The sequence below is a fragment of the Erpetoichthys calabaricus genome, chromosome 8 (assembly GCF_900747795.2).
Source record: "Erpetoichthys calabaricus chromosome 8, fErpCal1.3, whole genome shotgun sequence".
NCBI lineage: Eukaryota > Metazoa > Chordata > Cladistia > Polypteriformes > Polypteridae > Erpetoichthys > Erpetoichthys calabaricus.
The window spans coordinates 123,390,807-123,462,895 of NC_041401.2; the positions used below are offsets into that span (position 1 = coordinate 123,390,807).

General features: G+C 37.3%; 2 protein-coding genes across 4 annotated transcripts in view; one reads left to right on the forward strand and one right to left on the reverse strand.

Moving 5' to 3' along the window:
- The first annotated feature begins 5,436 nt into the window (after window positions 1–5,436).
- On the forward strand, window positions 5,437–54,063 carry LOC114656035 (RING finger protein 207-like). 3 transcript variants are annotated; one of them, XM_051930882.1, is made up of 19 exons: window positions 5,437–5,457; window positions 7,268–7,458; window positions 28,825–28,957; window positions 29,282–29,426; window positions 29,619–29,700; window positions 30,149–30,224; window positions 30,351–30,476; window positions 30,882–30,928; window positions 32,773–32,845; window positions 45,363–45,431; window positions 45,964–46,032; window positions 46,332–46,456; window positions 47,169–47,346; window positions 47,766–47,951; window positions 48,075–48,126; window positions 49,329–49,446; window positions 51,529–51,621; window positions 52,016–52,094; window positions 53,548–54,063. In XM_051930882.1, exons 2-19 carry the CDS (start codon window positions 7,268–7,270, stop codon window positions 53,656–53,658), a joined length of 1,953 nt encoding a protein of 650 aa, XP_051786842.1. In that variant the 5' UTR covers window positions 5,437–5,457; the 3' UTR covers window positions 53,659–54,063. The 3 variants fall into 3 exon arrangements, with proteins under 3 accessions (XP_051786842.1, XP_051786841.1, XP_051786843.1); XM_051930881.1 differs by lacking the exon at window positions 5,437–5,457 and adding an exon at window positions 6,239–6,337; XM_051930883.1 differs by lacking the exons at window positions 5,437–5,457; window positions 7,268–7,458 and adding an exon at window positions 8,245–9,024.
- A 2,988-nt stretch (window positions 54,064–57,051) lies between these two features.
- Window positions 57,052–72,089, reverse strand: part of icmt (isoprenylcysteine carboxyl methyltransferase) — a 23,586-nt gene continuing 8,548 nt past the window's right edge. The window contains exons 3-5 of the mRNA XM_028807417.2: window positions 62,230–62,399; window positions 60,672–60,889; window positions 57,052–57,327 (exon numbers count right to left, since the gene is read on the reverse strand). Coding sequence (XP_028663250.1) covers window positions 57,145–57,327; window positions 60,672–60,889; window positions 62,230–62,399 — 571 coding nt within the window. The 3' untranslated portion in view covers window positions 57,052–57,144. The remainder of the gene's footprint in view (window positions 57,328–60,671; window positions 60,890–62,229; window positions 62,400–72,089) is intronic.

The following is a 72,089-nucleotide window of genomic DNA, read 5'->3' on the forward strand; positions in this document are numbered from 1 at the left end:
CTTGAAGATGCATAGTACGCGACACGTGTTTCGCCGTAATTGTGGGCTCATCAGGCGTACACACTCACTGCACTCCCTTACGGGAATCGAACCTCGGATGTCAGCACTAGAGGCGAAGCCCCTAACGTTGTGCCACGGCGTGTGGTTCGTTCATTTGACAGCATGTAGATCGGGGTAATTACATTGCAGGCATTCGTAGTCTGATTCACAATCTGATTGTATGGGTGGTTACCTACCAGGTAACGCTTGTGGTTGGTGAGCAAGTCGGCTAACTTCTGCCACGGTGCCCTCTTTCAGTTGCGAGAAGCAGATCATAGAATGGTTGAAATAGTTTAATATATATAGCAAAATCCCCGCGCTTCTCAGGGGCGAATATGGTATTGCAAACGGCAGCGGGAGCGTTTCTATAACCTTAATTTAAAGTTACGGTTTATACCGTGCTTTGTTTCATATTCTTTTCCTACCTTATCAATTGTGTCATGTGTTTTTTGAACAGGTTTGATTCATCGAAGTGATCACTCCTGCTGCGTTCAGTCACTTCACGTGAGCCGCTCTCTTGTGTGATGTTGCGATGTCCACGGGTTTATTTAATGTTAGCTAAGACCCGGCAGTTAAAAGTTTCTCGCTACAGCAATTTTAACTCTGTTACAAAGTGATGCAAACTCTCGTTTATACCTCGTGTCTTCTCATTAAACTTGTATCTCACGAATATGGCATCGCAAATGGCAGCGGGAGCGTTTCTATAAAGTTAATTTAAGGTTACGGTTTACACCGTGCTTTTTTATACCTCGTGTCTTCTCATTAAACTTGTATCTCGCGAATATGGTATTGCAAACGGCAGCAGGAGCGTTTCTATAAACTTAATTAAAACTTACGGTTTACACCGTGCTTTTTTATACCTCGTGTCTTCTCATTAAACTTGTATCTCGCGAATATGGTATTGCAAACGGCAGCGGGAGTGTTTCTATAAACTTAATTTAAACTTACGGTTTACACCGTGCTTTTTTATACCTCGTGTCTTCTCATTAAACTTGTATCTCGCGAATATGGTATTGCAAACGGCAGCGGGAGCGTTTCTATAAACTTAAGTTAAACTTACGGTTTACACCGTGCTTTTTTATACCTCGTGTCTTCTCATTAAACTTGTATCTCGTGAATATGGTATTGCAAACGGCAGCGGGAGCGTTTCTATAAACTTAATTTAAACTTTACACCGTGCTTTTTTATACCTCGTGTCTTATGAAGATGCTTGTATGCGTCACTCACTCGCTTCTTATTGTTTTGCTGCCTTGTCAATTGTGTAATGAATGTTTTCTTCAGCGCTCTTTGGGGTGTTTTCTTCAGCACTCTTTGGGGCTCCTCCTTCTTTTCTACGTACTGAGTTCACAGTCAGTTCACGTGATTGCGTGGGAGGTGTTATGACGCGACACGCAACTCCGTCTCCTACGGCCATCTTGCTGCCTTCCACTACAGTACATGGACAAAAAAGAGGTTCCAGTTATGACCATTACGCGTATAATTTCGAAATGAAACCTGCCTAACTTTTGTAAGTAAGCTGTAAGGAATGAGCCTTGCCTTTTATTAGTATATATATATATATATATATATATATATATATATATATATATATATATACTGTATATATATATATATATATCTATACTAATAAAATGCAAAGCCCTCACTGACTGACTGACTGACTCACTCCCTCACTCACTCATCACTAATTCTCCAACTTCCCGTGTAGGTAGAAGGCTGAAATTTGGCAGGCTCATTCCTTACAGCTTACTTACAAAAGTTAGGCAGGTTTCATTTTGAAATTCTACGCGTAATGGTCATAACTGGAACCTCTTTTTTGTCCATGTACTGGAATGGAGTGCAGCTCGATGGACGTGAGAGGCAGAGTTGCGTGTCGCGTCATCACGCCTCTTACGTAATCACATGAACTGAAAACAAGGAACAGCCCCAAAGAGCGTTGAAGAAAACATTCATTACACAATTGAGAAAGCACGGTGTAAACCGTAAGTTTAAATTAAGTTTATAGAAACGCTCCCCCTGCCGTTTGCAATACCATATTCGCGAGATACAAGTTTAATGAGAAGACACGAGGTATAAACGAGACTTTGAATCACTTTGTAACGGAGTTAAAATTGCTGTAGCGAGAAACTTTTAAGTGCCGGGTCTTAGCTAACATTAAATAAAGCCGTAGACATCGCAACATCACACAAGAGAGCGGCTCACGTGAACTGACTGAACTTTGAGGCAAGATTGCTTTTCTCCTGTACAACTATACGTTGCATTCTCAAGAGTGTGCTTGCACGGCTTGGTCATATTACAACCGGAGCGCTGAACTGACAGCGTGGTATACAAACAGAACTATAACAATCGTAATAAACGAACAAAAAAACAGCGGACAACCTGTGCATTAAATAAAAAGGCTGCTTCCGTTGGCGAAGCAACGAAAAAGGAAGACCTTATATGGCGTTCGTTTATAAAACAGCGGAGAGGCTGTGTGAAGGCAGCTTCACAAAAAAACAGAGCCTTAACAAATTGTTATTGGTATATTTTCCCTCAATTTAAAAAGGTTTTCTTTTCTTCTTAATAAAAATTTAAAAGCAGTACTTCACCGGTGCGAAGCGCGGGGATTTCAGCGACTGACGCATACAGATATATTCATGAGTGCAGGTACTATGGAAACAGAGCACCGTGTAAACCTAAAGTTTAAATTAAGTTCATAGACCTACAAAAGGTTGCCATTGATTTGAGGCAAGATTGCTTTTCTCCTGTACAACTATACATTGCATTCTTAACAGTAAGCTTGCACAGCTTGGTCATATTCCAACCGGAGTGCTGAACTGACAACGTGGTATACAAACAGAACAATCGTAAAAACAGGATTAAATAAAAAGGCTGCTTCCGTTGGCGAAGCAACGAAAAAGGAAGACATTATATGGCGTTCGTTTATAAAACAGCGGAGAGGCTGTGTGAAGTCAGCTTCACAAAAAAACAGATCCTTAACAAATTGTTAGTGGTATATTTTCCCTCAATTTAAAAAGGTTTTCTTTTCTTCTTAATAAAAATTTAAAAGCAGTACTTGGCCGGTGCAAAGCGCGGGGATTTCAGCGACTGACGCATACAGATATATTCATGAGTGCAGGTACTATGGAAACAGAGCACCGTGTAAACCTAAAGTTTAAATTAAGTTCATAGACCTACAAAAGGTTGCCATTGATTTGAGGCAAGATTGCTTTTCTCCTGTACAACTATGCGTTTCATTCTTAACAGTAAGCTTGCACGGCTTGGTCATATTCCAACCGGAGTGCTGAACTGACAACGTGGTATACAAACAGAACAATCGTAAAAACAGCGGAGAGGCTGTGTGAAGTCAGCTTCACAAAAAAAACAGATCCTTAACAAATTGTTATTGGTATATTTTCACTCAATCTGAAAAGGTTTTCTTCTTAATAAAAATTTAAAAGCAGTACTTCGCCGCTGCGAAGCACGGGGATGTATATATATATATATATATATATATATATAGATAGATAGATAGATAGATAGATAGATAGATAGATAGATAGATAGATAGATAGATAGATAGATAGATAGATAGATAGATAGATAGATAGATGTGTATGTATATATGTGTATATATATGTAGATATGTAAATATGTATATGTATATATATGTGTCTGTGTGTATATATATATATATATATATATATATGTGTGTGTGTGTCTTTGTATGTATGTGTATATATATGTTGATATATGTATATATATGTGGATGTGTATATGTATATATATGTATATATGTAGATATGTGTATATGTAGATATGTAAATATAAGTATATATGTTTATGTATATATATGTTTACATAACCTCTTTAACACACTACTTCTCCGCTGCGAAGCGCGGGTATTTTGCTAGTATATATATATAGTGGAAAGTCTTCTATTAAAGAATAAGACGTTCACAAAACAAAGTGTTGGGGACCGTCCCCGTATATTGTCCTGCGGACAAAGTAGCAAAATAAATGATCAAAAGCAAACCAAAACGGTAACATTTGACAATCTTTATCTGACAAAATGGCGTTTATATACAGTATTGAATTGTGGGAACAGGAAATGGTTGGCAGGAAGTGACGTTGTAACAGGAAGCGGAAACAATGTTGTTTGATGAAAACCGGAAGTGATGTCTTTGAGAAAGCGTCGGAAGTGATGTCAGTTCATGTGACCGGAAGTGATGTCATGGCAGCCATTTTGAAATTCAGAAAGGTTGGAAATTAGTTTTCTTCGGTTTTTCTGTGGAGAGAAGAGATTCCAGTAAGTACCACGTGACAAACCTTCATCTCGTGATGTTTCACTCACCTTTAGGCTTTTAGACTGCCTCCTAATCGCACGTGTGTGACAATATATAAATGTACTGTTTTTTTTTCTTCTTTGTGTGTGTGTCTTCTCTTCTAAGGTCTCTCTTATTATATGATGACCCTGAATTATTGGAAGCTTTTTTGCTTGTTTTTATCATTATGATACATTAATGGCACGCCAGACTGCCTGATTCATTCTAGCAAAGCAATACTTTGCCAGCCCATAGGACCATAAGATCTAAGGTATCCAAGGTATTTGCTTTTTAAGTTGCCTAGGGACCAGACTATCAAGAACTACTAGTATGATATCTTTCGATGTTAGATATAGCCAATACTGTTACATTTCTAGTGCAATTATGACCCGTCAATGCAAAATACGCTCGTAACTGTAATGAATTCTCCTTTTCCAAAGTGAGGTATAATTGCAATGGTCAGAATACCACATATTTCTCAAACTTTTTTAATTTTGTCATATTTTATTTAAACATATCATGAAATAATTAGTTATCATTATTATTTCTATGCAGCATTTTCATCATTATACAGTATTATCTTCATCATTGCCATGATGAAAGCACATTCAAGAAGTGTTTCTCTTGTAATTTTACACTGCCTCTACTTTTTCTGAATGATGAAGTAAGATTTTTTTTTTTTTTGGCAAGAAGAAGTGCTGAAAGCATGTAATTTCCACATACTGCTTTATAAAACTAAACCTACTGTATAGTTTACAGAGCTTGGATTTATCAAACAGCTGCTCCTAAGATGAATACAATCCAGCACTGCCTAAAACAAAAGTGGAGGATCCTATAAATAGGTTTTGGGCACTGGAAGTAGGTAGAGGGCGTTTATTTCTGTACAACAAAGAGCAATGATATCTAGTGCCCTGGCCTGTCAACAGCTATTGCTATAAAATTTGAGAGACTCATGCCTTGGCAGGAGGACACCCCCATCCTATTTCTGCACTGGTCGATGGGAACTGGCAGCTTAGTGACGTCAAAGAAAAAATTCTCTTCCTGCAGTTGCCCTGTGACAGCCTGGAACATTTCTCTCATTCCAGCTTGGGCTCAACGATAAGACAACAGCAAGGTAAGAAGTCTCTCTGCTCATGAGCAGGCATCTTCCTCAGTGCTCATTGTACTGGAGAATACTGTAGCTTCAATTGTAATCTCTACAGCCTACCCTTGCCCCAGCATTTATAGGTAGGGATTCAGGGGGCAGAATTTAATGACTTAACATGAAGACCCTTACAGGACAAATTAAATTGTGGGATAATATAAGCAGTCAGACAACTAAATTTGAGAATTAATAATGCCTGATGTATCAGTGTACCTTCTTATTTCACTATTTAACTATTTTGGTGAGACTCGTATCAAAAATAGTGATCCTTCATAGCTGGTTTCTAATGAAATGTGCAATGGTAGAAATCCCTCATTATTTTTTGCTTCGTAAAACTTTGTGTTTGACCTAAGCATGACTACTCATTGTTTGGCTTAGACCCTTTTAAAACTGTCCTTCTCATTTAAGCATTCTGTTTCTTTGTTCAGCTACTGTTATAGAAAAGATAGGATGATAAATTTGTGACTGTCTTTTTCGATCGTTCTTCTCTGCATAAATATTAACATTTTTATTTTATTTTCACTAAAATTAGAAACAAATCTTGTAAAAAGCATTATTTTTTTAATAAGATTATTCTTTTTTTTGTCTTTCTACTTGATTCTTTCCTATTACAAACTGTATACTTGTAATAGCTCATGATGGCCTATTCCGACAAAAATAAGAGAAAGGCAAGATCAAATTGGAAACATGCTACATATTTTTATTAATTCATCTGCCCATTATTTAAACAGATTTAATCTATTACAGGTCTGTGATGGATTGGCATTCTGCACAGGACTGGTTCCTGCTTTCTACCCAATGTTGTCAAGATAGGCAGAACACACACAGACATCAGGTTAATTTAGAGATGGTAATTAACTTAACATGCATATGTTTGGGATGTGGGAAAAAATAAAATATCCAGTGAAAATCCACACAGATATATTAGAACATCAAAGCACAAAAGCAAAGAATCCAAATGCAATCCCTGTCAGAACCACTAGCCAATGTACTGGTATGCTACCCATGCTATTTAATGAATAAAAATTGAAGTCTTCATAGAACTGTATTTATTATATAATTTGAACCACACTCTGTAATGTATTTATTATATGTATAGCATGTTTTCTAAAAATACATATTTAATGAAAAGAAGTATTTTATTACCTGGCCTTGACCCAGCCACTGTCACACCAAAACATCCTAGCAGCAAAAGGCAAGTAACAGGATTTTGCCCTAGGCGCCATTAGTGTTCATTACTGCATCTGTAAAAACAAACCTAACATTGAAACAAACAATGCAGAAAAAACTTTCTATGAGCGGAGGTAGGCTGAATACAAAGGGAAAAAAAAGAATAACATAGAAGACACACTGTATCCAAAGGCTGTGACACAAATACAGTACCATGTTACCTGTTTCACTTGCTATATATACTGTTAGTTATGCTTGATATTGGAAAATTCTGTATTACTGGAAAATGATGTATTCACAACATTAATTGTCAATGATTTTAATTGTTTTAATAATGATGACATTATCATATGTTGTCATATAAATTGAAAGTATGAAAACAACATTTATGATTTTCATTTATTTATTTTACTCCATGAAAGAAAGAAAGATAGCAGATTTGTGTCACTGCTCATTTTTTGAGAGCCTTCACTACAAGCTTCCAGGTTGAGTAGAGTAATGGCTTCTCTAATTTCACAGTTTAAAGTAACCATTTTTGGTTGATCTATCTGTTATTGTTTCTCTTACAACATGGAAACATGACTAATTGTGTCTTCTGTTTTTGTCCTAGATGTCTGGAGGGATATTCTCTCCCATGGACAGTTTCTTCAACATTGACAGTGCCAACTGCCACCCTTTGGTCTGCCATCTATGTCATGAGCAGTATGAACATCCGTGTCTGCTGGACTGCTACCATACCTTCTGTGCCAGTTGTCTGCGTGGACGAGCTGTAGACAGTCGACTCAGTTGTCCCCTCTGTGGGTAAGAATAGGATAAAGAATGTTGATACTCCTAGAGGATGTTATTCTTGATTTATCATGTGTTTGATTCATATGGTTGAAGTTGCTTTATCCTGTCTGGTAATTACTTTCCTTTGTCTGCAAATTAAATATCCAGTGTGATCACATTCTTGGAAGAATACTAACTTATCACAGTATCAGAAGCAAAGGTGGAGAAGATAGAAAACCCAACAGATCACATTGCTGTTGTATATATAGTACACTGTTCCATGTTGGGCGGCACGGTGGCGCAGTGGGTAGCGCTGCTGCCTTGCAGTAGGGAGACCTGGGGACCCGGGTTCGCTTCCCAGGTCCTCCCTGCGTGGAGTTTGCATGTTCTCCCCGTGTCTGCGTGGGTTTCCTCCCACAGTCCAAAGACATGCAGGTTAGGTGGATTGGCGATTCTAAATTGGCCCCTTGGTGTTTGTGTGTGTCCTGCGGTGGGTTGGCACCCTGCCCAGGACTGGTTCCTGCCTTGTGCCCTGTGTTGGCTGGGATTGGCTCCAGCAGACCCCCGTGACCCTGTGTTTGGATTCAGCGGGTTGGAAAATGGATGGATGGATGGATGTTCCATGTTTATAGTTTTGGGTCCAGAAACCCTAACTCGAGAAATGGGCTACCTTCTGTACAGAGTATGCATGTTATTAAGTCTGTTTAGTTTTAGGTATTCCGTTGAACTTCTAGGACTGAATACCTGCTCATACCGATTTGTGCTGAAGGATGTGCATGGGAGTGGGTTTTTAACAACAGACAGACACCTTAGAATATAATACTGGAAAATGGATAGGTGGACTGAAAGCGTTTAAGTATGATGTGATTAAACCTTAAGGAAGATCATCATCAGGCCCAAGTGATCTGCTATGGTCAGACTACAGCAAAGAAAGCCTTTTACATCCAAGATCTGAGATGATGCACATCTATTGTAGAAAAGAACTTATAATAACAGTACAAAAACAAATACTTAGGACCTATGTGGGTATTTCAAATGAACCTACAGACTTGTTATTCTCAATCATAACAGGAAAGAACAAAAAGCATACAGAGTTAAAGTATGTCTTGATTGAATGAGAAATGTGAATACCATTAAAGATGTGTAAGTGCAAATAAACCACCAGCATATTCAAAGGATACAGTTTGAGTATGCACTGGCCCTTGGTGCCAAGCTTCTCCTCTAACAGACATAATTACTCTCATCTGAGCCAGAGACAGCTGCACAGCAAATCCAGCTCTTGTTTTAGCACAGGAGGAATTCAGGGTGAGGTGAGGAGTAGCATGACTTGATCAGTACATAGCATTGTATTGTATAGTCCAAAGCGGATGGACAGCAAGATGCCATGCAGTGAAACTTGGAATTTGTTTTTTTACAGTCATTCCACTAACAACATTGTGGTCAGCATGAGATACTGATGGTGCAGTTCTCCAAAAGTAATTAAGCAGATTTCTGCTCAGCAGGCTGGACTTAGTCCGGAATGAAGAAAATAGAGAGCAGAGGATAGTGGTTTGCAATAGAAATGCAAGAACCTCTCTTGAAAGCTATTGTATCTTGCAGGTGGGTGAATATGAGAAAACACTGAGGATGATGGGAATATTCTGATGTTTGAATGTGTTGTGCATGTGAATGAATGCTGCTTGACCTGGAGAGATGATTCACTCCTCAGTTTTATAGTGTGTCTACCTGGCTAAAACCAGAAAAAGTGAATGAGCAGCCCTGCCAAGACATTGTATCTCTTCTAATTATGTGCAAGTATCTGATAGGAATAAGCAAAATGTTATAAATCTGTATAAATCTCATAAGTTGTTACTGTTGTTTAAATCATTGTTGTTAATTACATTTAATTGTATTACAACCTGACCTAAACCTCAGCTGCTTTACTGTCTTTAATTATGTTCCTAGAAAATCTTGGTGACATAGTAGTTGTATAGAAGGTGCTTCACTGCTTCAGAAATCTGGGTTCACGTCATATCACAGTTACTGTCTGTGTGGAATTTAAATGTTGTTCCTCTGTTCGAACATATACAGGCTTCAGTAATAGCATTTATTGAATACAAGATAGTGAAATGTAGATATTGAGTGTCTCATCAAGTAATACTGGTAAGGTGCTATGTTTCTGCTGTCACAAACTTCAAGCTATCTTTTCTGACCCAACCTTTACTACCTCCCCCATTCATCATGTTTCAGTACTGTAATGATATGCAGATTGATGAGGAAGATCTAAGGATTACCAGTCTAGTGACAACTTGAATTTCTTGGTATGAGGAAAGGGATCGATAACGGTGTAGTGAACTGTATAAATAGTGCTTCACTGCCACGTGTCTGACCTTTAAACATTATTAGACAACAAAACAAACCAGCGAGAAAGTAGCAGATAAATATAGCACTGGCTCAGGAGTGCCAATGAAGGGTAAGTTCAGTGTTATGTTGATTGTGGAAATGCTTATTGTTCCACTACTAATTCTAAGAAGTAACTTTTTGTAGTTGATGGTGTCTTGTACCCCTTTGCTTTGTTTATATCAGTAAGTAATTGTCAGCCTACTCTTTTTGGGAGTTACTTAAATAAAAGGTATTCTGTGTGAACAAGATAACTATTTTCTTTTTTCTCTGACATGTAATACATTACTAAAAACACATAGACTAATCTAAAACTGTGTTAACAATGTAGGTGTTCATAAAAATTCAAATTAATTAATCTATTCTTGTTTTATACAACATCCTTTGGCATGTAATTTTTAATTGTAATTTTGAGTTCTACACAATTATTTCCCTCAGCCCTCATTGTATTTTCTGCTTGTCTAGAAAATATTTAATCACATAACTGATAAAACAGAGTTTGTTGAAAGTCATCTAATATGAAATCATTGTTGTCGTTACATCTTAGAGGCCTGTTTAATTTTTGAAATATTATAGACATATTAAGTGAGTGCATTAAATTCAGTTTCAGTGGGACACTTAACAATTCATGTTTTTCAAAAAAGTTTTATAATCTAGAGGGTTTCTTGCTTTATTTCCAAAGGCATGTTTGATTTACAGCCAATTTCAGTTTGGTGGCAATTTGTAGGAAATTTCAGATGTGCATAAATATGCTGAGGAAAAAAAAAGAGACACTTATGTTGTTAAATAGTTCTGCATGATGTTGTGGGTCTATACGTTAAATAAAGTTTGTTAGTTATACAGCCTGTTACTGTTGTAATGCATATTTCACCTAAGCCATGCTTCTGTAGTGAGCAACAAATATAATCAAAAATAAAAACAATACAGTGGTTTATGCTTTAAAAGGCCTTGATTTTTTCTGGTATTTACACATTTACACTTAGTTTACATTTGTGCACAAATTATGCATATGCATCTTTTAGCTTGTAGTAGAAAGGTAACACACTATGTGAAATTCATTTTTCAGACTATTCAAATCCACAATAAAACTACAAAACTACAAAAACAACCAGTGGCACCACACTGGGGGGCTTCACTGGCTTAAATCCCTGATCTCTGGTGTTCAGTCCCTGATCTTCGAAAACCCCCTGCTATTCAATCTGATATCCAAATATGACTCATTTGAAACCCCACAGGGCAACTCCCTTCCACCCTGTTCTTGATCTAACAGTCATGTACTACTAATAAATACAATCAGGGGTGGAAAGGCGGGGGCAAAAGCCCATGATAAAGAGCTAAAACAACCAACACACCTGACAGCATATATTTATAGCAAATTTTCATACACAAAAGTACTTCAGAATGCTTTACAACACGAATAGCTAAAAAAAAGAGTTACCAAAAAGAAATGGAAAAACTAAAGAAAAAAAACCTTATAAAAGGTACTTTAAGACCGTCAAAATAAGAAAGTAAATGTCCAACTTAAAAATAGGAGCTTCTAGACTGAGACAAAAAATGGACCCAACATTGACCCCTGATTGATCACTGATATATATATCATACCATATATCATATATATATATATATATATATATATATATCTTCTACAAAGGATCCAATAGTGCAATAAACACAAATCTCTTCACGTTGTCTCTTTCCTTTTCTCCTCCTCTATACCTCTCAGATGATCTTTGTCTACTTCCATCCAACTCTGACTCACCTGGATGATGTTGAATGGCTTGTTTTATTCCAGACCCAGGAGTACTTCCAGTACTAGGGCACAGCCCATTTGGAAGTACTTCTGAGTCTAACAGAAGTCCCATAAAATAGGGATGAGAAATCCTTGTAGCACTCTGTGATGGCCTTCACTGAACCCGACAAGGCTGCTCCAGTGGACTACAATATCCAGTGTGCCTTGCAGGTATCTGCACAGGTACAATTGCCCAGGGAAGCTGCTGCCTGCTATTGTAGTCCTGCTTGGTTGCCTCTCCCTGCCTTTCCATTATACCACTGCTTCCCAAACTCGGTCTTGAGGACCCACTGTGGCTGCAGGTTTTTGTTCCAACCAGTTCTGTGTTTCGGGAACAATATAGAAATTAGAAAACTTAGTTTGCTAAAAAAAATATATATATATTAAAATGTACCAAGCAGTTATATGGGAATAATGTATTTTTTTCTTTTTAAAAATATTTTCATCTTGATTTTCATTCTACTTTTCTAGGTGTTGTAATTGTTTAATTAACCATTATTTGCTAATTAGTGGGTCAGATGCTAAAGTAGTTGCAACCTTTGACTACACAGTGTTGTTTGCTTGGGTGTCTGTTCTGGTTGTTTTTGATTGTCATTAATAAGATACAACGAAGGGAGAAACTGCACAGAGAAAGGGCAAAATATAATGAAATCAACAAAACAGAGTTAAAATTTAAATCTATAGCAAAAGCAGACATATTTCTAAATGTCTTATAAATGTAAAAATCATGCTGCTGTGTTTTTCTGAATGTAGAATTAAAGAAAAAAAAAGCCAGCTAATGAAATGAAATCATTGTTATCAGGCATTGTCACAGATTAGGAATCTGATTGGAACAAAAACCTCAAGACCGAGTTTGGGAAACACTGCATTATACTGTCCTCCTGGCCAGGTACTGTTCCTGGGTCCAATCCAGCCAGGATGCAAGTGTACCCACTCTTGCATTGACATCTTGTGTCTGTCTTCTGGATGAGCTAGAACAATCTTCACCTTGTTTCTTGTAGTAGCATGGGGCCGGCATCTGTCCAATTAAGGAACCATGCTCCATCCCATTTGGGATGTCCGCCCATGCATGTCATCCATAACAACATATTATCTGGGGTTTTTAAACCCAAGGAATTTATTGTGAATTTGTATTTTTCATTCCGAGTTAGTTTTAACAATTTTTTTTTTATTTTATTCATTTTTTTAAAAGCACACAACATTCCATACAAATAAATCAATTTTTACAAACATAGGATCAAAAACAAATCAACCCCCCCCCCCCCCCCCCCCCCCAGAAAAAGAGAGCAGTAAGCCAGCAGAGTAAAACTTAAAGCTAGTAAAGATAAGCAAGTAGATGAACTAATAATTGAATAATGATAAAGGGGGGGGGGGGGGGGGGGGGGAGGAAAAATGGGGAGAGAATCTACTTCCTCAGTGCTTTAAAAGCTTATTCTAAAATGTTATTGATTAGATCCTGCCAGGTTTTGAAAAAGTTCTGCACAGATCCTCTAAGTGAAAATTGATTTTTTCTAGTTTCAAATAGTATATAACATCAGTTACCCACTGACTTAGAATAGGTGAGTTAGGATTCTTCCAGTTGAGCAAAATAAGTCTATGTGCCAATAGTGTAGTAAAGGCAATTACAGTTTGTTTGTCCTTCTCCACTTTAAGCCCATCTGGGAGTACCCCAAACACAGCTGTTAGTGGATTAGTAGGGATTGGGACACCAAGGCTGTCTGAAAGGCGTTTAAAGATTTTGGTCCAGAATGATGTTAATTTGGTGCAGGTTCTAAACATGTGGCCCAGTGAGGCTGGAACTTGATTGCAATGTTCGTAGGTTGGATCTTGCCCTGGAAACATTTTGGACAATTTTAAGCGAGACAGATGTGCTCGATAAATAATTTTGAGTTGAATATGCTTTGCGCATATAGAGCTCGAGTGGATTCTCTGCATTGCTACTTTCCACTCCTTTTCCCACTGTCCTCTTGGATCTTTGAAAGGGAGGGACTGTAAAATGGTTTTATATATTACAGAAATGCCATTTGAGTCCTCAAGACTGATCAATATTTTTTCCGGCATAGAGGTAGGTGGGAGGTGAGGAAAATTGGGCAGGTTCTGTTTAACAAAGTTTCTGATTTGAAGGTAGTAAAAGAAATGTTTTGCTGGGGAGTTAAATTTGGAATGTAATTGTTTGTAGGATGCAGACGTTGTCTATATAAAGATCTCTAAGTGATTTAATCCCAAATGTTTTCTAGACATTAAAAACTGCATATGTTTGAGAGGGTGGAAAAAAGTGGTTCTCATGCAGAGGTACCACAGATAAAAACTTCTTTATCTTAAAATGCTTTCTACATTGGTTTCATATTCTGAGTGAGTGAAGCACAATTGGGTTGTTAGTATATTAACGATAACTTGTGTTTATTGGGGTGCAAAGCAAAGAATATAAAGATGTACTGCAGGATTTTATTTCTATTGCCGACCAAGCCTGAGTATATTCATCTATTTGTGCCCATGTCCAGGTTTTTATAGCTTGTATATTTGCTGCCCAGTAATAAAATTGAAAGTTACGTAGAGCCATGCCACCTTCTGCCTTAGGTCTTTGTAGGGTCGCTCTTTGGATACATGGATGTTTTGAATTCCAAATAAATGAGGTTATGGTTGAATCTAATTTCATATAAAATTATTTATTGATGTATATTGGAATGTTTTGAAATAAAAAGAAGCTTAGGAAGGATATTCATCTTAACAATGTTAATTCTTCCAGCTAAAGTGAGATGAAGGGTTGACCATCTATGCAATTCTTGCTTAATTTTTTCCATACAGACAGTGAAATTTTGTTGATAGAGAGCTTTATGTCTACTTGTAATATTTAGAGGGAAGGTGTCCAATCTAACATTGTGTGCTTGAGAATTCACTGGAAAGAGCACACTTTTAGTCAAATTAATTCTGAGACCAGAAATCTTTTGAAATTCTGTAATCACTGTTAGGACTGCAGGCACAGTATTTTGTGGGTCTGATATATACAGTACCATATCATCTGCATATAAAGAAATTTTCTGTTCAAGTCCTTCTCTGATAATCCCCTTTATCTCATAAGCATTTCTACAGTGAACTGCCAGTGGCTCAATGGCGGTTGCAAAAAGCAGTGGTGAGAAGGGGCATCCTTGTCTGGTACCATGTTCTAGTTTAAAGTAGTCTGAATTAATGTTGTTAATACAAACTGAAGCTTCTGGATTGGTATACAGTAGTTTGATCCATGCACAAATGTTCGGGCCAAACCCAGATTTCTCCAATGTAGTGAAAAGGCAGTTCCATTCAATCATATCAAATGCTTTTTCTGCATCCAACAATAATAATACCTCTGGGATGTTTGACTTTGTGGGTGAATATATTATATTAAACAGGCATCGAAGATTGGAAGCTAAGTGTCGACCTTTAATTAATCCTGTTTGATCTTGTGATATTACCGAAGGCAGCACTTTCTCCATCCTTCTAGCTAGGACTTTGGAGAGTATCTTAACATCATTATTCAGAAGTGAAATTGGTCTGTATGATGCACATTGTAATAAGTCCTTATTTTGTTTAGGAAAGACGGTGATTAATGCTTGGCGAAATGTTTGAGGTAGAATTTTATTGTCTCTAGCTTCTGTAAATGTTGCTAATAAAAGGGGAGCTAGCTGAGTGGAGAACTTCTTATAAAATTCAGCAGGGTAGCCATCGGGGCCTGCTGCTTTCCCACTCTGAAGTGACTTTATAACATCTAGTAATTCTGATAGTGGCAGAGGTTTATCCAGTTCCTCTGCACTGAGAGTATCTATTTGTGGTATCTGTAATGCATCCAGAAATGCATTAGATTGTGTCTTGTGTTCTTTAAACTCAGTAGAATATAAGGATTTATAGTAGTCTGGTCTCTAAATGTGTGCATTTTATTTTTATGGTCAATGATTTTGTCATTTTTTTAACAATGTTAATTTAACAATGTTAAAAATTAATCACCCTCTCCTGTAATTTAGAATTGCTTTGGGTTCTGCCATTTTCTGGTTTCATTCCCACTGTACTTAAAGTCAAGTCATGATATCATCAACATGACCACATTCAAGAAGGCCCGGCTGCTGGACATTTGATCCAAGATTGCAGCTTTAGCCAACCTTTTAGTGATCTCTTTTCTTTATATTGGAAGTTCTGGTTCACAAATTACTGCTCCGTTTTCTGACTATAAGTTTAAGATTTTGGCTCAGGTGATTTGTTTACACATTTCCTGGTTGATTCTCAGCTTTGTTTTTGACCTTGATTCATCTCCTTGTTTCCTCCAATTTATCTGCTGCATCCTCTGTGCAGTTAATACACTTGTTGCTGTGCTTTGAACAAACTGTATTTGGGTTTTATCTTACTTAGATAATCCTGATAAGTGGGTTTTCTAAAGACAAAATCATGGATGAACTTTACAGCATCTTGAAGTGATAGAAGAAATCTAAATCCTGTTTTTTCATAACTGAAGGAATGCAGATTTAATAATGTTATTAATGTATGGTTTGAATTTTAGCTCTGAATCTATTTCTATGCCTAGATGCTTTATTTTTGGCCTTATTTATAAAGTCAGGTGACCTATTTTATTTCTAAGATCTTTAGTTTTTGCTGCCAGTGATGGAAATGTCTGTGTTTTTACTTGCTGTGTTTAAAGAAATGAATACTTATCTCTTCTGTGGTTCTAGTAAGTCACTGGATCTTAGGATGTAGAACCTCTGGGCCATCTGGTGCTATTGTTTCCATAGCTGTGCTAAATCACTTTATGTTTCAAAATGATCAGGTCTAATTGGAGCATGACCTCTGTGGTACAACATGCAGTACATAATATCATGAATTGCTGACATATAATCAACACAATTTGCAAAGAATGATCTGCCTATTATATAGCAGTGAAACCGATTCAAGTCACTACCAGAATGTTCCTCCCATTGTCTAAGGACTGTTAATAAGAATGCCGTGATCTATGGTATCAAATACTGTGCTCAGATTTAATAGAACAAGCACTGATATATTATTAATGTCAGTATTACGCTGTAAGTCATTAACTACTCTAACCTTAGCAGGTTCTATATTATGATTTAATCTAAACTCTGACTGATACCTATCCAAAGCAGAATTAGTGACATAATCTAATTGCTGGAAAACCTTTTCTAGAATTTTATTTTAAGAATGCAGCCTGGATATAGTTCTAAAATTACCCAAGACATAACAGTCAAAAATTTTTTTCTTAAACTTTTGTGGTTTTTGAAGAATCTGGAAAAATACCAAATTCCAATGAAGAGTTAATAATGATATGTTTAATTAGTAAGTTAGAGACTTCTTTACAAAACCTATGAAGACTGAATCATGGACACACTGGATGATGTTAACTGAGTAATCATTCTGTGAAGACCAGTTAGGCTTATTTTAGTAAGGGAATTTAATTCACTGTGTTCTGTAACCATAAGGCGGTGCCAAAGAGCCTCAAACCACAGACACCGTGGCACAGTAACACAGCATACGTCGTCTGAATAAAACAGATATTTATTCCACAAAAGCACCTTTACACAATCTTCACACCAGTTATTCTTCACAATGCACAAATACTCTATATAAATCAATTTTCCATCATTCTCCTCCAGTTGAATGTTACTTTCCATCCAGCAGAGTCCTTTTATGTCAGACTCAGGAATGCTTCTGGTACCACTCCATGTCTTTGGGGAAGCACTTCAGGGTCATATAAAAGGTAAGGTGGTCCTGCCCCGGAAAGTGCACTATAACGATACCCAGGGACCCTAACAGGGCTGCACTTCCAGACTCCAACTCCCAAGCATCCCTACGGATGTCCCAACTGGTGCCTATATGAGGACCACTGCCACCTATCATTTGGGGGATTGAACTGCTCCTGACTCCTGGCTATCGCTGGTCCATCCATTAATTTACACCGGTCAGGTACAGAGTTATTTATTTGATCCCCTTCTCCTTCTACAGTTCATTATGTTGAGGTTAAACTAGGTTTGTTATTCAGATCTGTGGTATAATACAACTTATTTATTTTATTGAAAAAATGCTTTAAATGTCTCACATTTAGCCAATTACAGCATTGATTTAGGTGGGCTTCAGAGGCTGTTAATAGTTAAAAATAACATTCTTGCATTTCCTGGACTATTCTTTATAATTATGGAGAAGTAGGACCATCTCAAATGGACTACTTTCTTTTGTTTGATAATCTAAAACATCAGTATATCATAGTGGATTGTTAATTTAGTTTTTCTCGAAGCTAAGCCATATGGCACTGTCAGACAGACTGACATTATCCATTTTGCTATGGCTGCTGCTAGACAGTCTTAATATTAGCTACTTCTTGCCTGGGCTTTTCTTTAGAATGCAGCCTGTATTCCTTTTCTTATAAAAATGATCAATCACAAATTAAGTGACATCCAAGAAGTTGTTCTCCGAGATGCCATCCAAACACCCAAACTACCATAATTCAGTGATATACCACCTGTGACGGGCCCGGCCGGGACGCCCCTGCTGCATATGTTCCGGGGGAGCAACCATGGGCAGCTCAGTACCTTCCCCAGGACGCTTGGTGGCAGCCTCCCTGGCCGACGGTGATTCCCCAACCTCCCACAGGGCTCCATGTTAGATGGAGTCCTCCACAGCCTGGTTGGGAGCTGGGGTGGCCGCTAGGGGGTGCTGCCTGGATTCCACAGTCCGGCTGGACAAATCTTCAGCCCCACCCGGAAGTGCAATTGGGACCAAGTGGCCATAATTGGGCCAGCCTCCACCACTCAGTGGCCAGAGTCGGGAGGAGAGGACGAAGCTTCAAGGGAGGAGTGGTGGTGCCAGAAGGGTGTGTTTTGGTTGTGGTCAGTGCTTGTTTGGGACTGTGTATTGCCTGTGGGGTTCACAGGGAAGACGTCCCCCACAGGTAAAGAAAAATAAATCTTTATTTTGATTTTTATACGTGCCTCCGTGTGAGTCTGTGCCGGCATGGGCGCAAGAGGGCGCTATTGTTACACACCTTAATGGACAAAACTTTGCTCCGATAGTCAACCAAAAAGGAAACCAATGACATGATGTGTAATCCTTCCTTTAAAAGCATTTACACAACCCAGATCTTCACTTCTGGCCATAATTACTGCTTTCTATAGCAGGGACCACAGTGTCTATAGGGTCTGGCCGTAACAAAGGTGGGAACAACTTCTTTGACTCTGAAAAGATCCTCTGCCAGACTGAAGTTAGACAAGGGTTCATAACTTTGGCAGGCATAACTTTGTTAGTAATTGAGGACACTGTATGTAAAAATCTCAAATAGGAAGCTGCAGTACCACTCGCAACCAAAGCAACAAAGGAGAAGTGCTCTTGAACAAAAAAAAAAAAAAAAAAGAAAAGTGCACTGAAGATTCTTCCATGGGCCGGAGAAAGCTGACCAGGAAAGGAGCAAAGCATCACTTATTCCAAACCATAAGTACACCTGCTTTTCATGATAACTTTTAAATGTAACTTAGTATTTAGGATAAGACCAGCTTGTGTATTATTAGTATCACTGCAACTAAAAAGTAATTTGAAGTCCCAGCCAGGTTTCCTCCCATGGTTGGGGTTCAAATTCATTTGTGTCTATCTTGTTAATATTTATTCTTTTATTTATGTTGCTGATAGATAGATAGATAGATAGATAGATAGATAGATAGATAGATAGATAGATAGATAGATAGATAGATAGATAGATAGATAGATAGATAGATAGATACTTTGTTAATCCCCAAGGGGAAATTCATATACTCCAGCAGCAGCATACTGATAAAAACAATATTAATTAAAGAGTGATAAAAATGCAGTGCAAGTTAAAAAATGCAAGGTGGAGAGTGCGAGGCAGGTATAACAGTCAGTAACCTTGTATTGTGTTAACGTTTACCCCCCATGGAATTGAAGAGTCGCATATAGTGTGGTGGAGGAACAATCTCCTCAGTCTGTCAGTGGAGCAGGACAGTGACAGCAGTCTGTCGCTGAAGCTGCCCCTCTGTCTGGAGATGATACTATGCAGTGGATGCTCCATGATTGACAGGAGCCTGCTCAGCTCCCGTCGCTCCGCCACAGATGACAAACTGTCCATCTCCGTGTCTACAATAGAGCCTGCCTTCCTCACCAGCTTGTCCAAGCGTGAGGTGTCCCTCTTCTTTATGCTGCCTCCCCAGCACACCACTGCGTAGAAAAGAGCGTTTGCCACAACCGTCTGATAGAACATCTGCAGCATCTTATTGCAGATGTTGAAAGACACCAGCCTTCTAAGGAAGTATAGTCGGCTCTGTCCTCTCTTGCACAGAGCATCAGTATTGGCAGTCCAGTCCAGCCATGAGGGACCTGGGCTTCCTGAAATCCACCACCAGCTGATTATGTATATCATTCTTAAGTTTAGACTTTGTCTACGTTTGTCTATGTTTGGCAGTTACCTTTGGTATGTTCTGTGCGTTTTATGGGTTGTTCCTTAGAGGATGATTCATCTGTCAATTACTGCCAGGAGCTGCCCTCCAACCCATAAATCCGGAAGGTCTTCTACAGTTCTTGGAGGTTCATTTTGAATGTGCTAAGGAGCTGATTTGTATTTTTTTGTTCTTCTGTGATTTAAATGAATTTCTGGATCTTTGACTTTCTGCTCTGTTTTTGAAATTGCACCTGAATTTAGTATTAAATCTGACTGATTGTTAAAAATATTAGAAAAGATACAGGCAACTGTGGCACCAAAAAAGTCAATTAACAATGTGCTCCTTTATAGTTGTAGTAGCATACATTGTTACATTAAAGAATTTAAAGAAATTATCTGATATACCAATATCCAGTCACAGCAACTTTTAGCCCCTTCAAAATAATGAAAACTAACCTGTGACCTTTCCTTACATGTTGACTGGGTGACATGCTGGCTAAGATTAAAACAAACTTCAAAATATCCATAAATTCTATAGCTTTGGGATCACAATGATTTGGGATCTACATGAACGTTTAAGTCACTTACTATTAGAAAATTGACTTAACAAGTTAAGTTAAACACCCATCAAGTAATTCAAGTTAAAAGCCTGCTTATGGTAAATTAACAATAAAAAGCAGTCAATTAAGTCAATTAAGATGAAAAAACTAAATAAGAAAAAGAAAACATAAAGGACCTTATTTACAGAACAAATAAGCAGAGCAAATAATATACATAATTACTGGTAGAGAATACAAATATGATATATATTTTGAAAAAAGTATAAGCAAATCAAAAACTCAAAACAATATAAGTAAAATACTCATGGTTATGTTTTTATTTTTTTCTTAGGGTAAAATGCCAATAGCTTGAATTTACCTGTAAAGGTATGTGTATTGTTTTGAGGTGAGCCTTTCTTTTCTCTTTTTTCATTTTTTTTATTTTTATAAACAGTAGAATCATTTCCTTTAAAAAAAGAATACAAACTTGTTTCTTCTTAATTTTCCTTCATAGTTTTACATCACAGCTCACTTCAAACGTCTAGTGATTATTTAAAAATACTCTTTATTGGGACAATGGTGTAAATACTGAGCTAATGTTCACAGAATGTACATTTGTTCTTGATTCATGGCTTCTTTTCAAATACAATGTTATTCCTATTATTCAGCTAGACAATTATAGCTCTAAGGAAGAGTTCTTAACTTGGAATGTGTTGGCTGAAAATATCACTAGATCAAGGTGAAAATATGTCAACTGGATCCCTAACTTTCCACACCTAAGACTGTTATCTGCAGTTTTGTTATCATCCATTGGTCCCTTGTTGAGACTGATGTACTCATTGAGGCATAATGGACAGTTAATGACCTCAGTTGTGAACAATCCATTTATCACTTTACTGTTATTGAAACAGATCATGATCATTATTTTATAATAAAGATAATAATAATAATAATTCTTTACATTTATATAGCGCATTTTCTCACTATTCAATACACACTCCATACAGGGAGGACCTGGGACGCAAACCCATGATCTCTTTAGTAGTCATGTTTGCTTCTTTCCTATTTATTTTTCAGTCTATACACTGTTAAAAATAACTTTTTTTGGGTTCTTGTTCAGTATAGTTTTTGATTAATCCAATGTACACCCCTTTTTACTTACAACTGATATTATTTTGATTTTTTGATTTGCTCATATATTTTTCAGAAAGATGGGTCATATTTGTATTTCCTACATATATTACTTGCCACTATATTCTGTAAATAAGATCATCCCTTTTAAGGTGTATTCATATCTAATGTACAAAGCACTTATTGCAATAGCCCATGTTGGGCAGTCTGTCTATAAGGGATTTGGCTTGCTTATTAGGACTGTGTTTTGATTTTAACTTACTTGTTTATTTTGATTTGTGTTTCAAAAACTTTGCTGTCTTTTTTGGCATTTTAAACTGATTTTTTTTTCTTCATTTCCTTTTTGAAATAGATTTTTTGTTAATTTCCTCATTTATGACATTTTGGAATTATTTTTGGTATTTTTGCTTGTTCTTTTTAAATCCTTATTTAATTTAATACTTTACGTTAATAATTAATCAATTGTTTTGACATTTGGATCAATGTTTTGGTGATTTCCCATGCCCTTTGTGTCATTGCACTTTTTAGGCCTTTTGGCCTATATTATAACAAACAGCAGGACAATAAAAAGACTCAGAATTGGTGAGGCTAGCTTTATGATGTTGCAATTCTATAAAGTTTTCTGGGGCCTTATACATTTTTTTTCTGGAACTTGTTAATTTTTTTCTAAGGTTTGTAATCTTGTAGATTGCAGTTTCATCTTGATTTTCTACTTTGATTTTGATTTAGTTTTTGCAATTTTATTTTATCCTTATGTTTTAGAAGTACCACAATGCCATATTAGCAAGAGCCATTAATTTGGGTAGTTGTTGACAGAAAATGACAAAATATTCATTGGGCCATGGCCCTGGAATTTTTGCCTTGTGCAGTGCTGGCTGTAATTATTTTGCTGCCCTAGGCAAAAGTGAAGATGTCACACCCAAACCATGGAATCTTGAAAGCAATTGTTATATATATTATTACAGATTGAAAAGTTTGGGAGGGGGTCGAAACCCCTTTGAAGTTTTACAGATGCTGGATTGAAGACTGGGGGGTCCTTAGAATTTCATGTGAGTTGTAAATGGTAGGGATCCCCGTAGAGTTTCAGGCACATTGTACATGAATAATTGAAGAGTGAAGGGGAATGCCCCTTAAAGTTTCAAGCGAGCCATTCATGCATGTCAGATCAAAGAGTGGTTGTGTTTCAGTGGTGGTTGGGCAGCAAGGAAAATCAGGGGCAGGTAGCCAAAAAAATCACCAGAGCCACACCCTTTTGTCGTCAATGGCTAGGTCTGTTATAGTTGACAAAATGCTGCACCCTAATAGCTTTGCCTCCCTGGGTGAATGCCTAGTTCACCTATTTTATGGAGCTGGCCCTGGTCTTTGGTGGCCGTGTGATGTTATTGGCAATATTTAAACCAATGCCACATATCTTTCTTAGTCCAAGTTTGTGGTTACAATTTAAAACTCCGGAGCATTTCTTTGTAGTATTTTGGTTATAATGAATTCTTGGCTAGTTTTTTTGAGACTTTAATTTTTGGATTGTGTATTGGGCTTTGTCACATGACCATTTTACTCCTGGTTTTGAACCGTGCTAGTTTTTTTGATTGAGATTTTATTTCCTTGGCTTTAACTTTCTTTTGTTTTTGTAGCATGTCAATTTCAATTGGTGCAGAATGTTGGCATCTTTACAATCAACACGACTTGAGAAAATATTCTGTTAAGTCATCACCTTTTTTGCCTTGATTCACACAGAAATAAAATGTTGAACTTTCTATCAGTGATAAGATTATTTACATAAATCTTTTTACTGGTTAAAGCTCTAATGTTAAGTAAGACTACAGTATATTAGGGATTTCAGAAGAATGCTGTAACCATTCTGTTTTCTGTTCTGTTTTGAACAACTCACAAGAACAAACAGACAACCTTTCTCTTTCCTTTCCAAAAATCTGCTGAAGACATATGTCTGTCAATCAGGTCTATTTCAGCTTCAGTGCATCCCAACAATTACATACTGGTATTTATTTTGGTTATTTTGCATTTACAGGTTTCATAAGGTCATGGAACAAAAAAAACTCTTCAAAATGGAGACCAAACTAGCTACTTTTTAAGGCTAAAAAGGAGCTATGTAGAAGGAATGTACTGGTACCCCCACAGGGTGCCCTGTTCTCCCTCTGTAATGGAGGCTATAAAACACAGAAAGCATCAATCAATCTTCTTTATTATCTAAGTCTTACCAGAGGTAACTCTTACAGGAGCACAAGCATCTTATTAGCAAGTGTTACAAAGGTGGGGCACCTGCTGCACTATATTTATACACTTCATGGATTAGATCACAATTCCAAGGAATTCATTACATAATCAAAAAACCTTTAACATGATTGGTTGCATCCAGTTGCTAACGGGACATGGCAGAACATGGATACTTTAAATGATCACAATTAACCTGGTCCACTAGGCTAATTGACAGTCTTGTTAACTTAGGAGTAGGTGACTTTTTTGGTGTTTTAAAGGTATACTGCATGGATGGCATGCATGTCCACCTCATTCTGAACCCTTTGCATGACCATATGTTTCCTTCTTAGTTCGGCCATGTGTGTCAACTGAAAACGTAGCCTGACCATAACAATAGAGCAGTGACCATGCTTTACTTTATTTCTCTTAAGCCTTATATTTTTCTTTTTTGCTATAATGTCACTTAAAACGCCTTTTCTTAATAACTCAAACCTTTATCATAGTGAATATCAAAATAACACCTTCAGCCTTTAAGCATAAACTCAGAAGAATAAGAGAGTTAGCACAAACTCAGGAACTAAATGAAGCTGGTGCTAGGTGCACATCGAACCAGGGTTCAAATTTAACTTCTACAAATACCATAAGATAATTTCCTAATAAATATATGAATTATTATTTTGATTAGGATGCCTCAGTAGTTTGTGAAATGCTGTAGCATATTGCAGTTTATTCCATTTAATGGAGTGCTTACACTCATCTACTGACATTTATTTGACACCTTATGCTTCAAGCTTTTCATTCTTTAACTTTGATTTTGTATATTTTATTAGTCTTTTTTACTAAGATATCCATCAGCTTCCGTCTACTTCTTATCTTTGAGTCATCTGTTTGTGATCTTGAGATCCCCACAAAACCATAGTGAAGACAGTTCTTCTTGTTCGTATTCCTAAAAAATCCTTTCTACCAACATACTAACAAAGCTAAGCTTAAGATGCGAAAAGAGCTAAACATATCCAAAAGCAGTCATTGTAATTAAGGGATTAATTTAAGCTCTGCCTATTAAGTTTATAGCCACATTGTATTATATTTTTCTACATCTCTACTATTCTTTGCATTTTGTTCTCAAAAAATAACAAAAAAAATATTTACTGTATGAAGAAAGTTACCAGAAGGCGATAACACAATATTTACCCAGATCCTCAGTAAAATAAACATTGCAGAATTTATGTTTAAATAGCTCATTTATATATCATAATTATAAAATATATTAGTACCTCATTACTTGTACATTACTATAATATAACAATATAAAGCTCAAAGTATTTTAATCAAAATATTATCATGTAACATGGTATGCATATCATTGTCACTTAAAAAATGAAAGCTCTTTCTTTCATGTTTAAATTTAGTATCTGTCTCATTACTTTCATGACAGCTTACTATGTTGTTTAATAATGAGTCTCATTAAGTTGTAAAGATAATTGGTAGACCAATCCTAATAGTTTAATACAATTTAAAATAAATTCAACCATCCTGATTAATACTAATGACTATTATACTTTATCAATTTATTCTAGTAATGCATTTTCAGTGATTAATGATACATGCAGTAACATGAAATATCATGTTTACACAAGAAATGTAAACTAATAACACTTGCAAAAATATACATTGCCAGTGCAAATAAACCTTCAGGCAGATCATTAAACAGATTATTAAAAATTATTGTGGTTTTGTTTTGGACTATAAGGGTTTAGTAGCATAAATTAGCTATCTGAAACAGTAAGGAAATAGCAGGCAATGGTAATAATCAATTCAGTAAGCCAAGGAGAAAGGGGTTTTAAATTGGTGTCAATGTTAAAATGTACATAGGATAAATTTAAGACTCAAGCCTTAAAATTGCTGTATAATACTCACAGCTTTTCATGGTGTTTATATTATAATTCAAAATTTGCATAATCCAAACTTAAATATAGGCATGAAGTGAAAGTTATAAAACATGATTATTGCATAGCCAATTAGCTAATGTAAATGCCACCTCCTCTTTTGCCAAGAGTTTATTTCCCAGAAACGTAAATGTTGCACCTTTGTGCCATCCATGGAGGAACATTTGCCTGCATATTTTTTCCAGCTGGCACAATTTCAGAGAAAAACATTTGTTGCATTGTTGTTAATTATATGAATTTAAAAATCTGGTCCAATGTGTTTCTCTACATAAATTTGTGATTTTAGTACTAAACGGTTGTAGCATTATATTTTTTATTATATCGAAATAAAATAGAAAAATCATATTTCATTGAAAAATGTATATTTGTCTTCCCTAGTTGTACTGTAATTAGAGTACAAAACTATGCAAAAATGCAAAATTGTAATGATGAAAATATACTATAGTGATTTTGAACTAAAATCAATAGGCCTCTAGAACTTTATAGTGTTAGTCATTGTCCAAGGTTTCATTTGGATAGAGTGATTCTTTTTTTGTTAATATGGCCACAGATTTACATTTTAAACAAGAGATATACACACAGAAAACACCCTGAAAGTGGCCAATTCATGTATAGGGGCGCCTAAAATAGGTACATTGATTGAAAAATTCGACTCCTTTAAAATGTGGTACCTGTAAGTACATGAAAGTAAAGTAAAAAGCCAGACCCTTGTCACGTATAGAATTTTAGAAGGGTTTTCGTAAATTTTCAAGTTAAGGCATTATAAATGTCTGCACATGGCTGTTAAAATGTTACGAGTAGTTTTTCTGTATGCACACCCAGATGTTTGCAATAACATTAAAAGCTATCTACAATCAACAGTGCAGCCATACTTTTATACTTTACTTTACTATACATTTATACTTTTCCTTTCACTTTTTGAATAGGAAATACAATAATTAATTGGTTACCTGCACAGATATCCCTGAATTCTCATTTATAATGTTGTTTCTGTAAGAACAGCTACATGAAAAAATATGAATACATTTTTGTTGATCTACCATCTGTGTTCAAAATCTTTGTAGATTTGTAGTAGAGTAGTAATATAGTGAACACTAGATGCTTTCTCTGTCCAAAATATATGTATACAGAGTTTCAACACAGGAAGTCCTTGTCATTAGATACTTCAGCTATTCTGCCTGCATTAATACTTTGTGGGTAGATATTTTCTTGTGTCTGTCCATGCATCATGTTTCCAAAATCAATATATTTTATTATAGGAATGTGGAGATGTAACCTATCCTGACAGGACTGGGCACAGGCAGTCATGAACCCCACATGGAATGCTAGTCCATTGCAGACATTCTGTTCTTATAGCTGACATTCTGTTACTTTATGCAGTGAGGGAAACATTTGTTTAACCATACTTTATCTGAATCCATTTTTTCAAATACTGTATAGCATTAAGAAGAGATGGAGCAGCATTGGATGGTAAGTTAGTTTGCAAAAGCACACACTAATGTACATATCTACATCTGTTAGTTTTTATATTTTTTGACCTACTCATTATTCCTGTTGGAGTGTTCATTTTGGATTTTTAATTCCCTACACTTATTTCTGTCATTACTTTTTAGTTTCATTTTAATTTTGACTTCACATTTTATTTTATTATGACACCATTTTTTCCTTTGAAGGGTGCTGCATTTTTGTGTTCATTTGTTTATCCTTTCTATGGCATGGTTAGGTAATGTCAACTGGAATTATGCTGCATGTGATATCACCTGATCAAAGGTATAAAGGCCAGTGTTGTGCATTCTACTGGTTATGGAAAATTGTGGATTGTAGCTAATCTTTTGCTTTGGTTTGCAACTTAAGACTCTGAATATTCTCAATAGTGATTTAGAGTTTTATTTTAGTTTTTATGTTCCAGTGATTATTTGACTTTTTGGTTACAAACCACATCTGTTTTCCTGACTATATTTAATTTCCCAGTGCTTATTTCAACTCCTAGTCGTTGTTTCTTGTGGCAAAAAAATTGGGTTGCTCTGAGAAAACAAGCAGGGACATAGCAAAACACATGCAAACTCTATAAAGATAATGACAAAGCCAAGAACTGAGGTCGTTCCGGAGTTGTGAGACAGCAGCACTAATCAATGCACAACCATGTCAGTCATGATACTTTTATATTCTCTACATGATAGTGTTGTTTCTTTGTGTAAATATTATAACAGTGTACTGAATTTGTTCTTTGCATACTTAAGTTTGTGTAGAATTTTTCTTATTTCTGCTAATATTCTCATATGCTGAGACTTCACACTGAAACCTTTCACAACTGGATACCCTCTGTTTCCATCTTTATTGACTGAGAAAAAAAAAGGTTTATTTTAACCAGTGACAATAAAATTAACCAAGGCTTTCTCTGTGTTAGATTTTTATTTTGTGAGGCACACACATACCCTGAAAAACAGATCTTTTTTATATCACAGGCTTTACTAATGGTCTATTTTTTCACACAATCAGTATAAGGTGAGATAAATAAAAACTGGGGCATTTAAAAATACTACTTAACTTGACTTTTAAGGCTGATTTAATTTCTAGAAACAAACAACCATTAGGGCACACGAAGGTAGAAGATCATCTTCAGGAAATATTCTCTTGTCTAACATTGAAAACAAGAAAATGGGTGAATTTCCTGTCTATTGCTGATTTCCTTAGCTCTTCACCTGTGTCCAAGTGGCTTGGTTTGGAGGACAAGGTACAAAGCCAAACTAGTTTGATGAATTCTAGTAAGACACCACTCTGAAGTTAAACTGTTATGATAAGTAAACTGCGTTCATCAGTGTGAGATGGCTTCTCTGATCACTCTAATGTAAATAAAGCAAAAATAGACCCACATAAATCACAGTGATATACTGATACTACTACAGGGAGAATTACAATTGTAGTTGACAATGTCCTTTCCTTTCTAACTTGAAATTAGTTCCTTAGCTTTACTTTTTATTTCAGACACCAGTCAATTGTGAAGGGAAGCAACGGACTGCCCCCTGAGGATCGCCTTCTGAAATTCCTGGTGGACAACTCTGCAGACAATGAGGAAACAGTCCAATGTGCCAACTGTGACCTAGAATGCAAAAATCAGGTAATGTTGTTGAGTTTGTTAGAATCTGGGAAATACAACTAGGCAGTAGTTTTACCTACAGCCACCAAAATATAAACGTCATACAACAATAGACTCCAACAACCTGCTGTATTAGTGAAATGACTATTGTCATCTGGTAATGGTGATGAGATATTCACAACCCTCTGTTGATAATTTAAAGTTGACCTTACTGAGTTGATGTAATGTACAACATTTCATTCTTTTGCTTACTGAAGAGTATTCTGCTTCAATTTGCTGTCAGTTAATTATAGCTTAGCTCTAGAGATGGTGATCTAGCCTGCCCTCTTCCTTTCTGACCCACAGGATGTGGACAGCATGTACTATTGCAATACTTGTAACCAACCCTTGTGTGGCACCTGCAGAGAGGACACCCATAAAGCTAAAATGTTCTCCCGTCATGAGATTGTATCATTGGCCAAACGGACTAAGGAAATTCACAAAAAGTGCTGTGAGTTTGTTACTCCTTAAACTATAGTGAGCTCCTTTAACTTCAGCCACTATCAGGTCAAGTTCATAATTTGAACATATAACCTCAGACTCTGTAGATTATAGGCACTAATATCTAAGCTTGTAGTATTTGTTTATTAGCTGACGTACTAAACTTGAGTTTTCAGTACTAATGCATGTTATCCTATTTCAGCCCTCCATGAAGAGCTCTACATCATGTTTTCTACTGAGAAGAAATCCATGTTGTGCATCAACTGCTTTCGAGATATGCAAGTGTAAGAGATATGTTCTCTGCTGTTGTAAAAGTGTCTACACTCAGTTAACTTGATTTTTTATTCATTTCAAAGTTACCTTTTTGATATTACAATAAAAGCATACTATAACTATACAGTTATATACATAAAAAAGTTAAAATATACTGTTGATAATAGTTCAAACCTGATTAACAACAAAGGTAAGAAAAATGAATAAAATATAACAATTACGTTTAAAGACACATTTTGCTGGATGTTACACAAACAAGAAAAGTTTCAAAATGCCAGTGTTCAGTATATATAAGAATCACTTGGTCATAATAAGAGTTGGCCTGTTGGATCTTATTTGGTTTTTTATATGAATGTTCTGGTCTCAGCACACCTAAAGATTTTCTGCAACAGCTTTATCTATGGTATCCGCTCCTTGAGTTCATTCATATAATTCGATGCTTGTTGTTATAATCTACAGAGAGAGCCGAGCCCACTGTATTGACATCGAGACGGCATACATGCAGGGCTGTGAGAAACTGGACCAGGCTGTCATGGTAAATTTTTGTTTATCCACTAGGTTTGCTAAGCTGCAACATTAATGATTGGGTTAGTACTGTGATGGTAATCTTATTATTTAGTAATACCACAACTACAAAACTCTCCATTACTTGTTGTTCAAGGCTGTGAAGGAACTTCAGACTTCTGCACGGGAAGCCATCATATTGCTAAAAGCCATGATTGGGGAGGTGCGGACAAACGTGGATGAGGAAGAGAGTGCAATCAGCACACTCTTTAACAACATGCAGGTAAAATATGTTAACATGCCCATACACCACCAGGAGTGAATCATAATAGATAGGCTATACTGTAATCCGTTTGAGATAATGCCTCCAGTGACAGATATAGGGAAGTCAAAAGGCACAGAGTTAGATTGCTTTCAGAATCTACTCTGTATATGAGTGTGTGCTGATATGTTGAAACCCCATAACTTCACATTACTAATTCCTGGGTGCTAAACTGAGGACTGCCTGTGTAAGTTTTACTGAGATATGTCACAACTCGACAAGCAGAAGTCAGACTTGTAAATTCAGTTTAAGCTATGTATATATATATATAATTTGATTGAACATCAGAACAACTTGGCATCTCATAGGTACTGTACAAGGGACTCGCTACACATTTTAATTTAATCCAGTGTTCTCATTCCACAGGAGAAACTGGCTGAAAGAAAGAAGATCTTACTGAAGGCTGCACAAAGGTATCCTGAAACTAACACTGCTATCGTGATCCAGAATGTCCTGTCATCAGACAACTGAATGGCCAGATCTGGAATGAGAAGTTTAATTTGTCATATAATATGAGATAAGCACATTTCATGGCTTTTAAAAAAATTGGGACTTACACAATAGTATATAAATTTAAATGTAAGATAAAAAGCTTCTGCTTTGTATAGTAATATCCTTAAGAAATGAATAAAGGTCAGTTTTTGGGACACCCTACCATTATTGAAACTATACAGATAATTCAAATAACCAAGTAGTCAAGAATTTAATGGTACATTGCTGCTATACAGAACACACAAGCAGAAGCCACAAACTACCTACCTGCACAAACAACTCAGAATGGGTAAGACAAGAATAAGGTAGTTATACTCTGCCTCATGGTGGAATTGGCGAAACTGTACACTGCCTTTTATATTAAGTGGCTTAAAAAGTGCAGACATGGCACTTAGTGTGCACATTAGACTGGTAAATCAGACGGGATCAAATTCTGCTGACCGACATGCTGGAATGAGATTAGGCTACTGCCAGTAGTTAAAGAAGGATCTTGTGCTTTCCCGTACACTGTAGCCCTCTTGCTGGATTGAAACCACAGTGACCCCAAGTGAATAACTATGGTAAGATCATTCAATCATTAAAAACCACAAACAGCAAAAAAAAATGGAAATGTTCTTAATTTTATGATAGTGTTATTTTTAACATCTATTTTTTATGCAAGTGAAATTTTTTCATTTAATAAGAAACTACATAAATTCAGTCAAAGAGAAACTACAATAATTATTGTATATTATATTGTATATAGTGTCAGTACTTGAGGAACCATCTTCATGCACTATTACTTTACAGGGATTTGTACATCTTTTAGCTTGTTGGATGCTATGGACAGTCACCCTAGGAGTGAGATCCTTTGGTGCCTCAATATCCATTTCCACATGAAATTAGACTTGTTTCTTGATATTTATTTTGCTTTGTGGTGGTATGGTGTTTGTTTATAATATTTATTAGCATAAACACAGGCAGGCTGAAACCATTAAAGAAAGAAATTATATATTTTGTTGGTTAATCAGTATCGGTAACGTGCATTAATTAAAATACCAAAGGTATGTCAATGTAGCATTATGTAATACAAATAATTTAGAAATACTGTATTGGTTTTATGAAATTTGACAATACCCATGTTAAGGTTTTTCAGTTTGACCCTCAGGAGTACCTGCCTTTTTATTATGATAGCTTGTTTTTGCTTGTGGCTTGTGTTCAGAAATACATTTTCACTGAATTATTTCTTTTTAAGAGAACTTGCTGGGTGAAGGCCACTCACCAAAATCAGTAAGAAAGATTTCATACAGTATCTCTTCTGCTAGAGGCACTGTGTCAGTTCATTGTTCATTCACTGTTATTTGGACACATTTAGGGCAAAATTTACACACTTGCACATTCCTGATTCTAAAACTGAGAAGAAAAGAAACTCATCTAATGAAACCAGAAATTTACTGCTAATTAAATAAGGGTTTGAAAAAAGTCAGCAGTCACAAGACTACTTGAGAACAGAAAATGCATGAAATATAACACAATTTACTCTTTGTAAAGATATGTAAATGTATGTAAAACACAGATTTTTATTGAAGTAATTGATTTTTTTTTACAAACCTCAAAGCAAGATTTTTTTGTCAAACCATACTTTTTTTTCAGATTGTGTTTATAAAATGAAAAGTGGATTTGCTGAAAAATTGTATCTAACTATTTTTCTTCAGCGTACAGTTTTAATCTGGAAGAGCATAGATGGCTTTTTAGGTGTTTGTTTAATCTCCTCTTGTATTCCCAGTCAGCATGAAGAGAAAGAGCGAGCCTTTAAAGAGCAGTTGTCTCATCTATCAGCTCTTCTACCAACTCTGCAGGTGAGCTCTCAGTTACCCTGCTTCAATCTCAAAGGAGTACAATTGTCTAGTACAGTCCAAGTTTTGAAATATACTGTGGCAAAGATCATTATTCAAATTAATGTAGCAATGACCATAGAGTACATGTTTCATTTAAAAAAATAATATAATTTCATCCAACCATCTATTATCCAACCCGCTGTATCCCAACTACAGGGTCACGTGGGTCTGCTGGAGCCATTCCCAGTCAACACAGGGCGCAAGGCAGGAAACAAACTCCTGGACAGGGTGCTAGCCCACCACAGTAATATAATTTCACTTTGGTTAAAATCATTTTCTAATTCCACTTGCTATTTATACTACCAGTGTCTAGCCTAGTCTACACTTGATCCCATCCTTGGCTTGATTCAGAAATCCAAAGAACGTGGTATTTTTGAGCATCTCTTTCTCAGGGTCGTAAGTTTTAAATTGTCCATTGTCACATTTCCTATCTCACCTCTGACCATGTACTTGGTCATTATTCTGAGTTGGTATTGTTGCATTGTGGGCTCTGAGTTATACATGCAAAATTAATCAACAGTTCTTTTCCAAGCATACTTTATTCTTGCAGTTACTGGAACAGTTTTAGAGTATCTTAACAAAAAGTAAAGGAGGAAAGAAAACTTAATCTTCAACAAAACTGTCTTCTCAGATTTAATAAAATTCAAAGATGTCTTCTTCACAACTGCTCTCCTGGTGGGGAGGCTACCTTTCGCATGGCCCTGAAAAACAGAAGAACCCCAGCTGGGGAATTAGAGCCAAAAGCACTTTCAAAGACTTTTATTATTCCCACTTGTGTGTTAAAGCAGTTGTCATTTAGCTGATCCCACATTTTTCCGATTTATGTTTGTAAGATAGTGTATTTTCTTTGTAACTAAACTAACCTTAGAAAGCAAAACTGCAGCTTTTTCTGCTTTATGCTTCAAAATATCTGAAAGTCACTATAGGCACTTTCCCAGAATGGGCACTTTTTCAGGAACCAGAGACTTTTTAGAAGCTCTGGAACTTTGTAACATTGAGCAACTTAGATCCTGGTACTTTTTTTAGCTCCTACTCCAGGGTACTTTTTGTTAAACCAAGAACTGTCGTGGTTGGGGCTCGGACAATGAATTGTGCCAAATGATTGACCACAAGTACTGGCACCATCTTACAAATGTGATAGTAGTTTGGACTTTGGAGAGTTATCGGTGAAGACTGAGCACCTCATTTTGCACCGCATCACTCCTCATAGCCGCCTTCCTGGTTCGCAACTCCATGCACTGCTTGAAGCAATAATCTCTCCCATGAAGTCATGATTGCTTTGCAGTAATAAGGTGTTTGTGCAGTTTGGGGTCCCATGTGAGATGCATTTCACTTCACACTGCAGCACTCTTCTTTCCACCTTACAACTTTTGCATAAAGATTACGGTTCCTGTTGTGCAGTGGGAATGCAACACACGAAAGTGGCCCAGGACCTACATCATACAGGAACTCATTGATTCCTGAAAACAGAGCTCCTGCAGTGGCAAAGTGCCTTATGTCTTCAGTTTGTCATTTATCTCAGGCTTTGCTATGTTCAGTTTTGTCTCTGTATTCAAGGAGACTCTGATAAGTCAGCTGGAGCTTGGTAACTGAGTCAAATCCTTTTTTATTGCCTCTACATTTGCATTTCATGTTTGTGGACATGGTTCAGTATCTACTGTCAACACATTTTCATTCCGATCCGTACTTTTGAACTTTTGTTTGATTTTTACGATGTTCTCATCTAGTTCTTTTGCCCCAGTTCATACCTGCTTGTTCATCTATGCTTCATTTCTTCTTCTAGCCTATTTCATGTATTTGAATCTACTTTACCTCTGTTGCCAGTGAACACCTACATAACCCACACATAACCAAAACTTCCATGATTCACAAAAACCTTTCTTGGCCCATGTGGAAGGGTTAGCAGTGAATGCAGAAGAAGGGGTTTGAGAGCCATAGGGGCCTGGGTGAATTGTGAGAAAGCATGAAAGCCCACAACTCCTGACCCTTGGGCCACAGACTGCATTCATTCAATGGGTGACAAATAACAAACTTCTCTCCGCCAGATTCTACCTGTTGTTGAGTGTATTCCTTTTTGTTTCCGTTGTAGAGCAAATTATAGTTATGCTATCTTTGAAAAGTACAATCTGTAATACAGGTTGACTCACTGTTTAAGTAATTATTACTCAGAATATAAATACCAGCATGAGGTCAACTAAGAATCTTACAATTTAAGAAATCTTCTACAGCTTTTTGGGCCTTAATTCTTTATTCGGAGTCTCCCCTTCCGGTGAAGTTAAAGATATAACTATTTGCATTTGCATTGTATTATAAAAACTTATCACTTGAATAAAGTTTACATCATAATTCAGTGGCTCATATTATGAATTCAGTGAAAGACCTGATCAAAATTAAAAAACTTAATAAGAGTGTAGGCTTCCTTTGTAAAATAGAAGTGGTGTTAGGCAGATGGGAAACTGGCTACAATGCAGTTAAAACAGTATACAAAGTTATTCGGAGGTATTTACTTATTATTGACTATTTTTTCTGTTGCAGTGTTTCTTGTTGCCATCAATTGCTGTAGTAGCCGTAATTCCAGGTACATAGTAAAACCAGTGACTATTGTCTTTTGTTTGCAAAATGCAATCTACTTTGCCAAAAATTTTGAATATAACTACAGAAATACAAATAGAGAGCTTCTAAAAATTCTATATTATGATATACTGTAGTAATATTAAGAACACCTAAGTGAGCAGCATTATGCTCCAGTTGGATGAAGTCTTCTGTATTTACTGGTGGCACAGTGATATATTGCTTCATGCTTCTGTCTCACAACACTTTTTTTTAGAGTGTGGTATCTTCATGTTTCCTTAGTCATCTATTTTTCCTACAGAGACCCTTATTTCTTGACACAGTCCAGAGGAACAAAAGGTTTCCCTAAACTATCCTGATGTACATGCCTTGTGTCCGTTGTTAAGGAAAACTTTTTCAGTGCTGACGAGACTCTGTTTTTGATGGAGTAGGACATGTCCTTTAGTTGAAGAGGGAACCTGATTATCTTTTATTCACAGATACTAGTGCAGCTATGTCTTTTTTTGTAGTGTAGTGAACCTTTGTGGCCATACTAGAAAAGATAATTAGAGATGGAAAATATTTAATGTTCCACTTTGCCTGGAACCAGTCAGCATTTTGCATTCATTAACACCTAACCTACTTTCAGAATTTGATTCTTGCTGCCTAACATCTTAATGTGCAGTAAATGAAATGTGCTTGTTCTTGATATGTAATGTAGTACTGATTGACCTGTAGCACCATCTAGAGGGTATAACAAAAATCTGAGTTTCACTGTCATCTTAGTGTTCAAATAAACACCCAGATATGTGCTTCATGTATAGTATTGACATGTTTGTGAGTTTTCTGGTGTGCCAGATCTGCGATTTTTTAAATAATAGATGCCTATATTTCCAATATATTTTGCTCAGACAAACAGGATGAACTTAATTGATAGTACAGTACCAGTAATCTATCACTTTAAAATACCTGTTTCGATGGTTTACCTTAGGATATGTTGATTATCTTATTGCTTGGAAAAATAACTTTTAACAGCCAGCCAATTAGAGGTGTATAATAGCCCAAATCACAAAGCCATATCACAAAGCCCAAGTCACAAAGAAGCCCCTTATCACACGTTACAAAGATGCAGAATTTTAATTTAAATATGGCTTGTCCAAGAGAGGGGAGAAAGGAGTGGGAGAGAGAAGAAGAAACCGCAAAGACAAAAGAGGGCAAAAAAGCGACATCAGAAAAGGGGACAGAGAGACGTATGACTATTTCATCTGAGCATCAGCAACAGCGACTCATGAATAACATCGACAGCTAGATCAACAGCCGCCCCAGAACTTCCAGTCTTTGACATTGCTATCTATATTTTGTTTTATACATTCTTCTACTGGTATTTTTATTCTTTAATAAATACCACATTACTTTTAAATTTCTATACTTTGTGTTTATATATAGAGCAATTTAAGTAATAAAGTAAATATTAAGAGTACCCAGAGCAGTTGGAAGTTTGCCATTCAGTTCCATTTGCTGGGTTTATCAGGCTGATGAGGGGAGCTCCTTCCGAGAAGGAACAGTGTGGTACAATAAGGTTTTTTGATAAATGGCCTATAGCCAAGGATGTTGAGCCTTTGTATGTTTACATATATTGTTGGAGGTCAAGTAATATTTAGGTCTGAGATATAGCTCAGACATCGTACATTGTTTGTGCCAATGACAAGTAAGTCTCTTGAAGTGCTAGGGAGTAATGGGTTGTACATGTGTCATTCATATGGCACTTATATGGGTAAAGTGCTAGGGAGTGACAAACATTATATGTGTTATCCATATGGCACTTATGTGGTTAGGGTCTGTGTGTATGTGTATATCTATGTATGTGTGTGTTAATGTTAAGTTGTAAGAGTAGACCAACTCAGTAATGAACTTGAGTAAATTGAGGATAATAATATAAATTGACATTTATCATGAGTCAGTGATATATTTTAATTTGTGAAGTTATCAAATTATATTTTTTACATATCAACATTTTGTTGATCATATTTCTTGTAGTTGCCCATTCAATCATCAAAGCACTCTTGTCAGGTGCCTGAAAGATGACATTTTCCCATAGGTTGATATAAGGAGAAGAATTCTTCTAGGCAGCCTTGCCCTGTGAAAAGAAAAAATGTAACAGCTGAAAATGTTGTTGCTATTTTGTGGGGTTCACAATAGCAAAAAAAAATTATATCCACTCATCTTTCTTTATTTTCATTGCCCAGTTATTATTAATATCTTACATTCCATTCCTTATCTTTTAAACAGCATAATTGCAGAAGAGAGCCTATGCAACTCCACTAGAAAGTGTACTTGCATCAGTCTGTAGGACTTGAATTATCAAAGTGTCATGCTTAAATTTTCATAATGACCATCCATTCCTTCCTGGCATCAATAAAATTATTTTTGATGACAATGGAAAATATTGGAAAAACAGAGACTTTGCTTTACCTTTCTGGTTGATAGCTAAGCATCCCTTTCTCCCCTGCAGAGTTCAGGGTAACTCATTTCAGAATTATAATGCACTGTTTTGATTTCCATCCATCCATCCTCCAACCCACTATATCCTAACACAGGGTCACGGGGGTCTGCTAGAGCCAATCCCAGCCAACACAGGGTGCCAGCCCACCGCAGGGCACACACACACCCACACACCAAGCACACAGTAGGGACAATTTAAGATCGCCAATGCACCTAACCTGCATATCTTTGGACTGTGGGAGTAAACCGGAGCACCCGGAGGAAACCCACGCAGACACGGGGAGAACATGCAAACTCCACGCAGGGAGGACCCGGGAAGCTACCACTGTGCCACCGTGCCGCCCTGTTTTGATTTGTTGATTTATTTTTGTACAATTTCAAATTGAAGGTAAAATCAAAGTAGATAAAGCTGACTCTGTCTCTATTCTGCAGTGTGCACCAAACTCTTATCTGCTTTTTAGCACTGTAAGCCTTCACTTGTTTTTCTGTCACTCCATGCCCTCAGCACACTGTTGAACCATAGCTCATATTGCATCCTATGCCAGGCTTCCTATGCCCATTTCCTCACAATTGAACAAATCAGAAACTGACATTGGTAAATGTCATAATATATTCAAGCTATAAAATATGTTCAACTCAACCTACACTGTTTCACATTTTGTGGTAATGCTTTACAATAGTGGCTAACCCAGACACAGGGGATGCACAAACCAGTGTGTTTCTTCATGCCAGTCCCAAGCCCGGATAAATGGAGAGGGTTACGTCAGGAAGGGCATCCGGTGTAAAATTTTGCCAAATCAATATGCGGACAATACAAATTTCAATACCGGATTTGTCGAGCCCCGGGTTAACAATGACTACCACCAGTACTGTTAGCCAACAGGGTGCTGGTGGAAATTGGGCTACTGTTGGCCAAAGAAGAAGATGGAGAAGAAGAGGGGGGAAACATGTCTGGAGGCAGGAGGAAAGGAGGAAGGTAAAGAGAGTGAAACTGAGGGTATATGAACTTTGAATGTTGGCAGTATGACCGGTAAGGGGAGAGAGTTAGCAGACATGATGGAGAGAAGGAAGGTTGATATATTGTGTGTGCAAGAGACTCAATGGAAGGGGAGTAAGAACAGGTGGATCAGAAGTGGATTCAAATTGTTCTATCATGGTGTGGATAGGAGGAGAAATGTAGTAGGGGTTATTCTGAAGGAACGGTATGTCAAGAGTGTATAGGAGGTGAAAAGTCCGTCAGACAGAATAATGATTATGAAGCAGGAAATTGGAGGTGTGATGATGAATGTTGTTAGTGCATATGCCCTGCTAGTTGGGTGTGCATTGGATGAGAAAGAAGATTTTTGGAGTGAGTTGGATGAAGTGATGAACAGTGTACTCAAAGGACAGAAAGTGGTGATTGGAGTGGATTTCAATGGACATGTTGGTGAAGGGAACAGAGGAGGCGAGGAGGTGATTGGTAGGTATGGTGTCAAGAAGAGGAATGAAGAAGGTCAGAGGATAGTGGATTTTGCCAAAAGGATGGACACGGCTTTGGTGAATACGTATTTTAAGAAGAGGGAGGAACATAGGGTTATGTACAAGAATGTAGGAAGATACACACAGGTAGATTACATCCTATGCAGAAGAGTCAATCTGAAGGAGATTGTAGTCTGCAAAGTGGTGGCAGGGGAAAGTGTAGTTAAGCAGCATAGGATGGTGGTCTGTAGGATGACGTTGGACATCAAGATGAGGAAGAGAGTGAGGGCAGAGCCAAGGATCAAATGGTGGAAGTTGAAAAAGGAAGACTGCAAGGTTGAGTTTAGGGATGAGGTGAAACAGGCACTGGGTGGTAGTAAAGAATTACCAGACAGTTGGGAAACTACAGCAGATGTAGTAAGGGTGACAGCAAGAAGGGTGCTTGGTGAGACATCTGGACAGAGGAAGGAGGAAAAGGAAACCTGGTAGTGGAATGAGGAAATACAGGAGAGTATGCAGAGGAAGAGGATGGCAAAGAAGTGAGAAAGTCAGAGAGATGCAGAAAGTAGACAAGAGTACAAGGAGATAAGGCACAAGGTGAAGAGAGAGGTGGCGAAGGCCAAAGAAAAGGCGTATGATGAGTTATATGAGAGGTTGGACACTAAGGAGGGAGAAAAGGACCTGTACCGATTGGCTAGACAGAGGGACCGAGCTGGGAAAGATGTGCAGCAGGTTAGGGTAATAAAGGATAAAGATGGAAACATACTCACAAGCAAGGAGAGTGTATTGAGCAGATGGAAAGAGTACTTTAAGAGGCTGATGAATGAAGAGAACGAGAGAGAGAAGAGGGTGGATGATGTGGAGATAGTGAATCAGGAAGTGCAAAGGATTAGCAAGGAGGAAGTAAGGACAGCTATGAAGAAGATGAAGAATGAAAAAGCCGTTGGTCCAGATGACATACCTGTAGAAGCATGGAGGTGTTTAGGAGAGATGGCTGTGGAGTTTTTAACCAGATTGTTTTTTGGAATCTTGGAAAGTGAGAGGATGCCTGAGGAGTGGAGAAGAAGTGTACTGGTGCCAATATTTAAGAATAAGGGGGATGTGCAGGACTGCAGTAACTACAGGGGGATAAAATTGATGAGCCAGAGCATGAAGTTATGGGAAAGAGAAGTGGAAACTAGGCTAAGAAGTGAGGTGATGAGTAGTGAGCAGCAGTATGGTTTCATACAAAGAAAGAGCACCAAAGATGCAATGTTTGCTCTGAGGATGTTGATGGAGAAGTTTAGAGAAGGCCAGAAGGAGTTACATTGCGTCTTTGTGGACCTGAAGAAAGCATATGACAGGATGCCTTGAGAGGAGTTGTGTTGTATGAGGAAGTCAGTTGTGGCAAAGAAGTACATAAGAGTTGTACAGGATATGTACAAGGGAAGTGTGACCGCGGTGATGTCTGTGGTAGGAGTGATGGATGCATTCAAGGTGAAGGTGGGATTACATCAGGGATTGGCTCTGAGCCCTTTCTTATTTGCAATGGTGATGGACAGGTTGACAGACAAGATTAGACAGGAGTCCCCGTGGACTATGATGTTTGCTGATGACATTGTGATCTGTAGCGATAGTAGGGAGCAGGTTGAGGAGACCCTGGAGAGGTGGAGATATGCTCTAGAGAGGAGAGGAATGAAGGTCAGTAGGAACAAGACAGAATACATGTGTGTAAATGAGAGGGAGGTCAGTGGAATGGTGAGGATGCAAGGAGAAGAGTTGGCAAAGGTGGATGAGTTTAAATACTTGGGGTCAACAGTACAGAGTAATGGGGATTGTGAAGAGAGGTGAAATAGAGAGTGTAGGCAGGATGCAATGGGTGGAGAAGAGTGTCAGGAGTGATTTGTGACAGACGGATATCAGCAAGAGTGTAAGGGAAGGTCTCCAGGACGGTAGTGAGACCAGCTATGTTATATGGGTTGGAGACGGTGGCACTGACCAGAAAGCAGGAGACAGAGCTGGAGGTAGCAGAGTTAAAGATGCTAAGATTTGCATTGGGTGTGTGTACATTATGAGTACATTAGAGGGTCAGCTCAAGTTGGACGGTTGGGAGACAAAGTCAGAGAAGCGAGATTGCGTTGGTTTGGACATGTGCAGAGGAGAGATGCTGGGCATATTAGGAGAAGGATGCTAAGGATAGAGCTGCCAGGTAAGAGAAAAAGAGGAAGGCCTAAGAGAAGGTTTATGGATGTGGTGAGAGAGGACATGCAGGTGATGGGTGTAACAGAAGAAGAGGCAGAGGACAGAAAGATATGGAAGAAGATGATCCGCTGTGGCAACCCCTAATGGGAGCAGCCGAAAGAAGACGAAGAAGAAGCTTTACAATAGTGGCTGCATTGTTTGATAATTAGGATCTTATATGTGACTAATTGCTATTTATGAGGCAAGTTTTAGGTGGCAATAGTGCACAATTAATGCTCATGATAAATATAATGTAAAATACAATTTTAGTTATGCAGTCCCTATTCCAAAGTTCAAGACATCATAAAGCACATTTTTGGAGATAATACATTTCTTGGATTGCAATAATGCAGAAATACATGCACAACAAAAGCATTATTTTATTTAGTTATAATATGGAAATTAAATACAGTATGTTGAGTTCTAATTTATTGCAATGATCTATTAAACTGTTAACAAAAAGTATATTGTTGAGTGAAAATGAATTTTACAGCCACTTCTAAATGAAACCTAAATCGAAATATAAAAAAATAATTTGTAATAATTCACTCCATGCCTGTTTGGTTCAACATTTAATAGAGGTACCTTTGGACAAACTTAAAACCATAAATATTTTGGAAATTATCATCTACAAGCTTTACATATCTGGACACTAGTTTTTGCCAAAAGTCCCCCAAGCTAAATGGATACCATTGGAGTAAAGCAGTTTTTAACTCATTTCTATATATTAGGGTCACATTTTTGACTAGGTCAATGCATAAAATATAAACACATTCCAATGTACCTTTTGCAGATTTTTTTCGGTCACCGGAGTGTGCACAACTTTGATCCCCCCATTTTCTACTCATAGTTAGAACTAATACCTATCCCAGCTTCACTGGGCACACAGCAGGAATCAACAGTGAATGTAGTGCCAGTCTATTGCAGGGCACACCCACATCCACATTCATTCATATTTTGATTGTTGTGACCTGCCATTCAACTTAATGTGCGCTTTTTTGAGATGTGTTAGAGAAACATAAACAAGCAGAATATGCAACCTCCACACAGACAGAAACTGGGCCAAGATTCATTATCATTACTTGAAAATGAGAGTTCACATTAAGATCTCAAGATGCTGGACTGCTTATGATTCTAAGGATTAACAAAAGAAAAGTGGGAGGCTGAGTTTTTTGTTAAAGAGCCCCAAACCTGTGGAATGGTCTTCCTGCTACTATAAATGATGCCACTTCTGTCTCAACTTTTAAATTTAGGCTGAAGACCCATTACTTTACTCTAGCATACCCTGCATAGTGCTGCTGATTAGTTGTGCATACTGCAACTCTATGGTTAGTCATTAGTGCTAAAATATAAGTATTACATTATTTACAAACTGGTACTAATGCTTGCCTATTGTGTTTCTCTTCTTTGTGTTATATGTTGTTGTTGTTATTGTTGATTCTAGAGCTGTGAAGCAGCAGAGAAACCACTACAGCACAATTCCACTCAAATTGATAAGATCCAGCCATCCATCCATTATCCAACCCGCTATATCCTAACTGCAGGGTCACAGGGGTCTGCTGGAGCCAGTCCCAGCCAACATGTGGCGCAAGGCAGGAAACAAACCCCGGGCAGGGCACCAGCCCACCGCAGGGCACACACACCAAGCACACAGTAGGGACAATTTCGGATTGCCAATGCACCTGCATGTCTTTGGACTGTGGGAGGGAACAGGAGCTCCCGGAGGAAACCCACGCAGACACGGGGACAACATGCAAACTCCACGCAGGGAGGACCTGGGAAGCGAACCCAGGTCTCCTAACTGCGAGGCAGCAGCGCTACCACTGCAAATCGATAAGATACATACAAATATTTCCATGTTATGCAAAATACTAAATTATTCTGTTTAGAGCACTGCTCACTTATACATCTTATACTAAAATGAATGAGTAAGTGACCCACCGTACTTACACATATTCAAACAGTTTACTTATTTCGACGAGTGTGTAAATAACATTCAGAAAAGGAAATGATATAGAATAAGTATACAGAAAATGATGCATGTAAACGTTTAACATCACAACAATGAATACAAATCTTTTCCCAGATGTTTTGTCAACTGCATCCAGACTTTCCCAGAGTTTCTTTGTAGCTTAGCTATCCATTTTGTTTCAGCAGCAATGATCAATATGATCTACATGATAATATCAGGTTTTTGCTAAAGTTGTTGTTTAGCTGCTGAGGTCAAAAAGTCAATTTTATTCCCATCGGTCCATAAAATGGCCCACAATTTGTCTCAGAGCCTTACATGTGTCTTCTGTCAAATAAAGGTTAATTTAATTTTGCACTTATATAATGTGAAATTTTATGACTTGCCTGACTAATGTTTGTATACAGACTTTCTATTGTCTTAGCCATTGCCAGCTACCATTGGCATTTTATTGACATCCTTGACCACGGCCCTTCTCATCCAGAGAATTTTAGGATGTCCTGCTCTACAGCAATATTGACAGCTGTAGAAATTTTCTTGTATTTTTCACTTATTTGCTGCACCAATAAACTGTTGGGCTTCCCAGAGAGGAGTATATTTAACTTACACTCATGGGAAAGACTTTACCATTAAACTAGTTATGTCACTTTGGAAGATAACTTGTCACACCAGAGCCTATTTTAGGGTATCATAACAAAAGAAATGAACACTTAATGACATCAATTGGTTTTTGTTTTTGTGTACTTATCTGTAAAATTTTGTTTTCTCTTTATCATAATGCATTATTTTTTTTCTGTTGAGCAACCCTAACAATAAACATTAATGTTATGTTGTATAACTGCCCTTTGATGAAATGCCACCCTGTCCGGGGCTGGTTCCTACCTTGTGTAAATACTGCTTGGATGGGCTCAGGGCCCCACCACTACTATAAATCAAATAAAGTGTGTTTAAAGAGTGTGGTGTTATTTTGCAACACAATACAATATGATAAAAACTAAGAGGGTCATAACTAGGAGCCCCAAAGCATTTTCAAAAATGCCCATGAGAGGGGGAAATTCCATCAAAAACCCCAGCTAGTCACATAAAGGAACTTGTAAAATCTTTATAAAAGATTTATTGTTCACAAAAAATGTTCTTCAAGAGCAATGAAGCTCTGTACAGAGCTAAAGACAATAGGATTTGTCCAAAACAATAAGGCAATCCTATACAACAAATAGTTCCAATACAAAATCCCAAGAAAAGTCCAAATTTAAAGCAAAATCTAAAAACTCTGGTAACCTCAAACCATTTTTGAATTCATACAGTAAAAGGCACAAGAACTCACCAATCCTAAGCATATTGGAAGTGAACCGCCAGGAACTGTGGGAGACCCTCCAGATTTATAGGACGGAGGGCACTTTCTAGAAGGTATTGGTAGGTAGCCCCACCACAAAACACATGGAACATAACAGGTTTAGATACACATACATAAAATGTAAACAATAATGCAGATCATAAACAAAACAAATAGTAACACATGCAAATAAATAAAAAGTGTACAACAGAGACACAAAACATGTATTTGAACCTCAACCAGTGGAGAAACCCTCGCAGAAATATGACAAATACTGTTTTACACATGTACTAGAAAACAACTCTAGAAATAGATATGAGACCTATTTTGCGTCAACAAAATGTGCAATATGTATGAGTAGGCTTTGGTTGGTAGCTAAAAAAAAAGCAGCAACCATACATTCAGCAAGTAATTTTGTCACATGTCTCATTTGTGTCTTCATTCAGGTTCATCTGGTGACCTGTTCTGCATTCCTCAGTTCTGCTAACAAGTTTGAATTCCTGGATCTAGGATATGTAAGTACCTTTGCTGTCTAATTAGACCACTCAGTGTATGCCTTCTGTCATCATGGCCTGACACTCCTCATTTGTGCATACGTTTTGAACCAGGGATGATTTCCATCATAGCAGCTGTAAGCCACAATGGGACCAGACTATAGTGATGCACTAAAGAGCACCTGGACATCTGCCCAGCTTGCTGGCATGTGATGCCCTTCCCCCAGTTTTATTGAGCTGGTCACCTCCCTCTTAAAGCAGTAGGTTGACTGGAACCAAGATTCCTGGAAAGAGCAGGTTTCTATGAATTTAGGGCAGTGCTTTAACCTTGATGGAGGACAGGCATGGGCGGAGGAAAAAAAAGTGAAGCTTTCAGGCGACACAGCTTGCTTGTAAAAGAGCCTGGACAACACAGAGCAAGAGACAAATGCTGTGAATGCTGGAGTTTGGTTGTCAGAGGCTTGACTTTATCTTAAACATACTAGACAGGACCAGTAGGTTAAGCAGCAGGAGCTCTTATGATCTGGACTACTTTTTTGTGTCTTATGTGTAGCAGCTCATGGAGAGACTGAAGAAGATTGTGAAGCTGCCACATCGGCTGAAGCCAAGCCAGAGTAGCAAGGTGAGTGAACACAGAGGACATGACCAGTTTCTAAATACTATCCTCTGAGTGCCTTTTACTTTGGAAGTAACTTAGTAAGGAATAACCAAGCTTGGTAGTTTTTTTTCAGGTTTACAAGTAAGTGAATAGACTGGATGCTGTCTTAATCTTAGCCAATGAGATACTCCCATGGCTTTTCTTTGCTGACATATATAGCCCCTCTGGATGGTGCCGAGGATTGATCCAGACTTGGCATGAGATACGTTCTGACTGCCCATTGGATCTGACATGCCTTTAACCCTGCTTTCTTGTGTGTGCAGATCAACACTGATTACCGCTCAGAGTTTGCACGCTGTCTGGAGCCTCTGCTCATATTGAATCATCGCCGGTCAGTTTCCCTAACAGGAAATAGTGGGGCCTCTGGAATGTCCGGTACCAGCAGCCTGTATGTTAACACCATTTATTGTCTTTTAAACATATTATTGAATTAAAAGTTTGATATAGAGACAGGTGTTTCACAGTTGCAGAGGTTGTGTGTTGGTTACAGTTAACTTCTTTTGAAGAAGAGAGTGGCAAGCACAGATTATAACAGAACCATCCTATGTACATAATTCAAGGTGACAAAGGTATGCAATGAGCTAGTCAATGACCATCAGATGGTACACATTCTCCTAAGAGGCTCTCTCTTTGCCAGCATATTAACAGAGTGTGACTTGTTCTTTCATTGTCCCACCCTGCTAGAAGCCCATACTATTTTTATCAGGATTTCACAGAACTCTCCAGTACAAGACTTTAAGAGGGCAGCACATATAAATTTAGTACCAATGACATCTGTCTCCCTTTGTATGCCTTAAATTGGTAGAGTCTAGGATGCTTACACATAGCTTAATTGACCAATAAGCAGTAGTGTTTGGAAGTGTACAGCAGACCTGGCTGCCAGCCTTGCACCCAATATACAAGGGGTCATCTTTGTCTCACATATTAATATAGAACTTAGGGATGTCAGAAAGAAAGATGCATCAGGTAAAAAAGCTGCATGTACAACCCAACTTAGCTGCTTTTATTTAGGATTCATTAATATTATCTAAAGAGTGCCTGTTATACAAAGTCCACAGTATCACCTGCTACCAAACATTTTTACTCTGCTCTTTTTTCAGCCTTCAGTCGTCACTGGTTGTACCCTGCCACTCCCCGTCTACCAGTGACATGTCCTTATCTGCATCCGTCGTTCGCAAGCCAACGTCACACCGCTACATTAGCACCAAAGTTCTGCTGGCTGAGGGGACAGAGACATCATTCACTGAACATTGCCGCAACTATGAGAACACCTACCGGGTAAGAAGGGTCAATGAATCAATGCTCCAGATCTTGATATAAAAAGAAGAAGATTCACTTAAAACTGGATAAATAAGAATGTAGTTGCATATTATTAATGTCAGGTGTATAAGGATATCGTATGCAAAACAAATATTTATGTAATGTTAATAAATGTAAAGTCTATTGATAAGGAAAATAATGCACAAGAAACAAAGATAATTCAAATTAAATAAACAAATTCTGTCTACTCATTTGTAATTTGAGTACTCTAGCACTCGTGCCTGTCTTAGTCTCAACCCTGGCTTGCAAAATGGAAAGGTTACTCCATACCTCAAATGTAGTTGGAGTTCTCCTTCATAACAGCTCTCCTGGGTGCATTTTGTTTCTCTTGTGATTAAGCACACGGAGAACAGATTGTATACTTGTCTACCCTCCAGACTCTTCAAACTGAGATCCAGAAGTTGAAGGACCAGGTGCAAGAAATCCATCGGGATTTGACCAGGCACCACTCACTCATTAAGACAGACACCATGGCTGAAATCATGCAGAAGTCACTGCAGATAGATGTCCAGATAGCATCAGAATACTCTTCTGTGGAGATGATGAGGACTATGTTCGAAGAGGTAAATATTGGATAGAGACCCATTCTCTCTTCAAGGTTTTGTGATGCACAGATGGAATATTTGTACCCAAGAAAAACACCCATTAAATTATACTAACAGAACCTCTCTGCTGTTATCCTTTAGATCTGGGAGGAAACTCTGCAAAGAGTGGCAAATGAGCAAGAAATTTATGAAGGTAAAGTACAATCAAATTTCTTTAGACTGCATGGCACCCCTGCATCAGGTCGTTCTATAGGGAAAAAGGAGGCACTGCTATTTCCTAAGTTTCTATCATGCATAAAACATCTGTAGTAGATTGCTTAGCACTCTTTCTTAACAGCCTGAGGCACCTGGACAACGTCTGTGTGGGGTTTGCACATTTTTTCCAGACTCTTCATGTGTTTCCTTTCACTGCTTTAAAATGCCTTGTGACCCTGTGACATACAAAGGTAAATCAAAAAGTAAAGGCAATTTAATAACTGCAATGGTTAAAATCTGACACAATACAACATGTTCACAATGATTTATGGGAAGTTTGACCATGCACAGCACAGCATTGTGCCATTAGTCTAGCTGAAGCCAAGGTCAGATGAACATGGACACTCCGCTGCACCATTGTTGAACAACGCACTGTAGTGATAATGAGATTTCTTTAGACAGGGGGAGTGAAACCTGCTGAAATTCATTGGAGGATGTTGGCTCATTATGGAAGTGAAAACAGCATGACTCTGTGAAAAGTTTATGAATGGGCAGAGAAGGTTAATGAGGGAAGAACAAGTGTAACTCACGAAGCTCAATCTGGTCAACCATTAACATCATGCACACAAGCTCACATTGACACGGCCAGTGCCTTCATCAGAAAAGACTGGCAGATTACTTTGTCCATCTGCATATCCGCTATGGATCTGGACATGCCGTAGTGAATGATGACTTGGGGTACCATAAAGTTTCCACAAAATGGGTACCCAAACAACTTGCTGATCTGTACAATCCAACATCCTTTGGTGAATTTCATCAAGTTTCATTACCTCTACAAGTAAACCTCGCTATGATGCATCATTCAACAATGGTTCAATTACACTGAGAAGTGTCCATGTTCATCTGACCTAGGCTTCAACTAGACTAATGGCAGAGCACACTTGTGCTCAGACTACCCATAAGCCATCACAGACGTGTTGTATTGTGTCAATTTCTATCTGTTGCAATTATGGCATCATTTTCAAATTGCCTTTACTTTTTTACTTACCCTCATAAAAAAAACAGGCTCAGAAAAATGAAAATTTTAGTTTATTATATCAGTTGTTGATGTAACACTGCATGTGCTAATTAGTCAACTAGCCTTGGTGAGTAGCAGAGCTGCCTCACAAAAACAAAAAAGTTGTGCTATTCCTTCTACAGCTCAACTACATGATCTGCTGCAGTTAAAACAGGAGAACAGCTACCTGACAACAATCACCAAGCAGATAGGCCCCTATATCCGCTCAATCGCCAAAGTCAAGGAGCGTCTGGAGCCCAGGTAACCGACATGCTTAAGGTTTGCTGATGACCTCTCGCTAGAACATGTGAACTCAAACAGCTCTTGTTTTCTGGTGGGGCTGATATCAGTCTTGGCTGTAAGTATCTGAGAGTTTTATTAATGTGCACTTGCCTTGACATGTTTTATATCAAACCTGTTGCCAGAATGTGCCAATCCACCAGCAGTATACAAACACTCATTGGTCACAGATACCTATTGGAATATCCTCATGTCCATGTGAAAAAATCTCTTTACACAATACGTTACAAAGACAGACAGATGCCTGTAATTAAGGGTGGAAGTATTGACCTGCCTATCAGTGGTGCGCTGGTTTAGCATTATTTAAGTCCAACAAGTTAAATTTAGCCAGTTTGAAACTTTTACAACTTCAGTGAGAGAACCAAGGGATCAACTGCTTTTCAACTGGGGTTTGAACCGCGGCAAAACACTTTTCTGACTAAAATGGGTCTTTCTAAACACAGTTACTGGGAGCTCCATAGCAGCTGGATTTAAGTGAAGCCAGCCTTTTATCAACAGTCAGTTTGCCATTAACTGGAACAGAGACAAGGCGTTCATTTATTCTCATTTTTTCTATTTATTTCTAAATTTTTGTGCGTGATAAAAAATGTGGAAATCACATATTTACAATTTATGTAGAGAAATCGTTAATGCTCTCAACCATTCTTTTGTTTATACCAGTACATACAGTAACACATGCTAATCAGTTTCTAACCTGGTGCCATGCATATCTTTGCTAAATTCTTCCATCCATCTATCTATGTCCCAAGCCCTTTTCCAGGGCAGGGTTGCAGGGTACAAGGCAGGTAAAACACATGGGCAGGGCACCAGTCCACTTCAGCAACGCCAGTTCACCTAAGTTGCATTGCTAACTTCTTTTGAAATGTAAACATATGTACAAACATTTCAGAATTGATATACTGTAGTATAATTAAATGGAGAAACATGCTTAGACAGGAGATTCACTCGAACGGACAAATTAACCTCTGATTAAAAAAATAAAAAAAAAACTGGTTATAAGGAAAAGTAGCCATTTCATGGATACTTCCTAAGGGTTGAGTTGGAGAAACCTTGTCTTAGGGTGTCCTGTAAGATGGTGCCAACAGCTTGAGAAATTAGAAACAATGTCAGCTAAACAAAAAGTCTTTTCAGAGTAACAGCATACCAGCTAGAGTAGTCATCTACATGTAATAAATGCAATGGCCACTATATTAGTGTTCCCTCAAGAACAGCTCAAGTTCTTTTGGTTCGTGGATTCAAGAAAAAAATTGAGATTTGTCAGACTAGGTGACACATTTCCAACCTTCAGTTGTCCAGCCACTTTCCCACAGGAGCCTCATGTTCCTATTCTTAGCTAACAGGAGTGGCACTCTTCTGCTGTAGTTTAACCACACTAAGGTCCAACAAATTGTGCATTCAAAGATGTCCTTCTTCAGTCCATTGTTTTAAAGAGCTGTTACTTGTTTGTGGTCATTCTCTTATGGCCTATTGCATTAGCAAGGTGGTTTTGCTCACAGAAATGCAAGTTTTTTGCAACATTCTTTGTAAAGACTGCAGTGAATAACAATCTCAGGAGAGAAGTTCTTTCTGTGATGATGAAAACACTATAAATGGAATCAAAATCATACAACAGTCAAGATCTATTAGATCACGCTTGTTCATATATTTAGTAAAATAACCATTAAACTTCTTTACCTTTGCAATCACAAATTGTTTGACTTGTGCCAACTGGGTGTATATTGTGTATGTTAAATAAATTACTCACTGGAATTGAACATAGTTACAGTCCAGTGCCTTAGCCATAAATGCTTTACAAATGTGAGGAGCTTATTCTATCTACAATCTTCTAGAGAGCTTGTAAATAATAAATGTAAAAATATGTTAAATATATTTAGTTTAGTTTAAAAGACAATAAAGTATTATGTACAACTAAAGAACTGGGTAGTTTGTCCCATAGTTGCACCTTTTCACTCTTAAATGCAAGATTCTCTTCCTTTAATATCTGAAGGGAAAATAAATCTACACTAGCGTAAACCTATTCTCATCACCACTTTCTGTACACAGAGCAAATGAGCGCAAGGAGACTAAGGATGACCGCACAGAGACCATGCTGAAAATCTATGAGGAAGGTGCCATGTGTGGAGAAATGCAGCTCAGGTGATTTTTACTGTAGTCTTTTAAACATAACTAAAATGACAGGACATGTTGCTGTAAACAATAAAACAACAAGTTGTTAATGCTGTGGTTCCTGACATTATAACGTAACTGAACTTCTCATTCATGTTTCTGTTAAGAGTTAAATTTTGTATTTCTTATACTATTGTTACCTTATTGTCTCAAACCATATTTTGCCCTCTTCATTTATGGGATGGAGGAGCTGGGTGTGGGATGACTGTCAGTAAAAAGCTATTTATATACCTATTGCATTACTCACATACGTATTTCTCTTGAGCACAGACATTCATGGAGTGATCCCTGAGCACCTAGCATCAAATTTGTCTTATAGAACCTTTTCGTTTAAACTTACTGTATACACGTTGTTTTGTCCAAGGAATGACACATCAACTGTTGCAGATGAAAATCGAGAGAAGCTGATTGACAACAGGACTCTAAATATGCTGGTGGAAGAGGTAGGGTTAAAGACCAAAGACTATTACCGGCCTGGAAAGCAGAAGAATACTGTGGCAGTATAAGAGATACAAAGAAAATTTCTGACTGAAAAGCAGAAGTCTCAAGTTCAGTAGAACTGGTCTGTTACAGCAGGGATAACTTTAGGCTCTATATCCATCATTACTGACACCTTTTAGTCGCAACTCTTCTTGTCATGTTTATGATTTGCAGCAAGAGTTCCACTTTGAGACTGCAGTGCTTGGATGTTCTCTATTTCCTGTTTATGTTTGAATATTCATGTATAAAGACAACTGTTGGAAAGACATTTGAAAAAGATAATAGAAAGGACAACATGAATGGGGGAGGTTTCTAAAATATTGTGGGTTCAAGCAGCCTGTAAGTATCACCCACGACGATTTGATAAAGGATTGGCATTTGTAATAGATTAAGAGTATCTATCCAAGTGCAGATCACACACAAAAGATATTATAAAGTAAACTTCCCTTTAAGTAATTATAACAAAAACAAGTTAAAAGAAATGCATCTAGACTTCATAATGGAAGGGTAAAAGCAAACATAGAGCAAGTTTGTGTTACATCTTTAAGTGACTCTCATGCTACCTTACATCCAGGTCCTCAGAATTCACTGGGTTTGGAAAAAAAACACATTAGTAAAAACAGCAGGTAAAGGACACAATGACTGTAAACCTGACACATGAAGACTCGTCCAAGAAGTTACTGGACTGGCAAGCCAAAGGAACATTTTGGTATTACTGATGAAAGCACAGATCATCTACACTTCTAAAAAAAATGTAAAACTACTTTTGATTTGCAAACCTCAGATTTACTTTGCATTTGCACTATTAAATAGTCATGATATTTTAAATGACAGCACAAAAGTTTGGAGATGAAGTTGTGTATGACATCTAAACATAACATTGTAAGAGTTCTAGTGATTTAAAGGTGCAAGTTATACATCAAAGCCTGGAGTTTTGTATAAAAAAAAAAAAAAAAAAAAACAACGAAAACTGCAAACATGCGACGTAAGATGCAGTATTTAAAAAAAATAAAAATAAAAAACTGAAAATAAATTTTAAATCTATTTTATGCATATATATACACACATATTATATAAATATATATATTTACTCACACATACATACACTTATTTATACACATACACATTACATATATATGTGTATATATATATATATATATATATATACACATACATATCACACATACAGTACATACACACACATATATAATATATAAACACATACATATACACAGAATATATAAACATGCATACTATATATATGTACACTACCAGTCAAAAGGTTTATAACATCTCAGTTCTAAATACAATTTCTCAGTGTTTCAAATAAAAAATAAGTCAAAGAATCATTAAGTGTAGAAAATTTTATTCAAATGTTCGATTCATCAAAGTAACCACCTTTTTCTCATTTAACAGCCAAACTGTGGTAACTCCTTTGATTCAGTTTGTCAGTCACTGTGTGCAAGTCACCCACTCTGCCTCCATCAAAAGAACCCCAGACCATCACACTTTCTCTTCCATGTTTAACAGTTGGCACCACATACTGAAGAACACTCCTTTCACCAACTCAGTGGCATACAAACACCCTGCATGTTAAACCGAAGATTTCAAATTCTGATTAATCGATCCATAAGACCTTCTTCCAGTCTGCAGTAGTCCACAGCCAGTATTTCACGGCTCCTCTTCAAAATAGAAACAGAGACTTGCAGTTTTTCATCACTGTTAAGCTGTGCTTGAAGCTGTTGTGTCTGTCACACACGCTGGTGACCCTCAGAAACTTGTCTTCTGATTGGGTTGTGACTTTGGGCCTGTCAGAGTTTCTTCCAGTTTCCAATCGTCTTTGGATTGTGCAGGACATTGTACTCACTGACACTTATGTATTGTTTTTTTTTTGCAGTTTCTCTAAATGAAAGACCTACACTTCGGCAATAATGCTTTGTCTCATTTAATTTGTTAATTTGACATTTTCTTGCTTTTATCACTGGAATTTATAACTTTCTACAGTGTAATATTGTCCAAGGAGTACTTCAGAGGGTGTAGTAACACAGTCTATTCAAACTCTGTTTTAAGACAGAGGGTTTTTAAGTAATAAACAAAAGTTGGGACACCTATGCAAACGGTTTGCTTCAAATTGCAAGGCTTACTTAACTTTTATTGCTGCAGAACATCTGTAAGTTGTGAATTAGTTTTTCCCTGAAGAAGGCCCATTTGTAATATTCTGAAATTTCCCTTTTTTCAGTTTTTGCTCACCTAAACTTTAAATTTAAACCTCTGGCAGTTTACTGCTTACCTTTTCACCATTGTAGGTTATTCATTGCATTTCAACTGATGAAATTAGAAGAAAAACAGGGAAAACAGAAATGTTCTAAAAGTTTTGACCAGTAGTATATTAATCACTTTATAGAGAATTCAATACTGCTGTTTTTTAATAGTATTGATAGAGCAACTTTGCACTAGGGCTCAATGCAGGCTTTCACTGCTTTCTTACACAGGTTTATCTGATCCACTTCCAATATTCTGGATATTCAACGCTATCTGGAATTTTTTCTTCTTCCAATGTGTAATTGGCAAAAAAAAAACACTTCTTGAAAGCAGATTTATAAATGCATTGTAATTTTAGTTCAGAACGCTGGTCTGAGTGTGGACTCTCATTGCACTTTGAAGCTACAGTTTTTCAAGGTCAGATAGGCAAATAAATCAGCCAGATTTGCACAAACATTCCTCAACTTTGAGGAATAAAAGTTGAAAACAGTAGTTTACTGGACCCACATGGTGGTGGCACTTTTGAGTTCACTTTGAAGGCCTCCACCATGCAAACATAAATAGATGTGTTGTTTTTCTTCTGTGCATTTTCATTTCTTTAACATCCAAGTGATAACTTCGGGATCAGTAACAAAAAAATTGAAAAGTAAGGAAAATGCATTTGCTTGCTTTCATGCTATAGGAAAACAATCTAATATTATGTCACAGAAAATTAAAATGTCATACTATTGTTGCATAGCTAAACCCTTTTAATGTGTGCTTGCTGGTGTTGTCAGGGAGCTACCCATGGAAACACAGGGATCAGACACTGATTAATTGTAACTTTATGTATAAACATCATAAATTGAAGAAAAAAGTTGTATTTGTAGTGCTGTAGTGTATACATAGCTTATGTATCTCATGATTGTAAATGTAACTTTTTTTGTTTACTTTAAATATTTGGATTATTTCTCTATACTTTAAAATAGTTGCTCTTCTTTAAGAAATCTTCACACACATTTTATTTTTTCCAGCATTTTAGATTAGTGGGTTCTTTTTGCAATTAGGAGCAGAAATTCTGCAGGTAAACATGTAAAAATAAGTAATTGAGTTAACTGCTGCCAAAAGCACATTATCACCTCTGCCTTGACAGCTGTAGAAATTTCGTTTTCAGACGGATATAACTGACTAATCTAAAACCAAGCGAAGACATTCCCAAAGGGAAAGATAAGGGGAGATATGCCACATGGGCAAATCTGTGTTGCAAAAGCAGATATCACCATTTCCTATATGTGAAAAGTAAGTAACTTTAATTATGACAAGTGTTTATTTGTGAAGATATGTTAGGTGCTTTCTGTGTAACTAGCTGCAATAAAAATAGCCACAGAATCTGCAAGGCTGGCATAACTCTACTCTGGCCCGTACATTTCTAAAAGCTTTCAGACAATGCAGTTATATTTTGCCTGCAGACAGACACACAATACTGTATAATGCAGTACATGTACATTTAAGGGTTATATCTTAATTTTAACAGAAAAGAACATAAAAATATTGGGCAATGTGTTGGAGCAGAACATGTTTACTCAAGGTTCTACCCAAGCGTTACCAATGCAGACACAGTACAGCTAATATTTTTGTTATTTAAAGGCACATCCCAATTAAATGGATTCTTCCAAGTAGCTTTATTTGCACAACTACTTTTTCCATCTTTCACAGCCAATCCATTATTTATATTAAAATACAATATAAAACTCCAATATACCTCTTGCCAAATTAAATATTTACATACCTCTGTATTAAAATGGAGTGAAAACTTCAAATGAAAACACTGAAAATGAACAGACAAACCTGTCCACATGATTTAGGTGAGACTGTTTCACTTGACTGGAACGGAAACACCCGTACTCTTACCAAACTGGTCCCATACCTCAGATTTGATAGGGTTTAATCACACTCACACACAGCCCTTTTCTGTAATAACTTGGTGTAAACAATTGGTTGAATACAGTTTTTAACCTGAAAAATCAACAGTATGGCATAAAGTGAACACAGAAAACAAGCAGCAGCAGGTTAACAAAAGCACCCCATTTTGGCATGTCACCCTGTAAAAACAGTGTGCATGAATAGGTGGTCTGGAGGTGCCTTCAGTAAGCATAATAAAATTACTTGCTACATCATGCAGCAGGTTTCAGTCTGGTTAATATTCTGTCATATTTGAAACTGATAAAATTCACCACTTGAGATGATCTGGATCCATTTTATATCAGCAGGATTTCAAAAAGGAACCAGAGCTTTGCCAAAGCAGAACATAAGGTCTTTGCCTTTGCCACCCTGAAATCTGAGGTAACCCAGCATACGTCTCCTGGATGAGGACCCTGAGCCTGTCCAGTCTTAAAATGAATCATCAGAACCATCTTTGACAGATGAGGCAGAAATGTAGCTTGAACATCCCTACCAGACAGGTTAGGGACTATCTAAATAAGCAGCCATAACAGAGGAAAGCTTAGATCTCCCACCTTTACCTGGAAGAGCTTGACACCCAGCTCTATGACACACCAAAGTGCAGCATCTTCACTTCACACCCGGCCTACAGACACGTAAGAGCCACCTCTGACATATGTGTAGGTGCACGGTGCTCTGAATTGAGGATGTGGATCAGGGGTGTCTTTGAACCTTCAATGTGAATCGGGCTTTATAGGTGGAGTAAGTGCGAATGTGTGTGTGTTTGTGCATGATTGTGTATGCGTGATTGTGAGCACCCTAGGCAGATGATCATGGCTCAGTCTTTGTCCCTGAAATAAAAGGGAGTCCTGTGGGGACTCTGCGCTTATAGTCCAGATAATCCTGCCCAAAAAAGTGAACAAGTGTCATCTCCTCTTCCTCAATTCGCTCTCGGAAGAACCTCCAGGATACCAACGTGTAACCAATCAAACAAACAGGGTTACAGAGCAAAACCTGCAAAAAAAAAAAAAAAAAAAGTCATAACTGGGATCATCACACAACAGATGGCTCAGATTGAAAGGCTGCTGAGCAACTTAAATGTTCAGCCACACTCAAGATGAGGAGAACAAACAGGCTGCACCAAATGACAAACGGTCGGTAATAACTGAGCACAATTTATTCTTATCTTTTAGAGATCACTGGCTCCACAAAGTTTAATCTTAAATTGTCAAATCTAACAAGTTCTCAGTCATCAAGCTGTGATCTGTGCTTGTTCCTACTATAAATTGCACACATTACATCAATACTAACACTGCAGTTTAAACAGAACATCGAGTGCATCATAGACTGGTGTTGACGTAAATAGTGCCTTATAATAATGTTCACTCCTTTTACCAGTTCTTTCATTTGTAACAAATCCTAACCTTTAAATTTTGTTCATTGTGATATTTTTATTTCAAGCACTGAAACTCTAAACAATTTTTTAGGTGACATTGTTTCATCTTAGGGAAAAACAATCTTATGAAGAAAAATGAATTGCATACTTCTGCAAAGCACTGTGTGTATAGCACAAACACAAACTTCCATGCAAAGGCTTGAGCAAGTTGCATATTTTGTTGACATTTGCAGTAAATATTAAATGAATTGAAAGAATGTAAAGAAAAAAGTAAAACAGTAAATGTGCCATTTGCAAATGTTTGGGCACCCTGCTAAATAAGTGTTAACATCCTCTTTAGCAAAAATCAAAACTTGCAAATGCTTTTTGTGGTCAGTTGTGAGTCTTTGAATTCTTATTTTGGAAATCTTTCCCCATTCTTCCTTGCAGATTGCTTTCAGCTGTGAGATAGTCTTGGGCTCTCTCGTGTGCGCAGCATTTTAAAAGATGTACCCACATATTTTCAGTGATGTTCAAGTCTGGGGATGGGGAGGGCTAATCCAAAACCCTCACCTTATGTTTCTTGAGTTCCTTTATAGTAGACTTCAAAGTGTGTCTTGTTTGTTGTCTTGTTAAAGCAATCCTTTTTTTCAACTTCAGTACAGACTGTCTAACATTCTCCTCAAAGACATGTTGATATTTAGTAGAATCCATTCTTCCCTGTACTCACACAAGGTTTCCTGTGCCACTAGCTGCCACATGATCCCAAACTATAACAGATTCACCGCTGTACTTAACAGCTGACAAGGTGTTCATTTCTACTAAGGCTGCTCCTTTTCTCTCAAAAGAAACCTTCTGTGGCCAAAGAGTTTGACTTTAACTTAATATGTCTGCTGAACTTGTTCCCAAAATGCCTGTCTTATGCAGATGTTGTTTTGCATACTTAAGATATTGTTTTTTGTGATGAAATCACTCGTCAGGTTTCCTTCTGATGGCTCATCTAGGAAGACCATGGCCGTGTAAGTAATACCACACAGCAGAACAGTGCACCACCAGTACATTTCTCAGCAAAACCGACCTGCAGGTCCCTGTTAGTCATATGGGGGTTTTGCTTTATCTTCTTGTACAGTTATGCAAGCTGTTCTGTCGATTTTCTTGGTCTTCAAGATTTTGTCTCCTTAATTGTTACTTCTTATTTATATTTCAAACTATGGAAATTGCTAGATGGAAGCATTTTGATATCTTTTTATAGAGTTCCCCTGCTTTGTAGGCATCAGTTGGTTTAAATTTCCAAATCCTCAGAAAGCTGCTTAAGGCAGCCCATTGTTGTTGAGTGTTACACAAAAATGTTTCACATTTTTTCAGTTCATCAAATAAATCATAACTATAAAATAACATTTTCATAAAAATACTGTTTATGTTTGTTCGCTGTCAGAGCAGCATTTACTTTTTTTTGTCTTTTTTTACTTCAGATATCAACTATATATGTAATTTAGCCAGGGTTGTTAAAAATTTTGCATGGAATTGTATATGCTTCCCCTTTTGGTCCACAAATGTTTTTTGTTCCTTGTATTCATTCTGTTTAGCTTAAACTAGGAAAAAAAAACACAACATACACAGAGTATTCTTGTATAAACAGTAATTCCCTGAATGTTTCAGGGTTAACTTCCAAATTCTCCCTGTGGGTCCCTGCTTTATCTTAAACCTCACTGGTATTAACCCTGAGCATGACATGTTTTCAGAATTCTACACAAGTATGGTTAGGCACAAACAGACTTGGGATGACATGTACTAATCCCCTTTATATTTTTAACACTCAGGACAGTATTCTGCTGCCATCTATTGGATGAAATAATTTTAAGCTGCAAAAAAAAAACAAAAACACATATTTCTCTGCATTTTACACCCAAAAGTAACTCATTAATATATTAAAAAGGTGGGTGGATCCTCCAACTAAAACACAAATGGAAAAGGCAGTTTTAGAATGAACTGAAAATGGACCACTGTTCGAATCTAGCAATAGTGATGACAGAAAGTGAAAGTGATACATGACACAGCACTGTGTGACCACACCATCGTGATATACCTTGTGAATTTGGTCACGTTAAACTTCAGTGTGGTGCAACAGTAGCTGCTTGGCAAAAAATTAAAATAAGTGGGGTCAAGTGCAAAGACAAGCAAGACGTTCACCACTGAAGCACTATTCACAGTGCATCAACTCTCAATGTTCATGTCTGGGCAAATGTCGAAGTCACTAAGCCTTAAACTGTGGTAGTCTGCAGTAACACAAGGGACACTTCGAGGTCAGGCACTGACATTGTACCCTCTCATTTGGAAAAAACAGAAAAAAAAAGAAGAAATGTGCACAGAGAAACAAGATTCTACTGTCATGACTAGGTTAGGTTGGGTTGGTGACTGTCTCAAAACATGCCACATGAAGGATGTGTACTAAATCTGCATTGGTCCTAAAGTGGACAGACATACCTTTTCTACTGTATTGATGTTTTGATATTTACATGTTTCTGTTACACATAATAAAAAAATGTTTCGTTGAAAAAAATTCAACGTTTTTGGCTAGTTTTTTCTGGGGTAAACGTAACACTAAAGAGGCTAAACACTTCTTAGATGAGCAGTTTGACTAAGACCATATGATAAGCCTTAATTAGGATTCATTTGCCTAATTTTTTTCAAACAATAAAGAGATACAAAGTAAGTAAATCAGGGGTCTTAAACAGTACTTGAGTTCAACAATTGTCACTCTAACCAGTTTTAAATAATTACCTTTATAATATTAGAAGATTTATGTCAGGAGATATTTTTCTAACCCAAAATGTGTTAAAAACTCAGTAAAAGGTCAGGAAAATATGTGCCATTTAAATCTAAGGAGGTAAGTTTCAGTTTATTTCAGATTATACCTATGGCATTAAATCACGATGCAGCTCTATAAACAATTCCCAGTGAAAACCACAGCCAATATTCTCACCTGTGTACCAATACTCCAATAGAACCAGCCCACATATGAAGGGTGCCGGAAACAAGAATAAACACCACTGGTGACTAAAATGTGGCTTTGTGCTTTTTCATTTTGTACAATATGATTAAAGTTGGAACCAGCAGTCAGCATGGCAGCTTTGCGTAAGCAGTCTCCAAAAAGAACCATGAGAAGGCCAAGCACGCTAATCCATCGTAGCTGTTTCAAATCTGTACAACAGAAAGGAAAAAGCAATAAGGAATACAACAGTCAATATATGAATATATCTTCCCTCCTTAAAGCATAAATTTGGTATTTTTCAGGTCAATTTTATTTCAACAAACACAGTATATAGCATTTGCCATGAATAACTGTATTCTAAAGTTAAGTGTTTTCTAAAAATTTATGTGAGAAGTCACACAAGCGAATGGAAAATACATCTTTACCTCAAGAAAAATAGTACCAGGAATATGTAATAAAATGATGATTTTTGTTGTCACATGCATTTGTCGGAAACATAGAAGATATGTTTTATCAAAACTCAAAGAAGATGCATGCAGTAAGTTTTTAGGATTTTAATTTTAATTGTAGCCCCATGCCCCATAGTGGTTCACTGTAAAATACCAGGACTAGCTATGTATTTTTACAAATTTATAGAAAGCTTGCTTCACTCGTCAACTCCTAGGCCTGTGCTACGCGCTAGCCTCTTTGCGGTTCAGCTGCTCGCATATGGGGATGCAGATGTACAATTTAAACTGATTTTTATGGGAATTGTTACATATGCATAATAGAACTAACTATTTTACATTACAGTGAGTAATTAACCATTAAAAAAATAGTAAAACGTAACAATTTAAAAGTAAATTATGTTTCATGTTGCGTTACGAGTTATTTATTGAGTAATACGATTTTGTTCTGTTTGGCTTGAAATTAACACGCAAATACTTTTTAAACTTACACTTTTACTGTAAAAAAACTTTTTTGAGTTAAATTTTTGTCAAAATCTCATTGAATTTTGATTCTGTGTTTGGACTGTCATTGTGACAACGCAACGTATAACTGAATTTGATTAATTTCGTTTCTCTCTATTAAATAAAATGACTTTTTCGAATGTTTGGCTCTGAGCTTTGTTAGGATTGCCCGTGTACTCATTTTTTCTGTTGATAACCCTTTGTGATGAAATTCTTCAATAAGATTTGGACATAATATGTATTTTTTAATTGGGAACTTAAAGTGGGGAAAACATTAAAATTTATAAGAGCTGAGAGAGCAGGAACTGTGTCTAACATAACCATTCACACAAATGAGAGATGAGAGTACTGTGTGCGGGGTTGAAAAAAATCTCATGGCCAAAGTCTCGTCGGACTTGATAAAGTCTCTTCAAAAAAGTCTTGTCGCTGGATTTTTGTTATATAATAGAGAGATGCTTCCCTTTAAAAACAATTTTACAGAGCAAATGCATAGATAACATGTTTGTGAACGAATAACTTTGACTTGAAAAATAAAAAACTTTTCCTTAAAGTACATAGTTCATTGTACACTGTGTGGCCTTATCAGCGCTGAAAGTCACCTGGGAAAAAGAACTTCTCAACTGCAAATTCAATCCAGGATGACATAGCTGCCACGGAGTACTCCAAACTGTGGTTGATCAAGTAGGAATCCAAAGACAGACTTCTGGGGTTGATAAGTGCTGTAACCAGGTATTCCGAGTAGTGAAAGAAGGAAAGGGAGCACATATACCTATGGGAAGATGATTGCAAAAATTACAAAGGAAGTCATTTTAGTTACTTGCAGCTCCTTCCAGAAAAGTTAAGGAAACAAGAAAAAAGTCCAGATGTATTTGTTTAGCAGTGTGACTTGCTAGCAAAGCTTCTGCACTATAAGCCTCAAAGTTTCCATTTCATTCCCTGCCACTGACCAGGGAACCTTAGGTAAAAAACTTAACCTGTTAGGACTTTCTTGGTAAAATATCTGAGAAAAAATTGTATCCAATTTTTTTGTGTCTTACTAGATGTGAAAACACCACCACAACAGTCTATATGCATTTTTTTTCTTTACATTATTTTGAATCCCACAGAACCCGATTTCTCAATTAAGTAAGAACCTTTCCAATTTATTAGAATGTTTATAAAAATTGCACTCAAGCTTCAAATGTGTAGAAACCAATATTTTAAATGTAATAAGATGATCATCTACCATAAGTTAATTACATTTATTTCTCTTGCTCTTCCACTTTGCCTGTCCTAACAAGAAATTTGCCAGGTAAATCTTAAAATGATATTTTCTCATACACAGAACTCCAAAAATTAACACAATTTTTCAAATATACTGTTTGTATTTAACACTTAAATTTAGTAAACAGTCTCAGGTAGTAAAGGAAACAATGATAGCATTTACATGCGCTTTAATAACCTGGTTCTTCACGGAAATCTGGGTTTGTAAAATGCCATGTAAACCCTTATTCCAGTTAGAGAAACTGGGTTACTGGTCTCTTAAAAAAAAAGAAGCAGATTAACATGTGCAGATTTCTTCACAAGTAGCCCGGTTATGTGGCCATGTAAACCCTTAACCAGGCTACAATTAAGAATTTTGTAGTCCAGGCATGTCCACTGCAGTCTGTTCACCTGCACTTTAGCTTTGCACACTCATCTGTCAGCCACAGGTGTGAAGTGTCCACAAAGATTAATTTCTTGAGGCAAACACGTGGCTTATAAATATTTTTTGAAGATGGACAAACCTCTTTTTTTCAACTTGCACGTGTGTCTTTCAGGTCAATAATTAACTGAAAATTCTGAACCTTTATGCAGAGTAATGAGCTTTTGTTTGAGACTGAGGGTGAGAAAAAGGTTTTAGATGGGCTGCATATTTATGGCCTGGTCAAAAGCAAGTGACATAGTCAAGTCAGAAAAACGTTACTCCTATCTGGTAATTTGCACTCCGAGAAAGTCTTTCCAAGTTTCTCTTAAACTACTACTTTAAAGACAATTTTACACCTAGTTTGTTTGGTGCAGATTTCTCAGTCTAGTACGATTTCCCCCAAAGTCTGGTTTGCTTGGATAGATGTGAATATGCCAATCACACTTAAGCAAGGACCAAAACAACCACACCAAGTCCCTTTGGAAAAGGTGGCCTCATTGCGATACAAAGCGAACCCTGGAGTGATTTGCATGAGGTATAAATGTCAGCCAGTACAGGCCTGATCTTACTATAGGAAATACTGTTCAGAGTGCATGCTGTTACAGTCGTGCTACTCGTCTGCTGTTGGTACTTAGTGAATCTCATTCACAGCATAATGAGTCGTGGGCTAAGAAGCATTATAAAGGTAAAAATAAATATGCACAAAGGTACAAATATAACACAATCTGCATAAATAATTCACATAGTTACCAATCAATCAGACCAAGCCTAGCATCTGATTCAGCCTCCGAGCAACGTACATAAGTCTATTAAAAAATGCCTAATGTTACAACATGAAAGTGAAGTGCAGCGCGATTGGTTTTTGAGTTCAATGCACATACAGTGGCACACTAACTGACATTTGTAGTAAGTGTTAATCAAACTCTACAAAGAGATGCTTGACACAGAACAACACTGTGAAACAATGTTTTATTTTGGTTAATTTTGTTTTATCATATCTAAGTGCATAACTCACCTTACACTTTTAGGATAGAATGATCAGACAGCCTAGAACTCAAAAGTTAGATGGTAGTATCTCTTTTTCTAAAGGAATACGACATAACAGATAAGCATCTGTCACAAGAAAATGTGTTTTATGCATACTTTTAAAGGATCTGGAAGAAACTTCCTATCAGCAGAGTAGTTAGTCAATTATCCGGTGTGGTGAATAGCCGGGACCCATGCCCAGCCGGGACGCCCTTTTGGCACTGGATCTGGGGGAGAAGCCATGGGATGCACACTATGTTCCCTGGAATACGTGGTGGCAGCACCACTGGGTTACATCTGGGCCACAATTGTGTTGCTCCGGAGCTCATCCCTCTTGGGCTCTGTGGCCACCGCCAGGGGGAGCTGCAAGGCTTCCTGAGCCTGTGTGGGCTGTAATGTAGCCACACCCGGAAGTGCAGCCTAATTAGGCCAATTACCACCTGGAGCACTTCCTAACAACTATATAGCGCCTTTCACACTGGGTAAAGGATTGCAAGGTCCAGTACCCCACACAGCAATCAAGCATAAAGAACGGTCTACACAAAGATCAAAGACTCTTTATAAATGATATATAGACTCCATCCATCTGGATAATAAAGATGGTATTCATGCATCAGCCCAACTCCTGAATCTAAAAGTCACCAATCAAGACAACTACTCTTTGACATGGATGTTTGTTACTGTTCAGTAGGTTTATTGACTTTGAAGCAAGGGTGTATTTTTATTAGGGCTTGACATGCAGACTTTACTATTATTCACTATTTCATTTATTGTTATTCTACATTAATAAATACTGCTTCACTTTTAAATTTCTATACTTTCTATGCATATCTTGAGTGGTTGAATAAAGCAGATAGAGGACACCTAGTGTGGACAGACTGCCACTTTCTTTTACACAGGGTTAGCAGGCTAAGGGGAGACGGCAAGGTAGGAGTAACATACACTGAGGAGTGATAGGCCATGCAGACATTACTCATAATTAGGGCTTAAGTGGATAGGATCTGTATTTGTGTTAAGCTTAGGACACAACAGTAGGCCAACCCATAATAAACTTGGTAAGTCCCGCTAATCACATCATACATCATAAAGCTATTTGGGAATTTGGGAGGCTGGTCCTGAAATAGCACTGACCTCTGGGTTTAGGGCATCTTGATCCTCTGCAGCTTGCCTATCAGGCACATACTGGTGTGGAGAAAGCTCTAATCTACATTCTCCACAGAGCCTACTCCCATTTGGACAAAGCCAGCACAATAGTCAGAGTAATGTGATTTTCCAGCGCCTTGAACACCAAGGTGGCAAAATTGGATGTCATCATGAAAAAATCCCCTCCAGAAGGTGCTCTCTTGGAGGGCTTTTAGCCATAGGCTCATTCCACCACAGTGTTTACTAAGAAACACCACTGGGGATCTTTTCTGCCCACTGCTGCAAGGTAATTCAATACTTCTTCCTGACATCCCAAAATAAATGTTTATGCCCTTTAAGTTAACTTGTATTAATTTTGCTATTTCTGTACAAAATACATTCTATTTATTGTATTTTTTTTTAACTGTGCTCTCAGAAAAAAAGAAAAATGAACAGTTTTGTAAATGTCCGATTTGACAGAATGAGAACACAAACTGGCAACAGAATTAAATTACAAGCCAGTAATAGCAAGGTGTACCTACCTAAAGAGATCTGGTCAGCCCCAGGTCTGCGTATCTCAGAGAGTGCCACCAATAAAATGGGGAGTTTACTCAGCTCCTCCGACAGCACAGGAAGATAATTATTATGCCGGGGAGACAAAATGTTCCACGCACCTACCCGGATGGGCCGCCTCAAATTGGGTCCCAAGTGCTGCCTTAGCACCACACCAGTTCTGTTCCCCTGCACGCCGGACCCCACTGGCTCTCCAACGGTTTTTACTCTTCCGGGGATGGGGCTCCCTAGGGCTTTCCCCCATCCCCTTCAAAATACGAGCAGCCATGATTTCTCTGCAAATTGGAGGACCACTTGCAGGGCCAGATGCAGTTTAATGTAATACCCAGGACCACGGCATGAAGTATGCTAATAAAGTAATTGAATAAAGGAAATGAATTTATGACCAAATGCAAAGTACTGAAGCACCATTATAAGACAATTGGTATCAATGTGATCAAAAGCTTTTTCTCGATCTAACAGTAAAATTCCACAATTAGTGTTAAAATTAAACAACTTTGGGTGTATTACAGTGCCTGAATTAAAAACAAAAAAATGTGATCAAAAATAAACCCGACTGGAACATAGAGAGTGTGATCAAGGATGCACAATACTGTATTGTTCATAATCAACTTCAGTCTTTTGGCCAGAGCTTTGGCCGTACAAACCTAATACAAAAGACTCAAATTATTGGAGGGTATTTAACAAACTCTCCCAATTCCACTGTACAGATTCAACCTCAGCAGAATACAGTTCACTCTAAAATTTAGAGCAAATTTCTGGACCTCAGCCGGTGACCATTAGGATCCACATACAGTGCATCCGGAAAGTATTCACAGCGCATCACTTTTGCCACATTTTGTTATGTTACAGCCTTATTCCAAAATGGATGGAGGGTTTTTCAAATTTATTAAAAATAAAAAAATTGAGAAAGCACATGTACATAAGTATTCACAGCCTTTGCCGTGAAGCTCGAAATTGAGCTCAGGTGCATCCTGTTTCCCCTGATCATCCTTGAGATGTTTCTGCAGCTTAATTGGAGTCCACCTGTGGTAAATTCAGTTGATTGGACATGATTTGGAAAGGCACACACCTGTCTATATAAGGTCCCACAGTTGACAGTTCATGACAGAGCACAAACCAAACATGAAGTCAAAGGAATTGTCTGTAGACATCCGAGACAGGATTGTCTCGAGGCACAAATCTGGGGAAGGTTACAGAAAAATTTATGCTGCTTTGAAGGTCCCAATGAGCACAGTGGCCTCCATCATCCGTATGTGGAAGAAGTTTGAAACCACCAGGACTCTTCCTAGGGCTGGCCGGCCACCTAAACTGAGCGATCAGAGGAGAAGGGCCTTAGTCAGGGAGGTGAGTAAGAACCCAATTGTCACTCTGTCAGAGGTCCTCTGTGGAGAGAGGAGAACCTTCCAGAAGGACAATCATCTCTGCAGCAATCCACCAATCAGGCCTGTATGGTAGAGAAGTCACTCCTTAGTAAAAGGTACATGGCAGCCCGCCTGGAGTTTGCCAAAAGGCACCTGAAGGACTCTCAGACCATGAGAAAGAAAATTCTCTGGTCTGATGAGACAAAGATTGAACTCTTTGGTGTGAATGCCAGGCGTCACGTTTGGAGGAAACCTGGCACCATCCCTACAGTGAAGCATGGTGGTGGCAGCATCATGCTGTGGGGATGTTTTTCAGCAGCAGGGACTGGGAGACTAGTCAGGATAAAGGGAAAGATGACTGCAGCAATGTACAGAGACATCCTGGATGAAAACCTGCTCCAGAGCGCTCTTGACCTCAGACTGGGGCGACAGTTCATCTTTCAGCAGGACAACGACCCTAAGCACACATCAAAGGAGTGGCTTCAGGACAACTCTGTGAATGTCCTTGAGTGTCCCAGCCAGAGCCCAGACTTGAATCCGATTGAACATCTCTGGAGAGATCTTAAAATGGCTGTGCACTGACGCTTCCCATCCAGCCTGATGGAGCTTGAGAGGTGCTGCAAAGAGGAATGGGTGAAACTGGCCAAGGATAGGTGTGCCAAGCTTGTGGCATCATATTCAAAAAGACTTCAGGCTGTAATTGCTGCCAAAGGTGCATCAACAAAGTATTGAGCAAAGGCTGTGAATACTTATGTACATGTGATTTCTCAGTTTTTTTATTTTTAATAAATTTGCAAAAACCTCAAGTAAACTTTTTTCACGTTGTCATTATGGGGTGTTGTATGCAGAATTCTGAGGAAAAAAATGAATTTAATCCATTTTGGAATAAGGCTGTAACATAACAAAAGGTGGAAAAAGTGATGCGCTGTGAATATTTTCTGGATGCACGGTATTTAGTAACCCAGTGTGTTTTTCACTGCCTTCTCCAAACCAAAGAAATACTTTTTAACTGTATTCATGTCAATTACAAACTCAAGATCTCACTAGTGCTGCTTGTACCTTATGATTCAGCCAATACTTTAATGTACTCTTTTTTTAAAAGCAGCTCTTTTAAGTATTTGTCATATTGTAAATATACTTTGATAAATCTAGTAAGTTACATTTTCTTGTCTAATTATTTTGTGAATTTTTGAGTATAATTCTGCCAAAAAGCCCAACCTGCAGTCTACAACTTTTACTGTCCTCAATCTCATCATAAAAATAAAAAGCAAGATATAATACTTTTACCTAATAAAAGATGGTCATTGAAATGTCAATATGTAATCAGATGCTTTAAATTTGAAAATTTAACTCTGATTGTCACCAGACAGTGGTTGGAAAAATACTTTTCTGTTATAAAATGATCAAGCAAAAACTCAAGTGCTGCTTACACATACAAAAGTACCTAACCTGGCATGGGTTACATTCCACATGCCATGCCTTATGCAACATTACAGTTTATTTTTACTATGCATCTTCTGGCACAAATCCATTAGAAATAAATCAAGGACTTTATTTCTAACAATGAACTTATTGATATTACTAAGAAAATGTTTCATTAAAATAGAAATGAAACTGAAAGTTAAGTGAAATATTAAAATTAAACTGAAATCAAAAGCAGGGATTTCTGGCAATTTTAAATAACCTTTCAATGACGTTTAAGAATATGGAATACACTATGTAAAAGGTATGTGTTTAAGATGCCCGTGTGATTTTTTTGAAACTTCTGGTCTTGAGCAATATATAGTGCCATATTTTATTATTATACAAAATTGAATCACAGTGGAATTAATATGGCTTTTTTGATACTGATTGTTATGATGTGAGATTTTACATATAACTTGATGAATATTTTGTATGTCTTTATTTGTAATTTAGGTAAAGCAATGTAATTTAGTGTTTAACCCAACCCTTAGAAATGGGTCTGTTTGAATTTTATGACAGGATTTGGGGGATGTGTCTTAAACCAGTTTGCCGAGTGTTTCTTTGCTAAAGTCATTTCTACCCCCCCGCAAGTAGGCTAAGGTGTACTTTAACATATGGTTTGGGGGCAGGTGTTAAGATGTTCTATTCCCCCATTGGTCTGAGGTATTGCTGTTTGGAATTGGCTTGTCTCAGAGGCCTTTAAGTACTATGATGTCCAATTGGTTCTAGGGGTTGGACAGAACATCTATAAATGTATGTGTTTAACCTCACAATCTCTCTTTTACCAACCAACATATGATGAAGAAGTATCTCTCTTTTGCTAACCTGTGATGATGAAGACAACACAATGAAGAGCACAGCTCAGCAGCCATTTTGAACAGACATGAGGCTGAAAGCTGAGCACCAATGATAGATAGATAGATAGATAGGATGCCTTAACTAGAGACATTTAAGTAACTACAAGTCTGTATGCCGCCTGAACTACATATCACCATTTAATCAGGTTGTATGATTGCCAATATTCAAATATACTTTGCATTTTGTTATCATTTATGAATATTATCAGTAATACATTATTTTATGTGTAACTTAACTTCTGCTTGTCTTTTTACTACATCTAATTGCCTGAGGTTATATATATATAGAAGGGAAGGTGGGGATAAGTTATCTATAATAATACCTTATAAACAGTGGTAAGTCTGTGAGATTAGGCATTCTAAGGCTACATATTAATAATACAATAGGCGAAAGTAGAGTAATATATATTACTCTACCAAGACAAAACACAGATCAATTGACAAATACACATTAATGTCAAAGTAAAAATAGATCTATGAATAGTCTTCTAAATTACAAATATAAAACACAAAACAATTCATCACATAAGCATTCTCCTTCTTTAATATGACACATCTAACTCATTCCTGGTGCAGCAAACTGGTTTTGGAAGTCACATAATTAGTTCAATGGAGGTCACCTGTCTGTAGTCAAGGGGTTTCAATTGATTGTAGTATAAATACACCTTATCTGGAAGGTCTTGGGGTCAGTCAGTTTGGTGGGTTAACCTAGACAATGAAGACAAAAGAACACTCCACAAACTCAGAGAAATGGGCATTGAAAAGCACACATCGGGAGATAGAGACAAGAAAATAACCAAGTCAATGAATATCCAGTTAAATTAATTATTAAGAACTGGAAAGAGTATGGCATTGTTGTTATTCTGTTTAGAGCAGACCATCCACAAAAACTGACTAATTGTTTAGAAGATGACTAGTGAGGAAGATCATCAAGACACTATTGAAACCCTGAAGTAGTTACAAGCTATAGTGGTTGAGATTGGAGAGGCCCTGCACACAATCATCGCATCATCCCTAGTTGCAACTATAAGGGAGACTGGCAAAAAGAAAGCCACTGTTTAAAAACACACACATGACATCTTGGCTAGAGTTCGTTGCAAGGCCCATGGGTACCAAAAACACATAAAAGTGGTCAGCTAGCTAGAAAGAACATGTTTTTCAATATGGACACACATGAAAAAAAAATTGGTCTTAATATATAAAAGAGCTGTCTGAGAGTACTTTGAGTATGACACTGACAGTAACAAGAGTAAGGTCTAATTAATGTAGGCAGTCAGGTTTGTGGCGCTCAGTTAAAGGAAAAGTGTGGTATTTTTCAAGATTAAGTTATTTTTTTCACAATCGTGATATGTATTAATTTGCCACATGAAATTGTATTCTAAAGTGGAATAAAATTTATAAACTCAAAAAATGTCTAACTTCTTCCTGTTTTAAAATGGGGTCGATGGGGTCAGAGCCCAACCATTTCAAAAAGCTTTAAAATTTACTGAAAACTTTCATTTTTCAAGCCAAAAGTATTATCAAGTATTGATCTGCATCTTGCGATTTAACACATACTTTAAAACAGTATATCCATCCTGTTTTAGAAAGGAAACAAAAGCAAATAGAAAAATATTTTTTTGTGAGATTAGTGCATTTCAAAAGAGGACCAGCTCACTGATTGTCTCCCTCCATGTGAACCTTTCAGCCCCAGGGACATGGTTTCACTTTGAAAAGTTGCTTCCAAGCCCAGTTACTGACATTACCAAATGCTGATACTCAGATATGAATTGTAGTCTCTCTTCTGTTTAACAGCTAGACAATAATCACTGAAAAAAATGTTGCACAATCACTTAGCATGTAAAAAAATTCAGTAACTGGTCTGTGGCGCTTCGGTCCGTTTCACGGTGATTTGGCTCTATTGCTTAATCTGATGCACCAAGGGTAAAAAACAAAACACCTATGATGGCCGCTGGAAGAAGACAAATGAACAGGAAACTTATTCTTCCCTTAAGAGAAAAGTATCAATAATGTGCGATAAAAATGTATTGCTTTCAGTTTACATTTATTCTCACAAAATATTTTAAAAATGTATGAAAAATGCTTCACTTTAAAACAATTTTAGGTGGCAAATTAATACATACCATGACTGTGAAAAACTAATTCAAATAAAAAAAAATACAAAACTTGTAATTTAAAGGGAGAAAATTAAAAATGCGTTTACGCTGTTTTCAAAAAATTTCTGTGAAGGGTTTTAAAACTAACATGTTGAAAAAGCATGTAAGGAAGGTAAAACAACAGGCTTCGTTAATCAAAAAACTTCATGTCTTCACACAACTGTTGTCTCTTTGCCTCAGTCGATCAATTTTAAAAAGTAGAGCGTGCAGGAGCATTGATTTATTGAATCA

Bases quoted from the DNA above. Each gene is read 5' to 3' on its own strand.
- LOC114656035 (XM_051930881.1), top strand. From the start codon at position 6,242: ATGGATTGGCATTCTGCACAGGACTGGTTCCTGCTTTCTACCCAATGT. The intron at 29,427-29,618 runs GTGAGTTTGTTA...ATCCTATTTCAG, and splicing joins GGAAATTCACAAAAAGTGCT to CCCTCCATGAAGAGCTCTAC. The intron at 30,929-32,772 runs GTATCCTGAAAC...TTGTATTCCCAG, and splicing joins TTACTGAAGGCTGCACAAAG to TCAGCATGAAGAGAAAGAGC.